At 48.9% G+C, this 69,973-nt stretch overlaps 2 protein-coding genes and 1 pseudogene across 4 annotated transcripts; 2 read left to right on the top strand and 1 right to left on the bottom strand.

Annotated features, from left to right (window-relative positions):
• Window positions 1–2,804: 2,804 nt before the first annotated feature.
• On the top strand, window positions 2,805–13,149 carry LOC132009875 (transcription factor BTF3-like; annotated as a pseudogene).
• Window positions 13,150–36,232: 23,083 nt separating this feature from the next.
• On the top strand, window positions 36,233–62,963 carry SSUH2 (ssu-2 homolog). 3 transcript variants are annotated; one of them, XM_059387885.1, is made up of 12 exons: window positions 36,233–36,274; window positions 45,853–45,951; window positions 46,347–46,428; window positions 47,967–48,096; window positions 49,253–49,313; window positions 50,312–50,436; window positions 51,458–51,520; window positions 53,056–53,141; window positions 54,488–54,580; window positions 55,151–55,256; window positions 57,067–57,174; window positions 61,661–62,963. In XM_059387885.1, exons 1-12 carry the CDS (start codon window positions 36,247–36,249, stop codon window positions 61,805–61,807), a joined length of 1,128 nt encoding a protein of 375 aa, XP_059243868.1. In that variant the 5' UTR covers window positions 36,233–36,246; the 3' UTR covers window positions 61,808–62,963. The 3 variants fall into 3 exon arrangements, with proteins under 3 accessions (XP_059243868.1, XP_059243867.1, XP_059243869.1); XM_059387884.1 differs by having other exon boundaries at window positions 47,964–48,096; XM_059387886.1 differs by lacking the exon at window positions 54,488–54,580 and having other exon boundaries at window positions 47,964–48,096.
• A 3,397-nt stretch (window positions 62,964–66,360) lies between these two features.
• Window positions 66,361–69,656, bottom strand: LOC132010436 (protein phosphatase 1 regulatory subunit 14B-like). Its single transcript, XM_059388295.1, has 2 exons — window positions 69,605–69,656; window positions 66,361–66,851 (listed from the first exon to the last, which is right to left on the bottom strand). The coding sequence occupies exons 1-2, from the start codon at window positions 69,654–69,656 to the stop codon at window positions 66,568–66,570; spliced, it is 336 nt and encodes a 111-aa protein (XP_059244278.1). The 3' UTR covers window positions 66,361–66,567.
• Between the last annotated feature and the right edge of the window lie 317 nt (window positions 69,657–69,973).

The raw sequence follows: 69,973 nt of genomic DNA, 5'->3' as shown, positions 1-69,973 counted from the left end.
GGGGAACCCAACTAGGCATCCCTCAAGTGGACACTCAGCTTTGTTGTGGCCAAAAGTCATTGCAAAAGAAATGACCTTGGGGATCTGATTCCCTTTGCAACCTACTGGGACATTCTCACCATTCCCCAAGGTGTTCCTCCCAGGTTCCCTGGGCTCCAGGTAAGGCTGCCTCTGCCTATTCAGTTGTCAGTTTGGCCAAGGAGCCTATTGAGTCAGGCAAACAACAACCCATAGTGGGTAGCTTTCACAGTAATCACTCTCTGACTTGTGCCTCTTGTCAGCTTGTTGATTTCCTCTTCTTCTAGTGAGTGGTCACCTGGGCACCTCTTTCCTTCTTTGAGGTTCTGCTGGAGTAGAAGTAGCACTGGACTTTGAGTCCATAGTCTGGCTATGAGACCTATCTGTCCCTATTAGCAGTGTAACTTGAGAAGGTCACTGAAGACTTCCTTAGCATCTCATCTCAAGCGTTTGGATAATAACCAAGTCATCAAATGTTCAGGCTGAAGGATTTTGTGTGCATTATTTCACTGAAGTCACAAAACAACCCTGTGAAGTTGGTTTTATTCATTACCCATTTTTAAGTGGAGGTGACTCAGTTTCAGGGAGATGAAGAAAAGCAATCTGAACAGAGGTGTTTGTACAAACTGGCTGAACATTGGCTCCAACGTACATTGCACGTGATTACTTTTTACACCAACATTCCCAGAGCAATTCATAGAGTGTAACCATCCTAATCATTAATTATGGGCAATTTGATAACCACCACATCTTTAATTTGCATGTTAGTCGAGGACTTTATCAGAAGCAAGGGGACATCATGGGCTCACATGCTGGGAAGGGATACAGGGTAGCTTGTAGGAACCAGGGCCTCAGGGACCAGTGCGGGGTTTAGATATCACAAGGATATCTATCTCTCTGTCTCACTCCTATCTCTCTCAGGTCTCTGCCTATTTTCCCACTGCTCCCTATTTTCCCACTGCTAATAGGCTTTCTCCATGGAACAGGAAAGATGGCTGCTGGGCCTTAGTTTCAAGTTCATCTGGCACCAACAGCCCAGAGGCAGGGCTCCTTCTGTCCTGGCTCCAAATTGGGAAACCCCGGGAGAGGGCCTGATGGGTGCTTATTCCTTGCCATGAGGTCGGGTGTGGGGTGGGACTCCATAACTCCCTCAGGAGGGGTAAAGGATGAAGAACACTCACTGGGGAGATAAGCAATCAATACACACTCAATCCAGCCCCTTGTGCCTGTGTCCTGTCCTCTTGAAGTGCAAACGGTGGATTCTCCGAAGACTTGCAGAATGAGGCTTACTTCTGAGAAGTAGTTTTTACCCTTTTGAATCAGAATCATATCTTTATCTCAGTGGAATGAAAAATAGTGTTGAGTTTTGCGTTCTTATTAAACTCATTTTGGCTCATCCCTGGCAGCAGTGGAGTTCACGTGTCACAGTTCTATGTAATGCTTCGTAGCACTTGCAGAAACTGATAGATCATGGGAAAGAATCATGGCCTTCCAGTATTACAGGATCCCGGTGCTCCAGAATTTTGGAGTTCTGTAGCTAAGAGAAAGCACAAGAGTTCACTTAGCCTAGTTCCCTGCCTTCAGGCAGATCTCCTTTCTCCCCGAAATCCATCGGGACTGGAATCTTTCTGGCCTTTTTTAGAGAACGTGTTGGGCATTTCTTACTCTTTTTGGACACTCGGAATCCGAAGATCCTGTATTTTGGAGCATCATGCCCTCCCTACTTCATGGGCCAGAGTCACCTTCCCCCTCAGTGGGTGATATACATTGTCCTGGTTTGCCTGGGACCGAAGGAGTCTCAGAACGTGATACCTGCAGTTTAAAACCTGGAACTGTCCCCTGCAAATCAAGGATGAGTCAGTCACCCTGTCCTAAAAATGTCAGCTACTCCTTTCCCAGCTGCCCTTGCAGCTAAGCGGTGGGCCTGCAACCTGGAATCAGCCAATCAGCTGCAGCCATGTCTTTGATTTGGAGGCTGGTGATTGGAGGAGTGGGGTGGGTGGGGGCAGCCGCAGCCACACCCAGTTTCCACGGGCAGTGATTCTTCCTGATAACATCCCGCATCCCTGTGTTGGGAATGTGGGTTTTCTGTGCCTGCTGGTGGCTGCGGTAGCACCTTCCTCGGCCCAGTTCTGTGACATGATTTCAAACACAAATCCTGGCCGAGCACTCCCAGCTTTCGGACCCTCCTGGAGATTCTGGGAGCCACCAAATAGCATGCAACGTATCCGTTCTCTGTCAAAAGCTGTTAGTTTGGGGCTTTCCTAGTCTTTTATCAGCGCCCGTGGAAGAAGTACTTCCCCTCTTCCAGTTGTAATCTTTTCCATTTGTCCACCTCTCTGGGTACCTAGAGAAAATGATCAGCCAGCACCTTTTCCATTGGGGGAAACAAAACAAAACAAAACAAATCAGAAATGGTGTTTACAGCTGAAGATTTTCCTCCTCCTTTCCTTCTCACCCTTCAGATCATATTAAGTTGTCCTCGTTGGACTCAAACTTCTGATTCTCATCAGTCGCTTTGCTTCGTAAGTTGCATCCCTCCCCGTTCACCTGCATCAGGATTCAGGGGGTCAGAGAATCTTACTTCGTGCCTCCCGTCACCGAGAAATCCGCCACGAGAGCTGAAGTAACCTGACTTCCAGCATTTGGATTTCAAGTCTGTAAGACACATCCAAGCTGAGGGTGCGTCCCTGTGAGCCAAGTGGCATCTTAAGGCTGGGAATTTCCGTTATTATTTTAAAATCTTCTGTGAGCTTGTGTCTCCTGATCACACCACCCGAAGTGTGTCCATTCAGGTCACATCTTGTCTTTGCCCCTTGGACTCTGAGGGATTCCCTGAGCTTGAGTTTCCCCATTGATAAAATGGAGGTGAAATGCCTTCCTCATTGGGCTGAGGGGAACCAAATGCAACAGATGATCATAATAATTATTGTAGTTTTATTAAGATAGTATAATCATATCAATAGCTATGATAGTGATATTATCACTTATAACGTGCGTTCTGGAGGCAAACTTCTGGACTCTGATCTTGACTCTGACACTAGCTTCATGACTTTGAGCAAGTTCCTCAGTTTCCTCAACTGGAAAATGGGACTAGTAATCACAGTACCAACCTCTTATGATCCTCCAGAGGCTTAAATGAGACAGTTTGTGCAACGGGCTCCAACAGTGAGTGGTGCCCGAGCGTGTCACCTGCTGTTCTCACTAGTGCCATCACCCCGGCTGTCATTTTTGAAAGGTTCCACACTCAGCCTTGAGTATGGCCATTCTGCTTCATGCTTTCTGTCTGTCTTTGGCACATGGGGGACATTTACAACAAAGGCCCAGAGGTTCCCCAACTCTTTCCTCCATTCTAGCTGCTGAGTTGGAGGTGAGTAGGAAGGCCTGCTTGTTACTACTTCAAATATCATCATTCTCGGAGTGCCTGGGTGGCTCAGTAAGTTAAATCTGCCTTCGGTTCAGGTCCTGGGCTTGAGCCCCCCATGGGGCTCCCTGCTTAGTGGGGAGCCTGCTTCTCCTTCTTGCACTGCCCTCTGCTTGTTCTCTCTCTCAAATAAATAAATAAAATCTGTTAAACAAAACAAAACAAAACACTACCACACCACACCTTGACTTTCACTTTTGAATTTGCTTTGAAAGAAGGGGAGTGTATGTCATCATATCTGTTTTACGGAAGAGGAAACTGAGGCTGAAAGTGACTTTCCCAAGGTCACTCAGCAAGGGTGAGGCAGAGGAGGAGCGAGAGAACAGGCTGCTGATGCTGGGCCTTGTGCTTTCCCTGGCACATGCTGATTTCACCTAAATCACTCTCTGATTTCTGAAGTCCTGCTTCCATGTCTCTTCTTCAAAGACACCATCCCATTGCTCAGCAAAGCACCCGGCAGATAATGCTCGATTTTCAGAGGTACTGCTCTTAAATTCCCGTTCCTCCCGCAGATGTAATGTTTATGCAAATTAGCCTTGAAAGAGGTTCCTGATATACGTGTCTAACCATCCTGTCCCAAGGGCTGTGCTGGAATCAAGGGTGGGGGACTCCTTCCGAGGACAATGTGCTGAACTGAATAGACATTACATTGAGCGGGGAGGCTGGTGAAGGTTAAGGATGCTTCGGGATCTGATGTGATGGTTTATGTGTTTGATTTCTCCACTCCACATCGAAATCATCCAAGAGTTGGTGATCCTTTGCAGAATGCCTTGTGCCCAGATTTCAGGTGGGGTCCCCTGTCCCTTGTCATGGAGATAATATTAAGTTGGAGCTCATCTCTACCATCCCTTGCCCCCGAATTATAACTCTAGGTTTCCTATTTGATAGAGTAACCAGCTAGTATCATTTTTGTGGTTTTCTTTTTGCTGTTGTAGAATGAAATTTCTGTAACATGCATTTGTCACCAAGTAAACTCTGTGCATAATCCCGCAGGATGGCTGGGGGGCTAAGTGCAGTGTGGAACATTATCTTGCTTATGTTAGCCTGCCGGTCCAGCCCTTCCTGCTGTTGGGCTGTCTTGCCACACAGCAGCAAGTTTCTAAAGCTCTCCTGTGTGTTAACAAACTTAATCATTGAGATCGCCCACGAGGCAGGTAAGAAGACAGGGACTAAAATCTTTACCTAACAGCTGAGTGGTAGGTTTAAAGGGTTAAGAAATTCCACCCCCACCCCAGTCACACCGAGACTGGATGGAGAGCTGTGGATCCTGGCTGGGTCACATTCTGCCTCTGCCTAAGTTCCCTGACCCCTAGGTCCCAGGGTTCTCTGGTTGGAATGTCAGCTCCTGCTCCCCCATGCTCCTCTCTATGGGGCTGCCCCAGCCCATTTGCACCTCTAAACATCACCCTGAGTATTGAGGAAGGATCAGAGGGAGACTTATGAATCCATCCATAGCCCCAGCTCAGTGTTACCTGCTGCGTATCTGCAGACAGGTCATTTTGCTCCTCATCACCTTGGGCAATGGAGAGCTGGCTCAGTCTTGTGCTACATGAAATTGTGCTCTGGATCATTCCCGTCCTTCACCCACTTTGGCATTGCTTTCTGCCCTGCCCCCTCTCCTCGAGGCATTGAATGATGCCTCTATTATCTTGGACCCCAGATTGCCTTGTTTTATGAGTCTTTTGCTATTCCCTTTCTTTTCTCACTGCCAACTGCCACTTCTACTTTTTAAAATTAACATATAATGTATTATTTGCTCCAGGGGTCTGTGAATCATCTGGCTTACACACTTCACAGCACTCATCATAGCATATACCTTCCCCAGTGTCCATAACCCAGCCACCCTATCACTAACCCCCAAACCCCCCAGCAACCCTCAGTTTGTTTCCTGGGATTAAGAGTCTCCTACGGTTTGTCTCCCTCTTTGGTTTCATCTTGTTTCATTTTTTCCCTCCCCCACCCCCCATGAACCTCCTGCCCTACCTCTCAAATTCCTCATATCAGAGAGATCATATGATAACTGTCTTTCTCTTGACTTATTTGCTTAGCATAACCAACTGCCAATTCTTGTTACTGTCAGCTACCTCTTCCATTTCTGTCCCCTCTTAATTCATTATTTCTAATCCTCCGTGATCTGGAATATGACATAGACAACGCGGTCAAAATTATGTCTCTAATATGAATCCTGGCTACAGGCGAGGGCTTTGGTGTGTGCACTTGATGATTAGAAAGCTTCGACTTTGCTAAGGTCCTTTTGGCTTTTTTCTATAGTCTGAGTCATGTTCTGAAAGGTGTAATTTGCAGATTAAGTGACATTTCACTGCAGTGGGTAAGTGTGAAAGTGTGGCTCCCAGCGCAGAAGAGAAGGGTCTGTGGGGTTGCCCTGTGTTCAGAGTACACATGGCGGGTGGAAGCTGGAGGCCAATGGTGGGCCCCTGCGTTCAGCTCCAGGCCCAGGTAATTCTTCCTTTCCCATCCACAGAAGAGTATTTCCCTTATCTCTGTGGACAACTGCTTCAGGCCCCGAACTCAGAGTCCTGACACTTGGTGGTGAGCTACTGAGAAGCAGTAGCCGTTGTAGCCAAGGTCATTGGTCATGGACAGCAGTGAAGGATTAACAGGATTAATCCAACTAGAAACTCTAAAAGGGAGTATTCCAATCACCCAGGGTTCACACACATTTTTTAATCTACACTTCAATATTTTTTAAAAGATTGTCACAATGATTTGTAATGACAAAAGTCAGAAATAAATGAAATTACACAAATATTTGCAATAGAATGCCATACAACAGTGTTAATATTTAAAGAATTTCTAATAATATGGGAAACTGCCAGTGATACAGAGGCAACTGAAAAACCCATGAATAAATTGTTAGTATAAGATACTCTCAAAGTAAAAAATTATTTGTGCAAAGGACAGGAAACATATGCTCCCTGATTGTAAATCTGGTGACTGCTGGAACCTGTGGTTGACAGAAACTAGTGGTTCAGACCAGGTGTAAGACAGTAGGGAGTGGTGAAGCCTGAGGCAAATTGGAGAGAGCATGCCTTTGAGGAAAAAGGGACTTTTGGCTAACTTTTGCTATGTATTGCTAGCACTTTAAATTTAAAAAATATATATTTTATTTATTTATTTAACAGACAGAGAACACAAGTAGGCAGAGAGGCAGGCAGAGGAGGAGGGGGAAGCAGGCTTCGTGCTGAGCAAGGAGCCTCATGTGGAGCTTGATCCCAGGACCTTCAGATCATAACCTGAGCTGAAGGCAGAGGCTCAACCCACTGAGCCACCTAACCTTGTGAATTTGCCACAATAAAGTAGCAAAGGTGCCCCTAGTGCCTTAAATTTTGAAAGGGAAGCTGGAAATCATGGTATTTATATGCGATCCCCCAAATTTTAAATGTTAACAACTAACTTATACTTTAAAAACACTGTTTTAGGGGCATCTGGGTGATTCAGTAAAGTGTCTGACTCTTGGTTTTAACTCAGGTCACGATCTTGGGGTCTCGGATTGGAGCCCCATGTTGACTCCATGCTCAGTGGCATGGTGGGGGTCTGCTCCAGATTCTCTCTCTCCCTCTCCTCCTCCCCCCTCCTCTCTAAAATAAATAGATAAATATTCAAAAATAATAAATAAAACACTGTCTGGGCCAAATACAAATTTTGGTGATTTGGCCTTGGCTTTGGTCCAACCATCCATCACCTTCAAAGTATGCCAAGATGTTGACTCGAACTGTCTCTGAGGAGGATGCTTCCTGGACATTTTCATTTTTCTTTGTCACAGCTTTAGTAGTTTTCCAGTTTTATAAATCAGCACATGGTATTTCAATAATTCAAGACAAAAAGTGCTGAACCTAACCATGTGTGCATGTGCGTGCAAGCAGGTGAGTGTTGAGGGAAAGGTGTCTAAGAATTCTGGGCAACTCCCAGAACCTTCCCAAGCTTGAGGCTAGTTAGATGCTGCTGGGGATAAGATGAAGTAGGTGCTCATATCAATGTAGGCAAAGAGGAAGGAGAAGAGGTGGGAAGTCTCTGCAAAGTATGGGAAGCACACGGCTCTAGGAGTCAAATGTATTTAAAATGGCCTGGCCCGGCCATGAACTAGCGGTGACAGCCTGGTAAATACCTGTGATCTTATCTCTAACTGTGACACAGGGCACGCTTGCCGTGCACTAATGCTCTGTGAAGCACTTCGTAGGCATTATACCTTCTTGAGCCGAATTCCTCATTCACAAAGGGGAGAATGATATTCCTTTTCTCAAAATGTCCTTGTGAGGATTAATTCAGATAATCTAAGTAACCTGGAGAACAGAATCAGATAAACAGCACTTCGCATTCAGTTCTGGGGTGAGTTTCAGGTTTAATTTGAACCTGTTCCCAGTAATTCAAGGAGACTGAATGGATGGCATGAACAGAATAAATTACTTAATCAAAATATCTAATTTCCCCCTTTTTACTATTCGAAATAGGTAATTTTTTCCTTTCTTGGTTTCTTAAGGAGAGGAAGCTCATTCTCCTGAGATGGTTTGCAAATGGGAAGTAAAATCCAGCCCATATGCTGCTTTGGAAAATTGCTCCAGGTGAACCCTGAGAACAATCTAGTCCCACCTGCTGCTTTCTGCAGCCACTGCTTGGCCCCTGAGAAACTTTGAGAGGTTCTTCTTTTAACACATGTGGTTTCTACTTGTTTTTCTAGCATAATTGGGCAGGTTAGCACTCCCATATAAATGATCTGGTCAGATAACCAAATGTATCGATGTCTATGTCTGTATCTCTATTTGTCAACAAATGGTTTGTGTAATTCATTTTTTAAGAGAGAGGATTTTAAAATGTAAAGGTCTGCTGTAGGCACTTCATATATATTAGCTCTGTAACCCTCACAAGAACCATGTAAGATGGGTAATATTATTACCTTTTACACAGGAGGAAGCTAGGCTCAGAGAGTGGAGGTAATTTTCTCTGCATCACACAGCAACTAAGTGGGAAGACCGAGAAGTGTCAGTAACCGACTGGTGCCAGACGAATGTAGATTTTGTCTATTTGCCACAATAAAGTAGCAAAAACAATTATTTGGATGACATCATACACTAAGTTAGAATATGCTCTACCCTTGTCCAGAAGAAGTCAGGGTAAGGGCACACAGATCTGCCCTTAAGCTCTATCGAAAGGTGAGATGGAATCACAGGCTGCCACTGTCCTTGTGTAAGGAGACAAACAAGAACTGGTCCTAAGGATAGCTGAGCTCCTGGGACTCCTCTGCCCCCTACGGATCATCACTAACACCATTTGTCACCCTCAAAATGCAACCAGTTCTTCTCATTGTTAGGTCCCTCCCCTCTTTTCTTGGGGTGCTGCTTGCTGACTATGGCTGCAGACAGCCCTTTCCTCTAAATGCCTATGGCTCTTCTGAAGTATGGATGCATGTTCATTGCAAAGAATTGGATAAAATTTCTTCGGGATGGGTTATGTCTAAAAACACTGAGTAATGCCACCATATAGCCCTCTCGGCTTGAAAAACCATTGAGCCAGATATAGTGTGTCAGGAACAAGGATACTGATAGATCTGCTTCTTCCCCGCCGTCTCGAAGGATCCCCTGTTACTCGCTTTGGGCTCTGGCGATGGAGCTCAGGCTACCAAATGGACTGGGGCATTAGCAGGAGCCAGCAAGGTTGAATTGGTTTCCATTGGAAAGGGAGGAAAGTAGCCACATGGGAGGGAAAAAAGTGAGTTGATTTAGAGACTGGAATACAGTGGAAAGACAGGGGAAAGGTTTTTAGGCAGGGAGAGCCCCAGAAATAAATCAGGGGTGAAGAAGCATCCCCATATGTTTTGTTGGACATCCTACAACAGAGTGTCCTTTTGGAGCCTTTTAAAGAGATTTCTGTAAAGGTTAAATCAGTAAATATTTACCTTGCTCCTCACAACAACCCATTTTCAAAAAGCAGTTGTATAAAAAAACAAAGGGAAAACCTCAATACATATATTTTATATTTTTCATATGCATTTTTTTGAGCAAAAAGAGCCATAAAGTTAACACTAAACTGGTCAGTTCAAGGAGTGAGATGGAAAGGGAGGGGAGGGGGAAGTCTGTCTGTCTGTTTTTCTTTCTTTCTTTCTTTCAGAGGGAGAAGGAGAGCCCCCGAGTGAGGAAGAGGTGGAGGGGAGGGACAGAGGGAAGGAGAGAGAGAACCTTAAACATCTTCTGTGCTGAGCGTGGAGCCTGAAGCAGGGCTCGATCTCATGACCCTGAGATCATGACCTGAGCCGAGACCAAAAGTCAGACACTTAACTGACAAAGCCATCCAGGAGCCCTTAAAGTTTTTCTTTTTATCTCCTTTTCTCTTCGGCTTGTTACAACACATACTACTTAAACTTTTTTTTTCTCTAATAATTGTAGACTTACAAGAGAGTTGCAAGGAGAATTCCTGGATACCCTTCACTCAGCTTCCCATAATGTTAACATGGTGCATTTCTTCCTAAATAAGAATGGATACTGGCACAAGACGATTAAGTAGACTCCAGACTCAGACTTTATTTGGATTTCCCCACTAATGTCCTTATTGGTTCCAGGGCCCCACATTACATTCAGCCATCCTGTCTCCTCTGTCTTGTCCAGTGTGGGACAGTTTCCCAGTCTTACTTGTCTTTTATGACCTTGATGGTTTTGAAGAGTACTGGTCAGGTATTTTGTAGAATTTCCCCTAACTTGGTTTTGTATGATGTTTTCTCACAATTCTGCGGACTGAGTCTCTTACTGCTGATGTTAACCTTCGTCATGTCAGTCTGCTGGCTTTTTCCACCAGAAAGCTGTCAGTTCCCCTTTTGCCATTAATAAATATTTGGGAGAGGGGATTCTTTGAAGTTATCTAATCTCTGGTTTCTCCTTGAATACTATCACCCATGAATCTGAGTATTCCCTGGTGGATCTGACAGCAGTTATCATCATCCAAGGGCTTGGATGATGGTGTTCTCTTTCCCCTCCTTCTTTTTCTGTTTGCTAGGAATTCTCCTGTAGGGAAAGGTTCTCACGTCACCCTATTTATGTACTTAATCTTTAAAAAAAATCAGTATGGGCTTATGGATATTTCTTTAAATAGTTAATTCATGTTCACTTAATTTAATTTCTTTATTTTGGGGAGTTGTAGTAAAATATTACAGCTACTGATTTTATTGCCCAAATTGTCCCAGCTTTGGCTAGTGGGAGCTCTTTCAGGGTGGCACTTGTGTCCTTTTGACATTTAAACAGTACAAGGAAGTACAAATAATTAATGTTGATTTTCCCTGCTTTTTCTTCTCTTGAACTGATATTTATTCGAATGGGAGAGGATGCAAAGACTAGCCATGAGGCAGCTTGACTCTCCTGGAGTTACACAGACAGACCTTTAACAGATGGTGGAGTTTTTCTTCCTTTTGGATCATAAGGTGACATTCTCTTTGGCATATGAGGCTAGATGATCCTAGATTAGAAAACCAGGAATCTATCTAGGTTATAAACATCTGAAAGAGGATTTAAAAAAAAAAAATCACAAAGAAATGAGAGGAATTTCATGTTGAAGAGTTCTGAGTGTTGCCAAAACTTCACTTAGAAAATTACAAATAAATTGCAGGGTATTTTTTGTCTGATTCTTATAGTCAAAGGCCAAAAAGATGACTGAGCTGGGAAAATCAATTTCAAGGTTAATTCCTCATCAGTAAAGGAAAACTGTGTTCATTATTTCTTTACCCATGCTGCGTTGAAGAGCCCAGAAAAGGACACTTTTAGGCTGATGATGTCTTTGAAGCATTGTCAAAATTCTTCGAGCTAATGAGCTTACTTAGGAAAAAAATATATTGGGTGCCTACTGATGATATTTCAGCAATGCCTGGTTTAGGATCAGCATTTGGGGTGAAAATCCAAGAGAAGATAAACATTTCAAGGATATCTTATCACTGCCAAGCATTGGATTGGACAATTCTGTGAGGGCAACTCGGTCTAGATATCAGGATAGCCAAGTTGTGGAAAATAGTATGTTAAAGCATCAGGTCATTTCTCTTTTTTGTGTGAAGATTTGAGAGCCGATCCTAGAATATTGAGCTTTGTAGGGAAATTAACGTGGCCAGGATCAATGAAGGGCTCAGTTGCTGTGTTTTTGGAATACCTGGAGAAAACCCTTTTCAGTTTCAAAAATGTTAACTTTCCACATACTTTGGTTATAGCAGACACTCTCAGTGCCTCCTGGAGCGCTTGGGTATCTGTTCTGGGTTTGAAACACTCATGCCACGGCTTCTTTGTTCTTTGTATCTGTTCCTTTCTTCCAAGACCACCCTTGGGTCATTGTGGCCTTCTGCCCACAGGAGCAGAGAGCGTGGGTATCTCTGGGAGTTTGTAGCACTTGGGTGGTTGTAGCCAGTGACTATAGGGCTGGGTATAAAAGTCTTTCTCCCTTGTGTTGGTGTGGGGGGCAATTTTGGTGTGTGATTCATTCTTCAGAGGTCCCCAGAAGACAAGGCCATGGTTGGAAACTGCTTGAAAGGCCCCTTTGCCTGTCCTGCTTGCCTCATTGCATTACAAGTTTCTCCTTAATAACTCCCTTGAACACACGTCCTCTCCTAGGGTCTTCTTGGGACCCTGACCTAAGATGCCTGGCATACTTGGCAGAGACATTTGAAGCGTTGACTACATTGATCATGCAACTCAAAGAAATAAGCACCTACCTCATTTGTCAGTATTTTGTATGTCAAGAAATTATAAGCCAAGGAGCACCTTGGTGATTCAGTTTCTTAAGTGTTTAACTCTTGAATTCCACTCAGGTCATGATCTCAAGGGTCCTGAGATTGAGCCCTGCATCTGGCTCTGTGTTGGAGTGGAGCCCGCTTAAGATTCTCTCTTTCCAGGGCACCTGGGTGGCTCAGTGGATTAAAGCCTCTGCCTTTGGCTCGGGTCATGATCTCAGAGTCCTGGGATCCGGCCCTGTCTGGCTTTCTGCTCAGCGGGGAGCCTGCTTCCCTTCCTCTCTCTCTGTCTGCTTGTGATCTTTGTCTGCCGAATAAATATATAAAATCTTTTTTTTTTTTTTAAAGAAAAGATTCTCTCTGTCTGAGCTGCCATCTTGCACCTAATCTCAGCTGGTCCACCCGAGACCCCCTGAACGTCAAGCCTAGTCCCCCACACGGTCCCTTTTCCTCCCCAACAAGATGAAAGAAACTATCACGAACCAGGAGAAATTCGCTAAACTGCAAGCACAGGTGGGAAAGGAGCTGCTTGCCTGAAGATGAAGGTGGTTCACAGAACTGCTACAGCAGATGATAAAACACTTCAGTTCTCCTTAAAGAAGTCAGGTGTAAACAGGATCTCTGGTTTTGAAGAAGTGAATATGTTCACAAACCAAGGAACAGTGATCTACTTCAACAACCCTGAAGTTCAGGCATTGCTGGCAGCAAACACTTTCACCATTACAGGCCATGCTGAGACAAAGCAGCTGACCGAAATGCTACCCAGTATCTTAAACCAACTTGGTGCAGACAGTCTGACTAGTTGAAGAAGACTGGTTGAAGCTCTGCCCACACAATCTGCGTATGGAAAAGCACCACTTGCTACCAGAGAGGAGGAGGAGGAGGATGATGAAGTTCTAGGTCTTGTGGAGAATTTTGATGAAGCTTCCAAGAATGAAGCAAACTGAATTGAGTCAACTTCTGAAGAAGATAAAACTTGAAGAAGTTACTGGGAGCTGCTAATCTATATTATTATTGCTTTTTAAAATTTTGTTCATGGATCTAATAAAATCTAGATCTCTAATATTTTTAAGCCCAAGCCCTTTGGACACTGCAGCTCTTTTCAGTTTTTGCTTATACACAATTCATTCTTTGCAGCTAATTAAGTTCAAGAAACCTGGGAATAAAGTTTGAAACAGGTTAATAAAGTTCTTTGCCTAGGGGGGGAAAAAAAAGATACTCTCTGTCCCTCTCCCTCTGCCCCTCCCCATCCCTTAAAAAAGATAGAGCCAAAATTTATCTATAGATACATTATATTGGTGTTAAAATTTCCTTTTTCAGTGTTTGAATTGTTATTTAGTGTTTGAGGTGATATTCTTGCTTTGGAAGAAAAACAATATTGCATCTAATGTGTTTGCTGGTAAACTCAGGATATACACAATTTTTTTTTTCTGATATTGTGGCTAAAAAGCACACTTGAAACTTTCCTCCCTAGTGCTCAGTCTTTGCCAGATCTCCAAAGGTGTTTTTGGAAGTCAAGCTTGACCTCGTGGCCAAGTCCATCAGTTACATCAAATGGACTTTAAAGATTTGTGGGAACAAATTATCTCTCTCATTTACTAAAAGCAAGTAAGCATTTTTGGTAAATTATTTTCCATTTTCATTAAAAAAATAAAAAAAGACAGCCTTGATGTTGCAAGTGATCTTGGATTTGTTTTGATGCCATTCTTGACCCAAGAGGGAAAAACTGGGGTAGGCAAGTGGATTGATACCATGTGAATAAAATGAAGATTCAATTTCCCTTGCAGGGGGGAAACCAAATTATTTTCATCTACAAGGCCATCGTCTTGCTTTGTTTTTGCTGATGTATAATCTGTTTATATATTCCAGGTGACATTAGAGGAAGCTGGTGTTTTTGGTTTGTTTCGTTTTGGTTAATGGCTTGAAGATGAGCACTGAAGGTTGTGAGAGCTCTTGTAGGCATCTCTGTGGTCTTGCCCCTCTCTGGTATCCTTGGATCATAAGATTTTCTTTTCTTTTAGCTAAGATTTGTCTCTGAATCAGAATCCCCTTTTCCCCAGTTAAGGGATGTTGTGGAAGTTCCATTAGAGTTTGGTTTCAGTCCCAAACATGGAGGGTAAGAGACTGCAGAGTGAAAACCCTCCTGTCTCAACAGACGTTACCAACAAACACTGTCCTCGTTGGCTCTTCTGGATCCCTCGGGTGGGGAACTAAGTAGATGAGTGTGGTCCTTATTAGCAACCCATTCTCCCTGCCTCCTCTTCCTCCCTGCTCCGCCCTCGATCCTCCCTTCTCTTCCTTTTCCTTCTCCCCATTTCTTCTCTTCCTCTTCCCTCTCTTTCAGTGGCTTTTCCTTTATGATTTATTTTTCTTTCTTACTCATCCCCCCCCCCCCCTTTCTGTTGTGGCAACTGAAACACACCCAAGCTGAAGACATTGCAGCCAGCTTCTTCCCTTTTTGACAAGAAATGTTCCAGAGCATTGACTTAAAACACCGCCCCCACCCCTTCAGCCCTCAGTTGGATGTGAATCAGAATATCCGTGGGTGAGTGGTGGGGAGTGGGGTGGCTGTAGAGGCAGGGACCATGTGTGAGGGCTGCTCCTAAGGAAGGCACTTGTAAGGGTGGGGTCATAGGTGCTAGATGCTAGAGAGAGTACAAGCTCAGTGTTTTTGTGATTGGCATCTAGAGAGGACTTGCAGGAATCAGAAGATATGTCTTTCTTGAGAAATGTTAAAAAGTCAAATGAGTGGTCATCTGACAACTTGTCTAGGTTTTCTTCTGGATGCCGTAATTTGCTGTTCTGTGAAATGGGAACAGTGGTCTTGGCTCCTTTCCTCAGGTCAGAGATATTATGAGGGTCTTCACCATGCTGCCCTTTGGAGGGCAGCATGGTGAAGACTGTGCCAGGAGCCAGAACACTTGGGCCTTAGTCCCAGCTCTGCTATTTTCTTAGTTTGTCATCATCAGTGTGTAAATAGCTTCTGAAGCTCTCAGTTTCCTCATCTGTGAAATGGGAAGGTTGGGTTTCTCAAAATGGGATGCATTTTCTCAATTGAAAACTGTCTCCCCATCACTAGTGCTCTTGGCTTGTGTTTTTCAAAAGCAGGGCCTACCATTGGATCTGAAAAAAAGGAATTGCTTGAAAATATTGCTGAATGAATGAATGCTCACACTCAGGGACCCCAAGTATGGCTGTACTATACGCAACTCCAAGGGAAGAGGGCCACCGCTCGTGAAGACTACGACGGGAATCGGGTCCCTGTAGTTGGGCAACATGGTGGCCTGCTCCCAGCGGACAAGATTTCGGTGACCTGAAGTTGTCAGGAAGGTGAGACTCGTAGAAAATATAACACCCCTTATGCCCCTCTGACTAGTTTCCTTTTCTAGGTGCTACAGAACCACCTACCTGAGCTCTTCATCTCTCTCACCTTACAGAAACAGGCTCATTAATGCTTTCTCGATTAGCAGCAGCCATGGGGCTCTGTGACAGGACAGCTCGATGAACACAAACTTTGCATTGATACGGGCCAGAAGAGCTTATGAAATAATCTGACTCCTCAGTTCCTTCTGTTAGAAGCTACATTTTAGAAGTTAAAGAGTCCCTTACTTTCCCACCAAGGAAAATAGTGACAGCTTATTCAGAAAGCAAATCCTCCCCCCCTTTTTTGGCCAAATACATTTACAAGAAAGCTAAATTTTCTCAGAAGATACACAATTATTAAATTTCCTATAAGTTCATCTGTGTGTCTTGTATAGATTACCTCATGCGTCCCCAGGGGTACCCATGGGAGCCACTGTCTGGGAAACCCTCCTAGAGTAAGGGCTTCCTGGGGAATTTTGGATCAAGGATTAGGTGACCGGTTAACAAATTTGTAGCGCCCCCTCGTGGAAGTTGCTTCTCTAGTTGACTGAGGAATATCTTGGATTCAGCTGAATTGGAGTTGTAGCCTTCCCTGCCACATGGCCATGGTTCTCGCTCCACAACCACCTTCTTCATTTTCTCTGCTTAATTTTCTTTCTTTTTTTTTTTTTTTAATTTTTAAAAATTTTTATTTATTTATTTGACAGAGAGAGAGAGATCACAAGTAGGCAGAGAGGCAGGCTGAGAGAGAGGACGAAGCAGACTCCCTGCTGAGCAGAGAGCTCGATACGGGGCTTGATCCCAGGACCCTGAGATCATGACCTGAGCCAAAGGCAGAGGCTTTAAACCACTGAGCCTCCCAAGCAACCCTCTGCTTAATTTTCTTAATTTTCTCTTGACTTTATGTTCTTTTCTGTGTGTGTTTCTCACAAAGTCGCGGTGATGCTAGCAGAGAACAAAGGATCGGAGTACAGAGATCTGGACCTGGAATTAGTGCTCAGTGAAGGCACTTTCTAGGACTCTGCATGTGCCATTGCTATTCTGAGGGCCTCCGTTCTTCCGTCTGCCAAACGTGAGGGGGAAGGTGATTTCCAAGGCTCCTTGTAGCAGTGTGGTGCCTGTGCGGAAGCTTGGGCTTCATGGTCCGGCTGGTCTGGGTTCGCAGCAGAGCTTGACACTTGAGGCAAGTTCCTTTGGCTCCATGACCTTTAGCTTCTGATCTGTTAATTGGGGCTGATGATAATGGCAGTCCCTGGAGTTCAGGTGACTTTCAAATAGGAGCATCTTTTTTTTTAATAATAAATTTTTTTTTAATAAACATTTAATGTGTTATTAGCCCCAAGGGTACAGGTCTGTGAATCGCCAGGTTTACACACTTCACAGCACTCATCATAGCACATACCCTCCTCAATGTCCATAATCCCACCACCCTCTCCGTACCCCCTCCCCCCAGACACCCTCAGTTTGTTTTGTGACATTAAGAGTCTCTTATGGTTTGTCTCCTTCCTGATCCCATCTTGTTTCATTTTCAAATAGGAGCATCTTTGCAGAGGCCTGGCTCAGGGCCTGGCACTTAACTTGCACTCTCAGTGGCTATCTTCATTAATACCATTGTGATCTTCCCAAGGTTTGGTCCATGGGATGGCCGCTGAAAGGAGCCAATCAGTTTCTAAGTGAGAGCTGCTAATATAACAGCGTGAATGTTGTCCCAGTACTTATTTTGCATTTGGAAAGATTCGAAAATGATTTGTTTATATCTATTTTTTAGTGGGGAATAATCGGTCCCAAACCAGCTCTCTCCAGAGCCTGGGGCCACCCTCCGCCATGTGGATATCATCAAGTCCCATCTGTGGATGAAGAGGCCGGCCGGAGACCAGAGTCAATGGTGTACGAAATCACATCGCCTGAGTGCGCAGTCAGAGCCGGGGGGGGGGGGGTGGGGGGGGGGGGATAGGAAGGGCAGTGGGTAATGATGTTGTCTCCTTTCACCGCCAAGGTTCTGCTCCCTATTCAGGAGCAGGGCAGACCATTCCAACCCACCCGCTCAGCCTTGCCCTTCTGCACATCTGTTCCTCTTTCCTTCCTTCTTTTTCTCTAACAAAGAGAGTGCTGACGGTGTGTCAGCCCAAGTAGCTCACATGAATGAATTCATTTCACTCTCCCAACTGCCCCATGAGCTAGTTACTGTTACTGTGCCCCTTTTAAGATGGGGAAAGTGAGGCTCAGAAGTGAATTCCATGACTTGCCGTAGGCAGCCAGCTGGTAAGACATAAGATTGGACCAGGGCAGGCTTCTCTGGGTCCTCCACAGTCTACTGCCTTTGCTTGATTCTGTCTCTACCCCCCATGCATGGCTGAGAGCCCCCTGGATTTGGGGGAACCAGTCAGATTCTTTATTACCCATCAACTCCCCAACACCCCCCCCCCAACCCAAAGTATGACTGTGAATCCAGGCACCCACTGGAAGGGAGTCCCCAGGAAGGACTGGGTCAGGCCTCCGACTGGATACTCAACCCTGATGTTTGTTAGCAGGAGGGCAGAGTGATGCTTGTGTCACATTCAGTGGGCACCCCCCAGGTTCCACGGTGGGGAGATTCTCCTTGGGCCTCCAGTGTTTCCTCATGCTTTGCCAGCAGAGGCCCTGTCTGTGCTTTATTCTGGATTGTCTTTCCCAGGATGCTGGTGCAGTGGACTTCCTTGGGAGGCAGAGATCGTGTCTTTCTCAAGAACAAAGAGCTTACTGCCCACTATACAACATTTGGGTTTCCTAAGCTCAGCATTGCTCTCCAGTAATGCAACCCAGTGCATGAATAGGGGTTACCTGGTTCTCTTTATGTAGTCCTATGGGAATTGGGGTTCTGGGAACTGGGGCAAACATGCTGATTGTCTGGCTACCACTATTCCTGTGAGTAACAGAGTCCTTTGTCTCTGATCCAGGAATCTTGTGTCTTCTGCCAGCATCCATGAAACTGGAGGGCTACCTCATGAACTTGTAGCTAGGGTACCCTTCACAGTTCTTGCAAGATTTCAGGTTCATGATGCAGAGGAGGCAAAGATGTAGGGTTTTAAAAATGAATCAGCCACAAGCCCTGCCCTTTAAGGGGTAGAGGGAAAAGACACATGGGAGAATGATGCAGGTGCTAAAAGGCAAACCGTTTCTGAGTAGATAAGGAAAACACTGTCTGGGACACAGCCTGTGAGTGTGGCTTGAGGGAGGCATTGGATTTTGATGAGGTCAGAAGCTGAGCTAGGAGTTCCAGGCAGAGGGAACAGAATGAGCAAAGGCACAGAGGTGTGAAGGTCAAGGGTGGTTCCGGGGATAGCAATCATTCCAAGTGTGCTGGAGCCAGGGATGCACGGCTGGAGCCAGAGATGCAGGCTGGCTGGGCTGGGCACTTTGTCTGCTCCGCTGGAATCCCCTGAACCCTTCCCCACCCTGCTGTTTGTTCTGGCTGGGTTGGCCAGCGGGAGGTACAGCAGGAGGTACAGCAGGAGATCAGTGAGTGGGAGGAGAGTGAGGTCAGGGGCAGCTCCTCTTGGCTCCCTGCCTGCACGGTGACCTTGGGCTGCCTGTCACTGTTCAGCAAAGTCACTCTTCCTCTTCCGGGCCTTGACCCAAGTCTCTGCTTCCAGATTTTTTCTGGACTCTCCCTTCCTCACCCTCTCAGGCCTAGGGGGTGGTGACAGCTCCGATACCACTAACCAGGTGACCACACTGACCCATGTGGTCCCTTTCTGTGTAACTGTTCCCATGAAAAGAAACGCTTCTTGTGTGAGATCCTGACTTGAGTGAGCCAGCCTTCCCTCTGGGGACCCAAATGATACAGTGGTCGATGGGGGCCGAGATGTCAGGTCAGCCCGTGGAGGGAGTGCCTAAAGCCTGTGAGACTGGTTGAGTGTATCCACTGAGCCTCCGTTCTTCCTTTGAGGTCCAACTCAGGTGTCCCCTTACCTGGCAAGACTCCCGGGACCTCTGAGCCTTCCCTTCCACAGCACTGAGTGCCTTATTTCACGTGTCTCCTTCCCTGTGTCGCACCCCTCTGACTGGGGGTCTCTAACTGACTTCTGTATCTCTTATGTTGCACACAGTAACATTGGATGAGTGGATAAAAATAGGGATGGGTGATGCCTGGATAGAGGGATGAAGGTGATCCCATGAAGATTTGGGGACTAGGGACTGATGAGAACAGGCAGAAGCACAGATGGAGACCCTGCCTTCCAGCAGCTTCTAACCCACGTGGGAAAATACAACATGGACAGGGGACATCTCCAATCCCAAAAGGCCACTTCTGCAGAGGTACCCCGGGCCCAAGACAGTGGGTGTGATATGCAGCAGGAAGGAGCTCATTCTGCTTTGGACAGGGAGATCAGGGAAGGCTGCCTGGAAGAGGCAAGGTAGAGCTGGGCACCAAAAAATGGTGCCTCAGTTTGCTCAGGCTGCTAAACCAAAAACATAGACTGGGTGGCTTAAACAATATTTATTTCTCACAGTTCTGGAAGGTGGGAAGTCCAAGTTCAAGGCACTGGCAGATCTGGTGTTTCGTGAGGCCTTCCTCCCGCCTGTGTCCTCATATGGCAGAGAGAGGAAGTTGTGTTGTCTCTTATAAAGGCATGAATCCCATGACCTAATCACCTCCCAAAGGCCCCATCATCTAACACCATCATGTTGGGGGTTAGGATTTTGAACTGGGGATTTTGTGGGGGGATGAAAATAAGGTAGGGAGATCTAGACTTCAAGAGGCTTTGAATTTGAAGGTCATGCTCAGGAGTTCATAATTTATCTTGAAGGACCTGGAACACCATTGAAATGGCCCCAGTGTGGTTTCTTAAAACAAAGCAAGGAAAACCAATGAAAGGTCGTGCTTGTTTTTTTGTTTTTTAGTTTTTTTTTTTTTTTTTTTTTTTTTTTTTTTTAGTAACACATTAGGAGAAGATATTCTGGAAGAAAGAGCATAGATTTCAGAGTCAGGTAGACCTGGGATTGAACCCTGACCTCCCTGATGGCTAGCTGTGTGAGCTTGGACAAGGTACTTCACCTCTCTGAGCCTCAGTTTCTTTTTCTAGAAAATGAGGCTTGTAATAGGCAGCTCCTAGGGCTGCTGCGAATGACCAGATGAAAGCAACCTGCTTATCACACTGCTTTGTGGGTGGTAAACACTCTATTACTATTGTTACTATTAATTAGTATTCCTATGGCAGCCTTTTGGGTTTTGTTTTGTTTGTGAGAATTTGGCCTTGAGGGTCATGTGCATTGTCTGCGATGGTTTTGCCAGCTGTGTTTGTGGGTAACAGAAGGACGAATCTTGCAGCCACAGAGCTTTTTTTCTTGTTTCTTCTTCTTCTCTCTTTTTTCTGGCCCGAAAGCCCGAGATAGTGGAATATTAATATCGGTCTCTGGGGGCTTGACTCTGGGGCCTGGCGGGGCTTGTTTGTACAGCCTGAAATAGTCTGGCATTTGCCTTTCCAGTGGGCAGACTGCCAGGCCAAGGAGTGTGTCACCGCCCAGCCTAACAAAGCAGAACTATTTTTACCTTGGGGGGCCCAAGAATACAGCCCCACCCGGCGCGGCGGCCGGAGCCAGTTGCAGGCAAAGGACGGTCTCCTGTAGGTGGCACTGGGAAGCCAACAGCTGGGCCCCTTGGGGACCAGCTTCCATGGCAGGCAGGCCAGGTGTCCCAGAAAGTCCTGGAGCGCCCCGCCCCTGCCTTCTTCTCTCAGCTGGGAAGTAGGAGACCAGAATTCTCACTCAGAGGGTTTCTGAAGTCGTCAGACGAGAAGTAATAGGGTTTAGTTTTATCCTCTAATATAATCTGACTGAAAGCAATACTGTGGCTAATAGGAATGACTTCCGCTTTCTGAGACTCGATCAGGCATTGAGCACTGTGTTGATTTCTTTACATACACCAGCTCTTGTCGTATCTTCATGAGGAACGGCCCCATTTTCCAGATGTGGAAACTGAGGCTCAGGGAGGTTAAGTGACTTGCTCAGGGTTAACCAGCTGGGAAGTGCTTTGGATCTCAAGCTTACTGGTTGCAGAGTAGATCCACCGCTCACCACGCCCCTTGCCTGTCCGCACAGTGGAACAAGAACGGGGAGGAGTCAGGGAGTCTTGGTCTTCCCTCTGACTTGGACAGCGAATCTGTGGCTCCTTCAAGCCTTGGAGTTCCTGCGGGGGAAATCATGCCTGTGCCCTTGGCCATGCAGGCCTGTGAGATCAGGGAGGATGGAAAGAGATTTGGAGAGCCCCAACAGCATGTTCATGCCAGCCGGTAATGCCCGCATACTCAAGGCTGAGTGTGTCACCATGCCAGTTCTCCCTGGAGCAAGGGGCAGGCTGGGGATCAGGATCGTGCAGAGCTGAATCCTCCATAAGTCACCTTAGAGGAAGCTTGTGTTCCCACCTTCCCACTCTCCCACCCTCCTCCCTCTGTCTCTCTCTTTTTGTCCATCTCTGTCTCTCTCCTTCCTTTCTCCCTCTCTTCCTTCTGTACTCACCTCTTGGTAGGATATAGCAGAAAGAGCCTGGTCTTTGGAGTCAGCCTTTGTTCTCTCCTCCTCTCCATCCATCTAACTCTCCCCATCCTTGTGTCCAGCTCCAGTCCCTCCTCCTCCAAGCAGCTTTCCATGACTTCCTTTGCTGCCCAGAGCCACGCACGTGGGATGCCTCTAGTCTGACCTCCTGTCTCCCTCGTTCTGTCTGTAAATATGGGGCCCCTCAGCAGAAGTGGCATCTCAGTGTTAGAAGACATTTCGAGTGTCCATGCCAAGTCTACCCAACTGGGTTGGAAGCTGCTTGAGGGTAGGGGCGGAGCCTTGTGCTTCTTTATATCACTTTGCATCACTCCCCTGCACACGGGCTCCAGGGTCCGTCCATCCACCCACTCAGCACATATGGAGGTGTCTTAGCTTAGGAAGGAAGCAGTTATAGTCCTACAGAGTGGTAAATCCGGGGAAAGAGGAGGTAGAAAGGTTTGGGGAGGCCAAGAAACCCACATTCGAGTCATGGCTCTGCCATTTCCCAGCTGTGGGAGCTTGGTCAAGTCACTTCCCTCCCTGTGTGCCTCAGCTTCCAAATCTATAAAACGGAGACAGTCATAATCCCTCCTACAAGGTCGTAGTGAGCAGTAGATGAGATGGTGTGTGTCAGGCACCCGGCACTTTCCCCTTTCTGTCACAGCTCTCCTACTCGGGCAGGGACACGGCGGTGGCCGGATGACTCTGGAATGACCCTTTCTGCATCCCTGGGTGTCTCTGGCTGGTCATGGAGAGCGGAGAGCCTGGGAGCTGAAATGATCAGGTTTGTGCCACTTTGGTCCTAAATGGGCTCTGCATCAAACTTCCAATCAGTTGACCTTTTCCATTTCTCTCTCACCTCTGGTCTGTATGGGGGCATACAGTTTCTATATGCTTCTCGGGGCAGTTTCTTAGGGTCTCCTTTCCTGCGACCAGCCCCCAGCCTCGTCTCTTGAGCAGAGAAACTGAAGGCCAGAGAAAGGGAACAGAGCCAGCCAGGTCATGTTTCAAGTTTGGATCCAAATCTTAGTTCAACTGATTGCTTTGGCTCTCCTGATGAAGATGGCATGGGGCCTGGCTGCATCCCTGACCTTCCCATTTTCCAAAGGACCCTCCTCCCCCGGCCTGCACACCCCGCTGCAAGAGGTCTCATTCCTCACGTGTTGTGGGACTACAAATACTACAATCTGTCCTGTGCCAGACCTTTTGTTCCCTTTCCTGCAGACTTACTGGTGGGAAAAGTAGCTGTTTAGTAGGAGATAAAAAAGAGGGAGGGTGTGTTGCCAAGAGATTTGGGTTTCTCAATTCTGAGCCTAAATATGAAGCCTTTTAAATTGTGTGCTCTGTTTGAGATTTGCACTAACCCCGTCTTTCTCTCTCTTCAATTCTTATTTCCTTGGTCATTGTTGAAGTGGGACATGGATTATTAAAAACAAAAACAAAACCTTGCTTTCATAGCAGCACAAGCTTATATTTAGTTAGGAAAAAATTCCTTTGAAATTTGATTTCCCCTGCTCCACAGTTGTGCAAGGGGAAGGAGAAAAGTGGAAAAATCTGAAACGTTCCCCAGCGTCTTGAACTTGGAACAGAACAGAGAAGGGCTTTCAAAATCTTGGTCTGTGTCTGTCTGCCTGCGCTGCCCCCACCATGAGCCAGTGATCCAAGTTTTGGGCTTCAGAAACCATCAAGTGTGACCTCTGACAGACGCTGTATGGGGCTGCGGCTGCATTATTAGGCCGCCTGATTTGCTCTCAACAAAGAAGGGGCCAGCAGCCCTGTTGTCTCTCTGCACACTCAGCGTGAGGGGGCAGTCAGGAAACTGGCCTGAGGCTTGTTTGGGATTCCAAGGAGTTTGTGTGCGTAACTAATTCCAAGGGACTATTTTCAAGGTAGATAGAGGGAGTGCGGACTCATGGGGCCGGCAGGGCAACTCAGGAAAGCATGTTGGTGGTGCTGCTTCTGCTCCCCACTCACTGTGACCTTGAGGAGGACACTCAGTGTGACCTTGGGAAGAGCATTCACTTAATGTAACCTTGGGAAGCCCATTCAGTGCCTGTGACCTTATAAAGCGGTCACCCAGTGACCTTCAGACGCTTCACTGTAACTTGCAGAGACCACTCAGTGTGACCTTGGAGTGACAAGGTCGGAGACCTGCAGAGACAACTCATTCATGTTAGCCTCTGTGAACGTGGGCAAGTCATGCGCTGAAACAGTGAGGTGCTCACATCTCCCTCTGAGCCCCGGCATCTGTCTGTAAAATGAGGCAGTTATGGCAGTCCTGTTTTTCTGAATCTACCCTGGAGAGACACGCACACACCTGCAGGCATATCCACAAGGAAATTATTTTTTAAAATCACAATGCTTTTTGTAATTACAAAAAATAGGAAACAATCTGGGAGTCCATCAAAAGGAGCATAGTTGAATGTGTCACGGCACCTTCCTACCATGGGATGCCGGGACATATTGGAAGGGGTGGGGCTGGGATACGGGGGACAATTCCCATAAATGTAATATTGAATGAAAGAAGCCAAGCACAAGAAAGGCAGCTGTGCCTTACGTTATAGCCCCCCAAGTCCATCCTCTGAAGCCCTAACCCATGGTGTGATGGTATTGGGAGGTATTACCTTGAGGAGGTGACTGTGCTAGATGAGATCTTGAGGGTGGGGCCCCCACAATTGGATTAGTGCCCTTATAAAACCAGAGAGCTCCCTGGAGCTAATCCCTGCCTTCTCTCCTCTCCCCATGTGAAGACACACCAAGTAGGTGGCTGTCTGCATGCCAGGGAGAGCCTCTCACCAGAGCCCACTATACTGGCACCCTGATCCTGGACTTCCAGCCTCTAGAACTTGCTCTTATTTAAGCCACCAGCTTCTTGTTAGGCCAGCCCGAGCTGACTAACGTAAGTACCTAGTCTATGAAGTTCAACAGCTTCCAAGTATATCAAGTTCATCAACAAACAAAACTGACCCCTGGACCAGTTACGGGAGTGGTTGCTCTTAGGGTGGGAGCAGGGGCAGTGGGTGGGTACTGGAAAGAGGCACAAGAGGGCTTCAGGGTCTAGTCACATTCTATCCTTGATCTTACCGCTATCACAGGAGTGCCTTTTCTTTGTGAAAACTTATCATTCATGCTTGAGATTGGTGCATTTTTATGATATGTGTTATACTTCAAGAAAATTTATGAAAAGAAAAGAACCCATTCAAATAAAAAACAATGATTATCAATAAAAAACAAAGGCTCATGAACAATATTTCAGTCATTTTTCTCTTATTGGTGTCCAGACCAGTACCTGCACTCAAGTCCTTTACATATACACTAAGAGTAAAATTTGCTACAAAATTTATAAAAGTGAACCTAATAAAACTATATATGCTGACACAGAAAGTTATCCATGATATGTTTTGTGCTTAATAAAAGGTGTCGAGTGATATTTATAGTGGTATTATATGATCTCATTTGCGGTTTTAAAAATTCTCAGTGTATGTACATGAATACATGTACATACTGTATGATACATTACTGATGACACTCTGTAAATCTGGGGACATTTAGGTGGGGAGGCATTAATTTTTCACTTTTATCTTGTGGGTTTGATTTTTTTCATAGTATTAAGGTATTTCTTTTTTAAGTATTAAAAAAGATCATTGGAGAGAATTAAAAGGGTGAGAGGAAACAAAGGGTTTGGAGCAGATGATGTCTAAGATCCCCTCGTCCTGCTCTGGGGTCTGTGATTAACACTGAACGCCCATGGGTCCAACAATATTGATGGCCAGGTTTGAATTGTATGACACTGAATCTCTATTTGTGGTTTTTTATTTAGATCCACAAAGGCATTTAGCTTTGTCCATTCCTGTGGCTCTTTTTTTAGGTGTTTGTTGTGGATGCTTTCGCCAAGTCAAGATGGAGACCTGGAAGCAAGGTATAATGGACATGCCTCGGGATGGCCCTTCAGGGAGCAATTCCCACCTCAGAGAGACGCTGTTCACATGCTCATATCCATAAATAATGGCTGCCAGAAGAGTGGTTTGGAGACATGGGGGAGAGAACATTTGGTTCTGCCCAGGGAAATCAGGGAGGACTTCCCACAAGAGGGGGCATCTGAGGTGGTCCTTGGGGGACCGAGTAGAAGTTTGACAGGCAGAGAACAGAGGAAGGGAATGTTCCAAAGGGAGGGAAGTGCACACAAGGGTTTGGAGTCATGATGGCTTAGATGTTGGGGTCATGTAAGAGCGTAGGATAGCTGAGAACTCATGGGTGGATCAGGGGAAAGTGTGACGGTTAAGGCTGGAAAAGCTGTTTGGAGCCAGACTGGAGATTTGGACTTCATTGTGATGGTAATAAGGAGCCATAGATGATTTGAAGCAGGAGATTTATGCACACTGAAGGAGGGAGCTTTTCTTTTCTCTCTCTCACCTTCCTTCTAGAAAGGGAGCCTCCAACCAGTAGCAATAAAGGACAGTCTTCATAGACATTGTAAATGGTCAGGATTATGTTGTGAGAGGCGGCAGACAGAAAGGTTTGCCAGTCTTGTGGATGTTTTATGTGGAGAAATGGAGAGTTGGTGAAGTCCTGCATGTTCCCGGTCCAGAGCTTGCCAGTGCGACTCAACGAAGGCCCAATTAATTACTTCACATCTGGGATCCTCAGTGCCAAGTGTGAAGCATGTCTGTCGTGGAAGAAATCCTAGACTGGGGCTTGCTACTCACTGCCGTGTGACTGTGGGCTTGTCCCTTCCCTTAGTTTGGCCTTGGTTTCCCCAGGTGTACAGTGTGGCCGTAGAACAAAGGGATTTCTGAGGTGCCGGCACGTGTTCGTCACCAGCGATGATGACACTCTTCTGGCTGCTTGCCTTCCTTGCTGGGTGGTGGAGGGGGGCAAGGGCTGATGATCGAGCACCCCTCTGTGTCCCAGGGCTAGGGGTTAGTGCTGTCCCGAGGCCTGAGAAGGCTGGCCGTGCCTTGCAAAGCAAATCGAATTTATGTCTGAAAATTGCAGTGGCCAGATAGACTGGCCTTTTCAAGTTCCAAATTGGGTTTGGAGACCAATGGATTGGATTAGCCGGAAGAGAGGAAGAAATGGAGGAATGACTCGACACATGCGGACTTGCTGGCGGGCAGCCTTGCTCCTTGGGAGATTAGCATCTCTGACTGTTGCTGGAAACACAGTTTTGTCCTACCTGCCCTCCAGGAGCCAGGAAAGAAAACCTCCCCCAGGTTTTAGCCCAGAGAGGCCAGCAGCCAGATCACAGAAATGGTCCTTGTTGTTGAACCTGATGTACTTGGGGGTGGGCATCACCTTGGACCTGCTTGGGAACCCTGTGAGATGTGCCTTCCAGGGTCGTGGCTGGGGGCTGGACCCTCACCTGTTACCCGTCAATTTTCTGACCCTTTGGGGACAGAGCTCCCCCTTGTTGTCCACTTCTGAGGAAGCACTCTTAGCTCAGCATGAGAGCCTCAGGGTCATGGTGGATTCCCTCCTGCTGTCCCTCTAATGAGGCACGTAAAGACTGGGTTCCTCTGTTCTTGAAATCGTCAAAGTCGAGAAACAGAAACAAATGGATTTTTAAAAATTACTGATGATCTTTCTGTCTCTGCCTCCCTCTTTCTCTTCACAGATGGAACAAACTCATCTTTGGAGAAGTCTGTGCAAAAGTCCAGGATCAGGCTGATGAAGTCCCTGCGTGAGAATGTAGACTGTGAATTATGATCATCACATATTTCTAAAGCACCTGGTATTTGCCAGTGCCCATTCAGGGTGCTAAGCAGGCAGCAGGGAACAAAATGGACAAAAATCTGTCTTCACGGAGCCTACACCCTGATCTTAGGGTGATTAGAGAGATGTTAAACAGAGTAAATAGTAAGACGGTTGATGTGTTGGATAGTCATAAGTGCTATGAAGAGAAACAAACCAGGAACTGGGAATGGAAAGGTAGAGATTTGCTGGTGGTGATGGTGTGTGTATATGTGTGTGTGTGTGTGTGTGTGTGTGTGAGAGAGAGAGAGAGAGAGAGGTGTTCGATTTTAAATTGAGGGCCAGGGATGGCCTTATTGGGAAGGTGACATTTGAGCAAAGGATGGGAGAGGCAAGGGAGTGAATTGTATGGAGATCTGGAAGGGAATTCCAGGTAGTGGGAACAGCCAGTGCAAAGGCCCTGAGGTGGGAGTGTGCTTGGTGTGCTCCCAGCAGAAAGGAGGCTGGTGAGGCTGGAATAGGGGTGATGAGGGAGCAGGGCAGTGACAGTGGTAGGGAGAGGTTGCCCCTCACAGACCCTGGCAACGGCTTGGTTTTCAGTACTAGAGACATGGCAGCCAGGGAGGGTATTGAAAGAGGAGAGCTGTTCCGTGACTGGCTGTTATCAATGCATCAGTCTGAGGGCTCTGTTGACACGGGCTCTGGGGTTTAGGGGAGGAGAGGGCAACAGGAAGAACCACAGAGGAAGCCCCTGCCATGACCCAGATGAGAGGAGAGGGGGCTCGGGCATCAGTGGGAGCGAGCCATCAGAGAGTCATGTTGCTGAGACAACGGATGTGTCCGGTTGATGCAGCAGGGTTGTGGGGGAGGGGGTGAGGAAAAGAGAGGAATCAAGGGATGGGCATTAGGAGTTCAGTGTTGGACATGTGGGCTTTGAGACGTCTGTCAGACACCCGAGTGGATCCGTTTAGACACCCTCGTGGGGCAGAGGGTCTGGAGTTCAGGATGCTGTAGAGGTTGTCTCCCCAGGTATGGCTGTGGTGTGAAGGGATTCAGCATTGCTGCCATCTTCATGACCCACAGGGGCTGTGGGGCCCTGGCAGGGTGACATGGTGAGGAAGCCTGTCTAGGCTGCTTCTGGGGAAGATTTGCATGTGGGAGGTCAGTGGGGGTGCTCTTGGGATCAAGCTGTATGAGGGAAAGTAAAGCTGCAGGGCAATCCCAACAGAGGCCTCAGCCAATGCCAGGAGCAGCTTGGGAGCCGGGTGGCCCTTCAGCGGCGACCTGGAGAAGGTCCCAGCTTTAGGCCTTGAGTAGTCAGTGCTACCTGAGCTGGCTCCTTGGGCAACCCTGGGGGGTGCAACCTGGCGCCCGCCCCTTGAAGCACCCTCTGCACGAAGTGTGCAGGCCCTTATAAGATGGTAGCAGGCCAGGGTCTGTTCAGAAAGTTGGTGAGTTTGGGGTTCCCTGGGGAGTCAAGATTGGTGGAATCTGGAAGCGGTGATGTGCCCATGATCCAGGTTATGTTTCTTTTGTGTTCCATATTTCCCCAGCTGAGTTCTGTGAAGTGAGTCTGCCTGGTTCTAGAGACTTAAATGTCCCCGACAGGCCCACCTCAATAACGTCCGCAGGGGGAAGGGGGAGGAAAAAAGGAGCAGAAGCCTGGAGGCGGTGAAAGAGAGAAGGAGAGGTCAGACCAAAGTGGCAAGGGACAACACACTCGGTGAATATTAGTGCCATGCTGAGCATTCCTCAGAACTTCCAGAAAGAGCTAGAAGGGATGCTGGTGGAAGTGTGGCTCTCCTGTTGTCAAGGAGACAGCGGTTCAGACTATTATCACTCAGTCAGAGAAGGGAAGGGTGGCAGGCTGACCTTCTAAAAGGACAAGGAATTACAACCATCAATTTCATAACTCCTCCATTGTTTCCCTGGTCAGCCAGGGAAAACACTGGGTAGCCAGACTTACAGGGACCAAGCTGTTTTCTAGCTTAGTGTTTGCAAACCCTGTGGCTCTGTTTTCCCCCAACTCCTTACAATGACATATAACAATGCACAGAAGTGTTTGTAGTTTCTGCATTAGGACCTTACTGCCAACAGAGCTTGCTCAAATCCTGGCTTTGCCACACATAAGCTGTGTGGCCTTGCTTAGGTCACCTTACCTTCTCTGAGCCCCTGCTTTTATATCCATAAGGAACTAAGGTAGGTAGGGGTTTTTGTAAAGGGTGAGGCAGGAAGGCACCCATGAAAGCATCTCCCTTCACTGTTGGCATTTGGGAGACATCGGTAGACCACAGCCTCACTTATTCGTCTTTGTGGTTAGGAGCCCATGCCTTTGAACCTGATATGTCAGTTTCCCAGGAGGGGGCTTGGATGCTGTGTTCCAGGAACCGCCCACTCGGGCAAGTTTCTTATTTGTGTCAAGACCATTCTCTTCCACTCCATCCTTGATTCCTGCCATGGAGACCACTGGTCTCCAGCCACCCAGCCTGCAGATAAGCCAGGAACAATGTTATCGCGACTGCCAGGCTCTCCTGGGCAGAATTCCTTTGTTGGGCAGTCTTGGCTTCTGCGGGGGTTCTGGGTGGATCCAGGGTTAGATGAAGGGCTGAGAGAGCCTGGGACAGGGCCTGGCTCCTAGTAGATGCTCAGTGTGGGTTCACTGGATGAACAAGTGATGGAGAGCTCTATGAGATGGTGGATGAGAATGTCACCTGAAAAGAGCAAGATGGCACTCACATATCCCCGCGTGGCATGGTGTGGGGATTGGGGGGCAGGAGGACAAGGCCGTCCCAGGAGTTAGGAGGCTCCAGATTGACTGCTAACTATGTGATCCTGGGCAACTCACTTCATCTCTTTGAGCCTTTTAAAAACATCTGTCATGTGGAACTAGGAATACCAATTTGTAAACTGTCAAGGGCTGTATAAATAGAAAAAACAAGTGTTGGTGAGGATATGGAGCAGCTGGGACCCTTGTGCCTTGTTGGTGGGAATGCAAAATGGTGCAGCTGCTGTGGAAAATAGTAGAGCGGTTCTTCAAAAAATTAAAAATAGAGCCACCATACAATCCAGCAATTTTGCTTCTGGGCATAGACCCAAAAGACCTGAAGGTAGGGTCTTGAGGAAATATTTATAAACCCATGTTCCTAGCAGCAGGATTCATGGTAGCCAAAGGGCTAGAAGCAACCAGATGTCTATCGATAGGTGAAAGGGGAAAGAAAACGTGGTCTGTACATACAAAGGAATGTTATTCAGCTTTTTTTTTTTTTTAAAGGATTTTATTTATTTATTTGACAGCGAGGGCAAGCTAGCAGAAGCAGGGTGAGTGGCAGAGGGAGAGGGGGAAGAAGGCTCCCCAATGAGCGGGGAGTCTGATGCTAGACTTGATCCCAGGACTCTGAGATCATGACCTGAGCTGAAGGCAGATGCTTAACCAGCTGAGCTGACCAAGCATCCCACCCTATTCAGCCTTAAAAAGGAAGAAAATTCTACAACATAGCGTATAGATGAAACTTGATGAAGAAAGCCAGTCACCAAAGAACAAGTACTGTATGATTTCACTTACGAGGTACCTAGGGTCCTCAAATTCCTAGAGACAGGAAGTAGAATGGTGGGTGTCAGGGGCTGACAGAGAGGGGAACGAGGAGTTAGTGTTTAAAGGGGGCAGAGTTTCAACTGAGGATGAAGAAAAAGTTCTGGAGATGGAGGGTGGTGGATGGTTGTACAGTGTGAATATACTCAATGCCACTGAACCATCTACTTAAAAATGGTAAAGATGGTCAATGTTATGTTGTGTGAAGTTTTCTAAAACTACATCTTTAAAGTGCTATGCGACCACTACCATCTTTGTGACAACAACTTGCCTTCACTGGATTTGAGCCTTTTCATTTGCCTATATGAAAAATGGCTGAATCCTGAATAATTTAAAATTCTGGGTGAATTCTTGGTGCCATTAACTCATCCATGTACAGTTATGGCAGCACTTTGGGGTCAGAAGGGGAGAGGAGATATGGAACTGTTGACCTTTGTATTTGAACATCCTAGGGTTATTCAAGGTGGAGATGTCACCAATGGAGACATCTGTGACTCTAAAATGCTCCCCTAATTCTCATTGTGGTCATTACTGTTACCCTCATAAGATTTGTGTCCTTGAAGGAGGATCATGAAAACCCATGGGTTGACAAGAGAATGACCTCACTATGGTATCTTACCCACTATTATGTCTTCATCTTGAGCACAAGGAAGTACCCTTTGCCCCCATAAAAGGAAAATCCAAGATAGATGGGAGGGTAATCACATTAAATTGATTGTATCTATTGGTTGTATCTTGAAATAACTCTTGTAAGAAAGAACTAGGGATGCTAAATTGTTCTGAGTGGGTTCCTTATGTTGGTGTTTCTAAAAATGTAGACCAAGTGCCTAGGTGTCTCTGTCATTTAAGCCTCTGCCTTCAGCTCAGATCATGGTCTCAGGGTCCTGGGATAGAGCCTTGCATTGGGCTCCCTGCTCAGCAGGAAACCTGCTTCTCCCTCTCCCTTGCTTATCGCTCTCGCTGATGTGCTCTCTCACTCTCTCTGTCAAATAAATAAATAAAATCTGAAGAAAAAAAAAAGTGCAGACCACCTGAGTTGGAATTGTCTCAGGCTCTTGTAAAAAGAGACACAATCCAGGGTTCTACCTCAGACAAACTTAAGCAGGATTTCTGAGGGAGAGGGGCCGGTGGGGGAACCTGGGAATTTGTATTATTGACAGACCCCTTAGTGACTCCTACTGACTGACTGAGAAACAAGAGTCCAGGGCCAGCCTGAGTGAATTCATTAGGAAGCCTGGAACAGACGGTGGCCATCTTGGGTAGTCACCCTTTCCGTGGGAGAAAAACAAGTGCGACCAGCAGGGGACTGAGGTATAGTAGTAGGGAACTGGCCAGCAGGTGTGGCTAACCTGATCATTTCTTTAGTCTCAGAAGGGGCAGAATCTGTTCCCTTTTTGCTAGTCCGGAGATGGTAGTGGTGATCGACATATGGTGTGCAGGGAAGGCAAATCTATATTCAGAGTATCTGTTTCAGAAGAATTGCTATGCCTTCCATGATGCAAGCGGTTAGATGTGATCAACCTGTCGCCAGGTGTCTGGCTGATCACCTCAGAGGATAGTGCCACATCAGGACTCAGGGTTCGGTCTTCACTGCCGGCCAGCTGAGCATTCAGGGGTAGCCAGGCCAGCGTTGGTGAGTGGAAGTCCAGGCTTAGCGTCCCTCCCTGCCGCTCGGACCCACACACCGGGCCGTGGCAGCAGTGGCGGAGCAAAGAGCCTGACTTGTGCCCACCAACGGGTCGTGCTGTCAACGTGATTATTTAAAATCCCCCTCTGCCAAAGTTACCCTTTGGTGAGCATTAGCACGGGATACAAATCTCTTCACATGCCTTCTCCATTCCGAGAAATCCATCAGCATCCCTCTTCCTCAAACCTCCTTGGCACCAGTTTTCCAGTAATGTTCCTCCCAAAGTCCTTGACCGTCCAGACAAACCATACTCCACAGACCGTGAATCAGTGTTGACCCTCATCTTGTGGCCATGTCTTCTTGCAGGCAAAATGCACAACCAGGTGCACCACTCCTGGTTCTGCATCTGGGAGGACTGCCCTCCACCTGTCCTCCCGGGATGCTCCGGAAAGGGACTGCCATGCTTCGGTGTCCGCTTTTGGCCTTCCAACACAGTTTACAACAACTCTGAGGCTGTAAACTGTTACACTGTACTACTCACTGCCCACTTGGTGTGATCACCACCCTTCTGCCTCAGTCTTCTGCGGAGAGGCTCAATCAGATGGAAAGAAGCTCTATCCACTAGACAGCGGGTTTCTCTGGTGACCTGAAAGTGGTCCCCCGTGGCGGGCCAGCTCTTGGCATGCCGGCTCACCAGTGAGTGTCCTGAGATTCGATTCTGCCTCCTCTTGCCCCATGAGAGCTGCTGAAATACCTGAAGGCACTTGTTGAACCCTTCCTGTAGGCATTTATTTCTCTTACCATCATATGCAACCGTAGTCATTCAGTGTGATTTCTTGACTTCCTTCTAAAGCCTCCGACACCCTGCCGTGTTTCCTGCAGCCACGACATACCCTCAAGGCCCCGAGACCAACTAGTGAGGTTACATGGTCTTTTTCTCCAAGAACAAACAAGCTTCACAGTCAGAGGCCGGTGAGTAGAGTCCGCTCTGGGACAGCGGTGTTCACTCAGCAGATGTTTCATGAGTACTTACCATGTGGAGAGCATGTGGTGATGGGTCATATCCACGAACTGCTGAGGACTGGTTCAGGAAGAAGAGCTCAAAGGAACCACTTCCTGACATCAACAGCAATGATACCGAATGAATCAAAGAAGCCTGCTTGGTACTTCTCTTCTCCCACCCAAAGCCCCTTTGCTACTCATGGGAGGTCAGTATCTGTCAGTATTTATCTATCAGTATTAGCTTCGTGCTGGTCTGGGTCCTTGAATGAGTGATGCTTGTTCCTGCTGCCACCACGAATCCTAGGTGGCGATGGGTGCATTTCTGGCCCTCGGTCACTCCACACACTGTTACAGACTGCTTTCCTATCTTGATGCTTAAGCAAGATGAGAAAGGTCTAGCAGTTGGTTTTTTTCCTCTCCCACATATTTTAAGAGTCGTTTCTTAATCTACTGTCGTGAGATCTAACTCCTGTGCAGCAAGGACTCTCACTTGCTTTGATCTGCCCCTCCTCGTCCCGCTCAGGATTCTCTGCTTCAAGGAGCCTCCAGATTTCTGGTTTCTTTCATACTCTGCTCTGTTTAACATTCTGTTCCTTCTGTTGGCGTTTAAATAATGCCCAATGGTTGTTTCTTTCAAATGCCGAGACATTTATATATTATATAAAGGCAAGTATATACTGCAGCTTAAAAAGTACTTGAGGTATGATAGGGGTATATTGTTTTAGTTAAGCCACAAGTAGTACCTATCTATCTATCTATTTTATTTATCTATCTGTCTGTCTGCCTGTCCATCATCTATTTATCATGCTTAGGCTCAACTACACACACACCCACACACACACATAATGTTTAGAGTAAAATATACACACACCCAGGCACACACATTCATGGTAATTCTGTTGCCATGGAGAGAGTTCTACAATGGCTTAAAAAATGCTTACAGTCTAAAAGTGTTAGAAGACTATAACCAGTAGGGCACACACAGTTCCATTAAAAAAAAGAAGACCATATTTATTCCTCAGGATCTGGGTCTTTCTCATGAACATGCAGTAATGAAACTTACATAACTCTCAAATTTAAGAAATCCAGTGGGCATTGAGTCATCTGCCTGTATTTAAGAAGTGTTTGCAAATCATTGGTACTGCTTTTTCATTTTTATTATTGCTACTAGCATTCTGTTGAGGGTCGGCAGTGAATGAGGGTGAAAGCAGCGGAGAGAGACAAATGGCACTTCGTGGGGCCTCTTGAGCCCCTCTGGGTGTGTGTGTTGTGGCCATCCATCCAAGACAGGCCACGGTCGGGTCAGTCACTGTACTTTCCCGGGTAAGTGCGACAGCCAGTCCTCACTCAGGAGAATCATGGGACAGACAGCCCCATGGCCAGTGCTGAGCTAGGTAAGCCCAGGCATGGGGTCCTTGTTTCACCCTGTGGAGGAAGGCTGCCCTGCCAGAGATGGAAGAGGTCATTGCCAAGGATGCCAGGCAAGTGGTTCTAGCTCACAGCCATCTGCTCCCACCACCAGGAGACCCGGGTCCAGGTGTTCATTGTTTAGACTCACCCAGAGGAGAGGAGTGATCCTCCAAGTGTTGGGTTGAAGGAGTTTCAAACTCCAATGCAAAGGGCTTTGGAAGAGGCTTTGGAAAACCCACAGCTGCTTCACAGGAGCTAGGCTGGAGTGGTGGGAGCAGGGAGCACGCAGTCCCGGGTTGGGAGCCGGCTCTGCCCACCACGAGCTGCGTGGCTTTGTAGCATGGCTTTATGATCCCGGCCCCATTGCTTCCCCAGTGAGAGAAGGAGGTTGAGGCACATGATTTCAGAGACCCCACCCATATCATCTCTCCCCCAGGGGAGGGAACCTCTGCGTTATTACATTTCTCTGTATCCCCTCTACCTGCCCCAGCAACACTGAGAAGCCTGCCTCCGACTGATGAACGAGCCAGCACTGTGGTCAGGAGCTCCGACTTGAGAGTCAGATCAATGAGAGTTTGAGTCCTGGCTCCGGAAAATGGGCATCCTCAAAGTGGACAAAGGTGACAGAGGACACAGGTGACGAGAAGCACCCCATCAGAGCCCAACAAGTAGAAGTTCTTGTGACTAGGAGCTCCTAGGACCCCTGTAGATTGGGTCTGGAGCAGCAGCTCTGATGGACACTGTGCTTCCCCAAGATATTTCTGAAGTCTGTTGTATTCAAATCGGGTAACAATGGGCCCGGCATTCTGGGAGGGGCCGAGGGTGGTCCCTCCGATCCCAGCAGCCAGAGGAGCCCATGGGTAGGTCAGACACCTCCTAGGCTGGACGTCTGCACCATGGACAGGGATCTGAGTGAAGACGACAGTAAGTACAGCCGGCGGCGGGGCCGGGGCCGGGTTCCCGGGGCGCCCACATCTGTGGCCAGCACTGATTGAAATCTTCCCTCTGGCCTCTGTGCTGTCTTGGGTTTGGGTCTGTGTTACTGAGAGCATCCTTCCTTCCTTCCTTCCTTTCGTGTGGAAAGCCCATTTGCCTCCTGCTGGCTATTGTTCCACTATGTGCCTCTGGGCAGTGGAGGAGGATGGTAACAAGCAAGAGGAGAACTTTCCACCCTGTCCATGGTAACACCGTCCCAGGCTTGTATCTTTCAATCTTCTTTTCTCTGGCTGACCGTTCCCCACCCCTCTCTTGCCCCAGCCGCATGTGAGCCTGACTAGCACACTTGGGCTCAGTTCTGAGGTGAGGTTAATTTGAAAGACATTCCTGGAAGGTCTTTATTCGTGATCTTCCTCTTGCCAAGAGGCTTGAGTTCATTATTGCTTGAAAAACACAGTCCTGGTGAGCCCAACATTGTCATTCCTGGGACAGAAATACAATGGAATCTAAGGGCTATTGAAAGAGATGAAGACAGAGGTAGCATTTTAGGAAGAAATGTGCCATGTTTAAAGAAAAAAAAATGTTTGATCCTGAATTTGGAAGGGGCAGTGTGGTAAAGTGTCAGATTGGGGATTGGGAGGCTAGACTTCGGGTCCTGGCTTTGCTATGAATTAGCTGTGTGATCTTGGGTAGGTCATTTAACCTCTCTGAGCCTCAGTTTCCTCATCTATAAAAGGAGATGGGGCAGGAATTCCTAATTTGAAGACCATGAAGGTGAGGGCAAAATGTTGTATGAATGTAGTTTTTTGGGGGGAGAGCGCAGTCCTCAGCTTCCATTTGAATTCTGGCAAGGCTTGTGACATTAGTACATTTTCATGGTTCCTGAACTTGGGGACTTTGAAGGTCCCTTGCTGGTCCAGCACTATTGTCTTTAATGTAGGTATCTGAAAGCTTTAAGTTTCAGAGCTGAAATGGGATATGAAATAAACCCATGTGAATCTCAGCAACACATTTAAAATTTTGTTGGAATCCTGTTTCATATTGAATTGGGAGACTGTACAGAGATATCATGTATTTGAGCTGGACTTAATCTAATCTCTGATATATTGGAAATTGTGTAGTCATAATTTTATAAACTTCTGCAAATAATGAAATACAATTTTTCCTCTTTGAAACACTGCTCATTAGCAGTCTTGTAGTTTACAGTAGGAGTTTCTTGGTAGCAATGGGCTAGGGTCGGATCTGGATTCAGATCCAAGCTCTGCCTCCTAATTGTTGGTTGACTTTGCTCAAGTCACTTAACCTCTCTGAGGTACATGTCTCACAATAAAAATATAGATCATGTCATCTGGAAGAATTGGTAAAAGATTACTGGATGTGAAGTGCCTCCAACATCACTCAGAGTTAAGTAGGCATGGAAGAAATGTTGATTCTAGAAAATTACCAGATTCTGTCCCCAGAGCTTGAAAATTAAACCACTATTAATGACAAGTATTATCACCTGCCGTGTTTCTGTTTGGCACCTGCCTTTTAGTAAGCCAGGTGAGACTCAGGTTAACTCTTTAGTTCCCTTAAAATTCTAAATGCTAATCCTGTCATAGGGTCATCTTACGTGCTGGTTTCCAATATAATCAAACCACAGGTCTACTGCATGGGACAGAATTGTCCAGAAAAGATTTAGAAGCCATGCTGATGATCTCTGGGACCAGGTCAGTAGTTGTCCAGGTTTTGGAAAGGGAGCCCGCTGCAGGACTACATAATTGCAATGCCCCTCCTGAGGCAAGAGATGGCTGCCCACTTTGTCCCAGTTGAGTTACCCTCCTCAGGCACAAAAATGCTGTCCCCTTCATTTTCGAGTCTGGAATGTGGGCAGCTTTAGAGAGAGATTATATTCTTCCAGTGACACACTGTGGGACTGAAATTAGGCATGGATGGAGACATTCTGGAATGTGGCGTCCATGTGAAAGTAAGCACAAAGGCCTCTTAGCTCAGTCTTAGCTCTGATAGCATTTGGCTCCCGCAGCACCTCCCACCATTGGTGGTGATGCCTCAATGATGGGTTGGTCCCCCTTCCATAGCAGAGGCGGTCAAGTGTTCTTTCCTATGCTCAGTTGATCTCTCTTTCCCTGGCACTTCAACTCTTTGCTCTTAACTTCCTTCCACTCCTCCCCAAGCCTACTCAGAACAGGTCTGTTTCCTGTTTAAAATAAGAAGCCTTCAGAGTTTTTTCTTTTCTAGCATGACTAGGTCCTGTTATTCCGATGGGCTCAGGTATAATGTGGTTTCAATCACTCTTCTCTAAGAGGTCCTAACCCAGAGATGAAGAAGAAAAAAACCCCTCCCTTTTTCTAAAAACCATATCTCTTATAATACAGCTTGTTTTAGTACAGACTGAACTCCCTCCCAGAAATGGTGTGCAAGAGAGCGTCTTCAAGTCAGACGAGCCTCATCCCCATAACTTGAGGAGGGGTCTTATGTGATTCTGGACCATAGGACCTAGGTGGCAACTCCTTACTCCTGGGTGCTGATAGCTGGGGAGGGGGAGCAATGATCCGAAGCCACACCACTGTTACCACCAGTGACCCAGTGCTGAGAGATGGGACTCTTCCCTTGGTACCCTGGCCAGCTCTGCTCCCCAAAGACTTAGTCTTTAGTGTTCCTCCCAGCCCAGTTCTGAGTTGGAGAAGAGAGACTGGAAGAAGCTATCAGGGTAGCTTGATGGGAAAGATGCTGGGCTTTGTGGCAGGGCCCAGCTTCCAATAGCCTTGGTAACTGACCATGGGCCTTTTGTGTACATACCTTAGGAGGGAGGCAGGGCCACCAGGAGCACAGGCCCTCCTTGCCAACTTGGCCCTGACCCTCTTCCCAAGAGGGGGAAACTCTTAATGGAAAGATAGAGTGTCCTTTTCTCTCTTTTTTTCCCGAGTGCTCCTCCCAGTGACTGTATTCCCTGAGCCCTGTTGTAGGGAGAGAAGACCAGAGCCCTAAAGAATAAGGTGACTTTCCCCCCAGACTACACGGAAGGCTAGCTATTTGGTGCTGTCCTCGTGGCTGGGGGAATACAGATGGACGTACTGCTCTACCTTCTAGGTGTTCAAAGCCTTGTGCAGGAGGAAGACCTCAGCTGGGCTTTTTCTAAATAATTCTTAGAAAGCTGTTTGGTAGAAACAATAACAAAGAGCAGAACAGAGGACGGAGGGGCGCGGGGAGAGGGAAGCACGCCCAGGCAGGCTCTGTAGGAGGTCAGGCCTGGACCAAGTCAGCTTGAAGGAGGGGAGGGGGTGTGTCCTGAGCAGGAAGAGCCGGAACAAGGCCTGGGAGAAATGGCACAGTGTATGGGCCAGGATGAAGGCCAACATCAGTGTCCCAAAGTGACAGGCCAGCCCTTGCCGATCCCACCCCCGACCCCCGACCCCCATGGCCCTGTCTTGGCCTGGTGACCCTTCCTGCGAAGCAAGACTTCCACATTCCAACTAACTGAAGGTTTGTGGTAACATTCGCCGGGTTCTCTCTTGGCATGCCAGAGGGACCTGAAGATCTCCGAGGACAAATTCGCCCCGGCCTTCTCTTTGAGGCTGGTCTCACTCCCACTGTCGGCCTTGTGTTTGCTCTCCCAGATATGTTCTCCTTGTCTCCCGCACATCTGTCTCCTCTCAAGCCCCAAGCAGGCTTTTCTCTCTCCTCCCTACTTTCTGCTCTGCTCTTTGTCCCCACCCCCCAGCCACTGGGACTGTTTTCCCTTCTCTCACCCTGTTCTGGACAAGTGGGGAGGTTTTCTCCCCCCATCAGAGGAGGAGACTCCATGAGTACTATAGGGTCAGTTAATAAGAGAGGGCCTTCTCTGCTAAGGGCTGGAGCTCAGATGTTAGCCAGGCACTGTGGTGGGTGCCTGGGTGGCTCAGTTGGCCGGGGGTCTGCCTTCTGCTCAGGTCATGATCCTGGGGTCCTGAGATGGAGTCCTGTGTTGGGCTCCCTGCTTAGTGGGGAGTCTCTTTCTCCCTTTCCTTTTGCCACTTTCCCCTGCTTGTGCTCTCTCACTCTCAAAAAGAAAAAAAGAAGAAGAAGAAGAAGAAGAAGAAAAGGAAAAGAAAGCTTTAGACTTTAGTGAGCCACTGTGGTGTTTAAAAGATGTGTTGGCCTCGTCAACCTTTCTGGTCTTGATATGAGGCTCTTAAATAACATAGCCAAGACTCTTTTCTTTCTCTTGTGATCACCTGACTTTCCTACTTTTATTACTTTAAATTATGGTAAGATTCACATAACATGAAATTCGCCATCGTAACCATTTTTACCTGTGCTGTTGGGCGATATTAAGTACATTCCCATTGTTGTGCAACTATCACCACCACCGATCTCCAGAATCCTTTCCTCTCTAACCCCATTCAACAATTCCCCCCTTCCCTCTCCTCTTGGGTCCTGGCCAACCCCATCCTACTTGAGGCATGTGTGGATCTGACCATCCGAATCTCTCCTGTACCATCTTCAGCATCATTCGAATGATGATGCATTTATATGCGCTGACTGTATGTGGGAAGGGGGGGTTCTCTGTCTGAAAGGGGCTCTCACCCCTGTCGGAGGAGACAAGGGAGGAAACAAACAAAATGGGAACAAAACAAACAAAATGGCAGTGGGGAGCCATCTGGGTGGAGAGGTGGCCCTGCTTTTAGTGCTTTTAAGATGATTAGCGCTGGAATCAGAGGCAGAGGATATGGACTCCTTTTATCCTTGGAAATAAAGGGAATGGCATTTTAAAAAGAGGAAGTTAAAGAGGTTGTCCGTTAATTATACCTTGCTTCCCAAGAAAAATTCCTTTCTATGCAAAAGAGAAATTGCTTGTGGCTGGTGAGTACTACCTTAGAGACATTTTGCAAAGCTTTCTCAGCCGTCACTTGATGTCCTTTGTGCAGCAATAGGGTGTTCAGCAAAGTGGAAAGGTCATTGGCTTAGAGTTCAGATCTGAGACTTGTTTTTTTTTTTTTTTAAGATTTTATTTATTTGAGAGAGAGAGAGAGAGAGCGAGAGAGAGCGAGCATAGGAGCAGGGGGAATGGGAGAGGGAGAAGCAAACTCCCTGTTGAGCAGAGAGCGCAATGCGGGGTTCGATCCTGGGGCTCTGGGATCATGACCTGAGCCAAAGGCAGATGCTTAACCAACTGAGCCACCCCAGGCACCCCAGGACCTTAGTCTTAAGCACTCTTTTTGGCTCTGCTGTGAATGTGTGAGCTCGTCGCCCCAGATCCCTCCTCTGAGTCTCATGTGCTTCTACAAACAGGGAACACAGAAAAACAGTGGTTGTCGTTAAATACAGAAAAAGATCACACCCGTGCCGTCCTTTTATGAGCCACAGGACATGAGGCATGTATTAAGGTGGTGTGGCCCAGTTGCAACTCAGCCCCAAACCTGTAGAAACAGTGATGCAGCTGGGGTGGGGGGACCCCCTTCGGAGTGCTCCATGCTGGGCGTCACACAATGACCCGTGACGTCCACGTTCCTGTTGTGCCCGCTGAGGTTGGCTCAGGAAATGACACATCTGCCTGTAGGTCAGCCTGGAGCCCTTTCTTTTTGTCCATAACATAATGGTGAGATTAATTTAGTTCTGACGAATTACGACTGCCCCGAGAGGTCAGGGTGACTCCTGGTTGATGGATGGAGCTCTGAGTTTCCCACCTCTTATTCTTCCCCTCTTCCTGCCTCTTTGTTTGGTTTCCAGCCGGTCGTCGCAGTCGTATGGCATTTCTCTGTCTTCTAGCAGCAGAGAGTCTGGATGCCCTAGCAGACCCAAGCCCTCCAGCTGGGTGGGGGCCCTCCCTGGGGAGAGGGCTTTGAAGGTCTTGCCTTTCTTTCTGTGTTTGACATTTTCACCTCTGGCTTAAAGGAGCACAAAGAAAGAGGAAGACCCTCCCTCCTTAGGTCCAAGGCATTGACTGAACGTTTCTTGAACACCAGGCTCAGGGCTGTGGGCTGTGTACACATTGTCTTATTAGATGGGTGCTAATAGCATCTGCTCTGTTTCACAGCTGGGGGACAGGGGATTGAGTTCTGCAAGGATGTGTGGCTGGCACAGTACCAGGCAGTCCATGACTCAGACGTATCAGAGCCCAGGTTCCTAACCACCGTGCCTCAGGAATTCTGATGCCGGAATTGGCTTGGCTGCAGTCCAGCCCTGAACCTATCCTGAATTCTGATAACCGGGCTCATGGGAACTACAATGACGTGCATGGGCTCTGGTCCCAGAAGGTTCAAATTCCAGCTTCCCTCTTTCTGACCCTCCCTCAAACCTATCCATGAGTGTCTAGGGCAGGGTGGGCAAAACACGGCTCAAGGGCCAAGTCTGACCCACTGCCTGTTTTTGTCAAGTTTTATCAGCATAAAGCCATGCTTACGCAGTCGTGCATTATCTGTGGCTGTTTGCAGCTGAGTTGGATAATTGAAACAGACCACAGAGCCCACAAAATCAACAGAGTTTACCACCTGGCTATTTGCAGGAAAGGTTTGCTGATCCCTGGTGGCTAAAATAGCTGAAAATGCTAATCCACTTATGGGGAGCAAACAGTATTCAGAACCAAGGTATGAATGATAATTCCCGATGAGTGACCACCTCTGGGCTTTCAGTACACCTCGGCAGGCGCCGATGTGAAGCTTTGGGCTAACGTCCCTTTGCATCACATCCATCTCCACCCCAGGTCTCTCACCTATTTCTGCACAGAATCATTTGTTGACAAAGATAAGCTTTCCTGCTAAGAGGAGCACTCTCTACATCTGCACACATTCTTCTATTTCAGCTTCCTTTGTAAATTTCCTGCAAGGAGAAACCGTAGAGAGGCGTATGCATTCCTTATTGTCAAAGGACTCAGACATTTCTAATTTGGGGGGAGTAGAAGAATGAGATGGTTCATTTGTCTAAATGACACCCCCCTCCTCCCTCCACGGTGCTTGGCCTCGGGTTTCAGCATTCCTCACCACCTGCCCTCCCATTTCCTGATAGCCTCAGCTGCTCCCACTTAGAACAAGATCTGCCGCTTCTTCCGGCCTCCGTTCTTATTAACCTTGAAAGGACAGGGTGTATTATTTTTATTTTTGTAGAGGGAAAGAGCTCTAGGCTTTAAAGAGCTGGGGAAAATTTAAAAAAAAAAAAAAAAAAAAAAGGAGGGATCTAGGGGGTGAGATGGATCAGCTGTTGACCAGAGTGTGCTCAGTGACTTCATGTGATGGAATTACTTTCCTCTGACCGTTTATCATCTTACCCTTTAAAGTCAACTTCCCATGATCAAGTTGGCCACTGGAAAGATAGAGCTGAGGGGTTCTTGTCCTTCAACATGGGAGCTACAGGGAATGGTTTTGAGGGGTGGTCCAGTGGGATGGAACTGAAACAGAGAGCCTCTAGCCTGCTCTGACTTCACTGCTGTGCACCCTAGGACTACTGGAGTAACCTCTCTGAGCCTCAGACTCCTCATGTCGAGCGGACTTAGAAGTCCTGCCTTCTGTATCTCCAAGTGGGAGGGTGGAGTGTAGCAGCAGGATGGGGAGATGCTTTATGAGTTGTCCAGGGTTTCTAGGAGCCAATTCTTTTTTTTTTTTTTTTTTTTTAAGATTTTTATTTGTTTATTTGACAGAGAGAGAAATCACAAGTAGGCAGAGAGAGAGGTGGGGGAAGCAATCTCCCTGCTGAGCAGAGAGCCCGATGCGGGGCTTGATCCCAGGACCCTGAGATCATGACCCAAGCTGAAGGCAGTGGTTTAACCCACTGAGCCACCCAGGCACCCTTAGGAGCCAATTCTTATCTTATGCTTTCCTCCTTGGAGTCTCAGGGCTATGGGAATCTCTGTCATAGCCTGGAAGATCAAGTTGAGGGCTTTTTTAAACTTAAATTTAAATTAAAAAAGTGAAGTATAATTAACATGCAGTGTTCTCTTAGTTTTAAGTGTAGAAGATGAGGCTTTAACAGCAGGTAAATAGTGAGGGTTCTTCTGCAGGGGCTGCCTCATGGGAAGAACATGGTCTTTGGAGAACAATGAGCCTTGGTTTGAAGCCACCTCCATCACTTACAGGCCTTGTGATCTTGGGTGAGCCACAGCCTTTCTGAACCCCATTCCCCCATTAGGAGAATGGGGTGACAAGTGTCACTTTGGGCCATCTGAGAAGTAGACACCTAGAGGGCATTCCATGTGTCAGCGGTCCCTTGGAAACACATGCGGAGGAAAAGAGGAGCGGGAGCAGGTGTGGGCAGCGACCGCCTGTAGGACCACACTGCAGGGGGAACACTTGTGAGAGGAGAGCGGGAAACAAGGAGCCTCAGACTTCGGTGTGACTCCAAGAAAGTCTTGCTCAGGTCTGTGGGGAGTCCCAGGGCAAAGACTGCCTGTTAGGGGAAGCTGCCTAAAGAAACACTCAGCATCTCAGTGCCTTAAGACAGCCCCCATTTTATTATAGTTCATGGTTTTGTGGGTCGGGAATTTGGGCAGGACTCAGCTGGGTGATTCTTCTGCCCCTTGTATAAGGGGTCTGTCTTCGTCAGTGTGAGTTGCTGTGACAAAACACCATAGGCTGCCTGGCTTAAAAGCAAACATTTATTTCTCACGGTGCTGGAAACTGGGAATCCCAAGATCAAGGCACTGGTAGACCTGGGGCTGGTGTGAGCCTGCTTCTGGCTTGCAGCCAGCCGCCTTCTCACTGTGTACTCACAGGGCAGAGAAAGAAAGCCCTAGTCTCTTTCTTTTCCTGTCAGGGCACTAATCCCACCACGGGGCTCTGTCCTCATGACCTCATCTAAACCTAATTGCCCCACCAAAGGCTTCAGCTTGTAATCCCATTCCCTGAGGAGGTCAGGACTTCAACATATGAATGTGGGGGGTCACAGACATGCAGCCCATGACAGGGTCACTCCGGGGTACTCAGCAGGCAGCTAGCCTGGCTTGGTGGGGCCTCAGTGGCTTTGCTTGTGTGCGTCCCGTGTCTTGGCAGGATGGTGGAGTGGCTGGAAGGCTGGGCTCTGCTGGGCTTCTCTCCATGTGGTCTCCCCACTAAGGCAGCCTGATGTCTTACACGCAGCTCAGGGCTCAAGAGGGCCGTGTAAGACAGAGGCAAGAAGCAGAAGCTGTGGCCTCCTCATTGCTTCCTTCCACCGTGTTCCCTTGCTTGGAGCATTTTCAAGCTGCCCGGGGCCAAGGTGAGGAGATGCAGATACATGTCTCAATGAGAGAAGCATCCAAGAAGTGAGAGCATTGCTAATTCAGCATCTGTCCCCTGGGGTCATGGCATACGATCCCATCATTTCTAAAGCACCTGTCGTGGTGGCCGGCCCAGAGTAGGGACCCAGTGAGCAGGAGCTGACTTCCTGAAGGTTTTTCTCATCAGGATTACTCGTGCCGCTTCGCTCACACCCCACCCCATCCGTGCTTGCCCTACAGATGTGTTCTGTGTCCCACGGGTGCCTGAGGGAGACCGGCTTGGTGAAACTGTGAGTCCTTCCAGTAACACACCCACCCTTATTCGGCAGCTTCTGGGTGACGTCACCACTGCTGCCCCCCACCTCCCTACCGGAGGTTCAGGACTGCTTTCCTTCCACAGGTGTGGTGGACCTCAGCTTTGAGGCCGGGAGTCCGCTGGCACCCCCTGCTGAGCTCCTGGAGAGATTGCCCAGCTATGACTGGCTTCTTGAAGGAGGTGGTAAGTCTGTGAGGTCTTGGCTCCTGCAGTTTCTTGCTGGGGCTCATGCTGGCTGGGGAGACATCTCTGGGCCAGGCCAGTCCTGGGATAGCTCATCTCTCCCGTGGGGGTCCTGGGAAGCCTCTTGTTCCCATCGGGAGGGAAGGGGAGGACGGGGGGCCTCAGCCCTGTGTCCACAAACATTCTATGACCATATCCATGTGCTTTTAAGGCTGGAGTCATGATGCTTTGAGAACCATTCTTCTCGCATTAGATGCATTAGCGTGGGGGCTTCTTTTCCTTTGTCTCATTCAGCCTCACATTCAGCCACTTTCCTTCTTTCCTCCTTTCACCCCACAAACACCTGTGCCTTTGAGCTAGGCTGTTGAGTCCCTGACCCCTCCCCTCTGCCCCAGGACGGCAGATATTCTTCCCACCTCTGGAGGCTCCCGGGAGACCCTTGGAACAAAGGTGCTGGTCCTCATTCATGGAACACAGGTGAGCAGGGGTACCATCGCATCAAATGTTACCCTTGGCCCCCGAGAGCCCTCCTTGGGGATTTTTGGGTCCACGGATCTCAACCCTACTGGCGCCTCCGGATCCCAGACCTGCTGGATCAGATTCTTCAGGGACAGAGGCCGGGAATGTGCATTTTACCAAGCTCCCCAGGCTGTTTGGCTATCAAGCTGGGGCTGAGAACCAGAGTGTCGACCAGGGGTTGTAAACTGTAGCTCCTGGGTCTCATCAAACTCACTGCCTATTTTTGTAAATCAAGTTTTATCAGAACAGAGCCACGCTCATTTGCTTGCTTACTCTTTGGGGTTGTTTTTGTGCTACACCAGCAGAGGGGAGTGACTGAGGCAGAGACTGTATGGCCCAGGAAACCGGAAATATTTACTCTCGAGCCCTTTACAGAAGAAGAAGAGACCCAGGACTCTGGACAGAGCTCCAGCTTTCCAGCCTGCTTTGTGCAGAGAGAAAGTGGAGCCCCTCTTTCTGGGTCCCGCTTCTTGGCTTGGTGGCTGTGTCCTGCCTCCAGGGAGACTTCTGGATGCTCCTGGCCCCACTGCTGCCTGGAGCGCCTCCCCTTCTCCTTCCTGGTTACCCACCTCCTGTGCCCAGGGCAGACCCCACTTCCTCCGTGGAGCCCCCTTGGCCATTCTGGGCCTGACACCTCCTGCATGCACACAGGTCCCTCTGGTCCACCAGGCCAGGGGTGCTGGTGACAACCCTTTGCATGAGAGGGTCTTACTGTTTGGAGTCGGGCTAGTGTGGAGAAGCAAATGAAGAAGGAGGAGAGGGTTCTTGCTTTTTGGAAGTGTTGGCAGGAGAGGACTTTGCTAGAGGGGGCACGGCAGCTGGGCCTCAGGGAAGGGTGTTCTAGGAGGAGGGGAGGCATCCAGAGAGAAGGTCAAGGAAGGGGCCACTGGTTCCACTGGTTGTGTCCCTTCACACCCACTGTCGCTGCAGCCCAGCAGGCTCACGGTGGTCACTGCGGGACCACCATCAGGTAGCTCCTGCCTGGGGTCTTCCTATGAACACTGCTCACAGCTCCTCTGGCTGAGGTCAAGGTCTCCAAGGACAGGCATGTGGTCTAGCCTAACTTTGCCTCCTTCTATTTGTGGGACATCTTCTGCATACCTCGGTTTTCCTCATCTGTAAAGTGGCAATTTTAAATGTAAATGTAAAATGTAAAATGTATATTCCATCTTTAAATGTGTGTATGTGTTTGAGTTCTGAGATTCTCTCAGCCCTTCCGTGAGCCCTGAGCTTCAGCTAAAGCAGTTTTGCTGTCCTCTAGAAAGAACTGTGTCCCCGCTGGGGACGTCTGTTCACACAGCAACCTGTGCCAGAGACTCCCTCCCCAGATGGAGCCCCGAGTCCTTGACCGCTCCGGTGGGCCACAGCCAGGCCCTTCCCGTTCTCCCGGCTTCAGTTTCCATCTGCATCGGGGGGGGGGGGGGGGGGGGCTGGCCGGCCTGGAGGAGCTGGAGGCCCTTTCCAGAGACCCTGCTTCTGTGCTCTGTCCCCAGCAGAGTCCCTGTGGTGACAGAGCAAATGGCTCGGGAAGCCCTTCTCAGCTTTGTGAGCTCCAAATGCTGTTACGGCAGCACGGCTGCCGGTGACCTCATCATCCAGGAGCTCAAGCAGCAGACTCTCTGCAGGGTAAGGGGCCTGGGCCTGGGGGGCACCCGGGGGTGTCTCAGACGTTAGGTCCAGGGTGGGCAGTGGTTTGTGTGATGTCAAATGGAGAAAGGAGTCTTGCGGGGGGTGCTTTTGAAGAGGAGTGACCCTGCTTCTCCGGTCTGGGGTCCACTGAAAAGCTCGAATGTGCTGGCGCTGTGGGAGGCACATCACATATTCATCTGAGGAGGTCCTCAGTAGGTACCCTACATGGTAGATAGGACGGTCACCTGTTCACAGGGAGGAACTGGAAGTTTAGAGAGGCGAAGTGTTACTTGCCCCAAACGTACAGCTAGAAGTGACAGAGCTAGGACTCTAACTGAGGTTTGCTGGCTCCAAAGTACATGTCCTTAAACACATGACTAACCAGAAGGGGTGGGCTGAGAAGCCTCTACCTAGTCTCCTTGATCCCCCAAGTCCCATCTGTCCCAAGTAATCATGTCTTCATTACCCTTGAGCCTGAAACTCTGGATAGACAAGGCCATGGGACAGATTTTAAGTTCACACTTCCTACCAACACAACCATCCTCTGGTGGGTGTACAATCACACAGAAAACACACAAGCCTTACAGGGAATGGTTAGAATGGGAGGCTGGGGGAAGAGGCTCCGGTGAGCTGTGTGTCCTTGGGCAAGTCAACTGGCCTCTCTGAGCCTCCGTTTCCTCCAGCGTCAAAGGAGGAGCCAGCTTATGTCCAAGACCCGTTCTTGTTTTGTGATTTTTGTGGATGAGATCAGGAAGGAGGCTCTCGACATCAGGCAGAAAAATTGCTCCTAAGAAGACGTTTGGAGAAGCTGACTCCATCGGCCTCCATTTATTAAAGGGCAATTGCTGCCCCACAGCGGGCCTTGTAGAACATTCTGGGTATAAAGAAATCAGAGGCTGACACTTCCGCATTTGTGAGCCAGTCAGGAGAGACTTCCTGGGGCTGACTGATCTCCCTGCAGGTGTCTGGGGGTATCTAGAGCAGAAATCATTCTTGCCAGCTTGTCCTCAGCAGCCTATGGTGCTGGGAGTGGGGTCTTTTGACTTCCCCTCTGAGGCTTGGCAGGTGGGAAGCTTCCTCGTTTTGTAGAATGCTGTCTTCCCAGAGGGCATGAGTGTGAACATGCTGTTTTTTTTTTTTTTTTCCTTTGTAGTATCGACTAGAGACTTTCACTGAATCCAGAATAAGTGAATGGACATTTCAACCCTTTACTAGTAAGTGAAATAAGTTTAATTGGGAGCAAATCTGACAGGTACTGGTGGAAAATATCAGGACATGTCTTAGCCACTAACCCTGAACAAGAGACCCTTTGGCTTGCAGCCTCGGTTTCCCCATCTCCTGTAACACGAGAGGGTGGGCTTTCATCTCGGACTTTCCAGTGCTAATCTCAGCAAATCCTTCCTGTCTGGGAAGTGATTTGCAGAAGGACCTAAAGAAGTCCAGGGTTTGCCTTTGGTCACAGACAGAGGAAGCATGTATGCTTGGACATCTGCCAGCCTTCAAGGCCACCCCCAGTGCCTCCCAGGGTCCCTAGGACCCCGTTCACTGTGCCATCCTGCCTGCTGCTGAACCCCTCTGGGAGGCTGAGCATTCTCTCTGGGAAGCCCCATGCCCTTGCTTCTCTGCTGACCACTCCGGTTCATCCTTCAAAACTCATCTCCCGTGTCACCTCTTTCATGAAGCCTTTCAGGATTTCTTCATCTGCTGACCACTTCTCCAATAGAAGGAGTCAGTCTTCTGAGTTTATGCAGTTCTGGTCCAAAGCCCTCCGCATAGCTTGTGACATCGTATGGTGGTCATCACTGTGCCCTATCTGCTTGAATGGAGGTGCAGGGGGGAGGACGGAGGAGACGGGGAGGTCGCGGCAGTGATGGTAGTTCTTGTTACTGATCCCTCGCATGGGCCAGTCTGGTGCTGAGCATTTTTATGCCATCTATTTAATTTTCACTACTGCCCTCTCTGGTGGGTGCCCTATATTTCCCTCATTTTGGAGATCAGAGAGTTGACGTCAGAGAGGTAAGGTAGGTCTGTTCAACTCCAGCACTTGGGTGCTTAAGCGCGGACTCCGAGGGGCTCCTTCTCTACCTGTCCCATAGCCCAGAATCTTGCCTAGTGCCTGGCATCAATGAAGGCTCCATACTATTTGGTAAACGAATGAAAGCTTGTCCTTGTAGCTGTTCACCGGCCTTACAATGATCCCTTTCTGTGTCAGACCAGTCAGTGGATGGGCCGCAAAGAGGGACCTCCCCCAGGCTTTGGGACATCAAAGTCCAGGTGCCCCCGATGTTTCAGGAAGACACGAGGAAGTTTCAAGTCCCTCACTCATCACTGGTCAAGGTAACTTGATTATAGGCATCTTTGCCCTTCTCTCTGGGCTGGTTTCCTAGACAATGTCTATTTCCTCAACCTTTAACTCTCTAGAGAGGAACCCAGAATGCAGGCTGGTGGTTCATTCCTTGGCTATCAGTAAGGCAAATTCTAAGGAAACCCAGAGCGTGGACTACAACAGACCCACACAAAATTCCGCGCTTGTTAAGGAGTAGTCACAAGTGAAAGGATGATTCTGATTCCCAAACTGTCACCCGCTGTAAGCACTGAGTGTTCACATTCCTAGACCGGCAGAGTATTTTAGATTCATTTTTGTTTTTTACCTTTGCCTGACCGTAAACAGCGGAAGTGCGGAATGAAACAGATATAAAATAAAGCTCAAGCATTATTTGGATATCCAGCAAAGTCTGTAAGGGACAGAATTTGACTTCTGTCCCGTTTTATAGACGTATAATCACAACTCGAAGTGAGGATAACCTAATGGATTACAGAAGCACAGAAGAAAAATCTCCTATCATGTTCTCATTGCTGCTTTAGAACTTGATTCAAGCGTGTAACTTTCCTCTCTGAGTTTTTGTAGCCTCATACAATGAGAACTTTGTGAGGTCCAGAGAGGGTTCCCTTCTTTTCTCAAGAATGATTCAGGGATTAGATTCCAATAGCTAGCTTGTTGCCTTCCACAGAACTGCTGTGCATTTTTGGGGGGTGGGGGGGTAATCTATTCTTAAAGACCTCTTCACTACCCAATGGGCCAAGAACATCGGCTTTTGTGGATTAGCATGGAATCATGAGTTAGGACATGGAGCTTGGAGTCTGTGGACTCTTGGAGCCCACTGGGCTGTGGCCCCGAGGAGATGGCAGCATGATCTCCTTGGCTTGGCATTCAAGGCCCTTTGGAATCCTAGGCAAATGAGAATGGCTGTCTTCCCACTCTGGGCCTGGTGATGCCATGGGGTGGGTGTGGGGCTGGTGAAATCAGCAGGCGTTGGTGTTTGGGAAACTGGAGCCAAGGAGAGCATTTCACTTTCAGGAATGCCACAAATGCCATGGGCGTGGGCGTTACAAGTGCAGCGGCTGCCACGGGGCAGGCATGGTGAGTCCCGCCTGGGTGGCTGCTGGTGTTAATGATCGTGTGGGAAGAGGGTCCCCGCTGGGACGGAGGGCTGGGCTGGGGAGGCCTGGGGCTCCTCCACTAACAGTGTGACCTGAGGCAAGTCATCCTCCCTTTCTGGCCTCCATTTGCTTATCTGTAAAATGGGAAAGTTGGATTGGGTGTTTGCTACTGGCCTTTGTTCCCTTTGATGGTTTATGGTTCATGATTTTAATTCTTCTTTTTCTCATCTGTCTCTAAACATTCATTGAGACTGAGTGTCCGCTCAGTGCTGGGGCTCTGTAAGAGGACTCAGACCTGGGGGCCTCCCCACCAGGGACCCTCTGTCCTTGGGGAAGACCAACAGGTGACCAGCACATGTAGTATGCGGTGATGAGTCTAAGAAGGTGAAGTTCAGGCGGCTCCAAGAGACAGAATAGACAGGGGTCTTGGGTCAGTGCCTTAGGGCTGCTGTAATAAATTACCACAAACTGGGGGGCTTAAAACAAGCGGTATTTATTCTCTCATGTTTCTGGAGGCTGGAATCCAAAATCAAGGTGTGAGCCAGGGCTGGTTCTTTCTGGAGACCCTGAGCCACCCCACCAGCTTCTTGTCCCACGTCCCCTCAGGCCTCCTTGTGGGGGCCCACCCTAGTCCAACATGACTTTGTCTTAACTAATGACACCTGCCAAAACTATTTCCAAATAAGGGCGCATTCTGAGTTCTCGGGTTCTCCGGTGAAGCACTCTCTTCAGAACCCTCCAGGCCTGCTGACCCTCCCAGCGGGAAGCACACACTCTTCACATGTCCTCAGCTCTCCCCCTTCGCTCTGATCTGTTGGACATATATTGACCCCTTGCCATGCTAAGCCACACCTTCATCCACCTTCTCTCTGCCCACCTGCCCTTCCACACTTTGGATGCCCAACTTCCGCCTACTGTGCGTTCCTCTGCCTACTCACGTGCCACCTGTGGGGCCCAATGGCGGCTCTCCACCCTTCTGTCTCCTGTGCCCTCACTCCTGCCATATGCCTTCTCCTGGCCTTCCTGGACACCTACCTGTGGACTTTTTCTTCCTCTCTCCACCCCTGCTCCCCTTCCTCTCCTCCGTCCTCCCCCAGGCTTTTCCTGGAAGGTCTCCACAGTCCACTCTGAGCCAACTGTGGGAGCATAGCCTGGGGGACTTTCCAAGACCAAGCTCCTCATCCCCAGCCTGCCCCTCTCTTCCCAGTCCCTCTGGCCGTGGCCATTTGGTCAGGACGCAGTCTTGGGGGTTGTGGGGCTCCGAGAGGAGCAGGTGAAGATGGTGTCCCAGGAGAAACACAGATGTGAGTATGTCATGTCTCCGGCTGCAGCCGGAGCGGCGCAAAGACACACAAGAGTCACCCTTCCCATCTTCCAAATGAATGAGCTGAGGCCCAGGGAGAGGATGTGGCTTGTTCGAGGACACCAGGTTGGGATCGGAAGCGGGTCTCAGGGTGCCCTTTGCTCATCTTCTCTGGGAGGCCAGCGGGGGCTGAGGCTGTGCTGTGTCCGCAGGTGAGGTGCCCATCCTGCAGCGGAGCCAAGCGCAAAGCCAAGCAGTCCCGCAGGTGTCCGATGTGCTCGGGGTCTGGCAGGCGGAGGTAGGAGCGGGTCTCCCCAGCCCTGAGGTGAAGGACTCTCACTTGCCAGCTTCCTTGCTTTTCAGTGTCTGCCCTTCCGGAGGCCATCGGGTGCCCTGTTGTGTCACTCTTGTGCCCCGGAGTGCTGTGCCTAGCGGGTGCTCAGGAAATATTTGTAGAGTGGGTGAGCTTTCCTGCAGGCTTGCTATTTTGAGATGAGACTGGAACTCATCTGGCAATCTATGGGTCAGACGTAAAGAAAGAGTCACTGTGGAGAAGAAGGGAGGGGGTGCTTTAAGGAAGGGAGATGTCTTCCTGCTTATATGCTGGGGACACGAACACAGAAAACCACCTGAAGGTGAGATCTGTAACTCTTTGAGGATCAGAACCTAGGCAAACCCTTATTTATAACTCACTGCAGGGCCTGCACGGAGGAGTCAAGAACAGTTTGGTGATTGACTAAATAATCAACAAAGTTCCATCTCTGTTCACAGGGCTTTGTAAATAGTGGCTCATTGCATTTTGTAAATCATGTCCATAGTGTATTTATAAATCTTGAAAGAGAAACAGGAAACCCGAGAGTGAGACCTCACAAAGTTGTGTTGGTTAATGATACTTTTTGGCTCATTGAGGCCTAGGCCATCCTTCTAAGAAGGCAGCTAGCAAAGCTTTGGCAGACCTGCCACCTGTGGTAGGCAAAGAAGGTCTTTGATTTGGAAAGAAGCTCAGGTTTCTTTTGTTCAAAAATGAAAGAATCCTATTTCAAATGAGCTTAACAAAAAAAAAAAATTCCGCCCTTGTAACAGAAAATTCTGGTATTATATTTCTGGGATGGCTTCAGGTTCAGCTGGATCCAGATGCTTAAACAATGTCACCAAGACTGTCACCACCCTTACCCTGCTTTCCTTTGTGTTGTCTTCATTCTCAGGCAAGCTGTCTCTTGTGGTGACAGAGGGGACAGCCAACAGCTCCAAGCTTAGTAACCTCAGTCAAAAAGGATATCCCTTTCCTGATAGTTTTACAAAAAAGTTCAAGGGCAGATCTCACTGCATTCCCCAGGGTTGTATGTTCATCTTTGTGTCAGCCACTGTGGCCAGACATATAGAATAAGCTAATGGGTTAAGCCCAGGTCCCCAGCTGGTCATAGAAGGGGTGGGGGCAAGCCCACAGTTCCTGTGGTCAGGTCAGTGGTCACCAAAGGGAAACTGGAGCATTGCCACCAGAAGCAGGAGGTCTAGATGGTGGGCAGGGGGAACCAATTGAGGCTCACTTTAGTCCACCTCTATGAGGAAGGATTTGGCCTGGGCCTTGTAGAAGCTGCCAGGCCCCTGACTACCCGAGTGGTGCTGACCTCATGCCCCTCTCAGGTGCAGCACATGCTCAGGGAGGGGCAGCAAGACCTGTGCCACCTGCAAAGGGGAGAAGAAGCTGTTGCACTTTATCCAGCTGGTCATCGTGTGGTATGTGGCCGTGTCTCTATACTGTGGCCCAGTGAGGTTGGCTGGGGGATTTGCCCAGGATTACTTTCTGCGGAGAAACTCCATTTGGCTGGGGCTTTCACAGTGCAGGGACCTGTGCAGGAAGAAAAGGGCTTCAGGCACCTTGGGAAGGGGAGAGGTCCTGGGAAAGGCTGGGGGTTGGGAGACGGGGTGGCTGGATGCTGGCAGGCTTTACAACAGACAGACCCGAGTTCAAATTCTGCCATTGCCGCCTTCTAGTGCAGGCAGCCACTCAAGCCTGGGCCTTCCCTTCTGGGTCTTAAATCCCCATGTCAGGAAAGGTTCCCATGCATTCCGGGTTTCTTCTGGGGGGTACGGTGTGAAGTGCTCGCAGGTGAGGACAAAATGAGCTAATAGAACAGAGCTCCAAGTACTTCACCCATTTCCCCATGATACAGGTGACGATGCTAATGAGCTCGCCCGAGGTCCCAGCAGTAGTAATGCCACCCTCCAGCCCAGGTCGGCCTCATTCCGAAAACATGCTCTTACCCCCATACTGTGTACGCCATTCCTCATCCTTTCCTCTTCCAGGAAAAACAGCCTGTTTGAGTTCGTGACTGAGCACCGCCTGAATTGCCCTGGGGAACTCCTTGCTAAAGCCAAAGGAGAAAGCCTCTTTAAGGATGAAAACACCATGGTAAGGAGGGCTTCAAAGACCATCACAAGGGAAGCTGGGTTCCCCTCCCACTACACACCCCGCCCCCGCCCTCCCAGGGGGGAGGGCTGCATTCTCCTGGAGAGGCAGGCTGGGCTGGAACAGGGCTCAACCCCTCCTTTCCTGCCCCACACCCTGACACAAACCTTGAGACCCTCTTCCCATACTAGGCACTATTGTAGGCTGTGGGGATACTGTAAAACCAAACACTTGCCCTAGTGGATCTCATAGTCTGGTGAGGGAAATGGTAATAATGTTTCACTCCAATGTCAGACAGTGGTAAGAGTCACTGAAAACATGCAAGCAGGGGAAAGAGACAGGAATGGGTGTGGTTTCGGCTGGGGGCTGGGAAGTGACACGGGGGCGCGGGGGGGGGGGGGGGGGGGGGGAGGCAAAGACCAGGACAGTGCCCTTGGGGTGTGGACCCTGTGAATTTCTGGAGCCGAGGTGTCCAGCAGAGGGAGGCCTTGAGGAACAGCAGAGGGTGGGACAGGAGGGATGTGAGTTGCGCAGAGCAAGGACCTAAGACCCGAGAGGTGCCAGCGGTTAGATCATGGAGGGTCCTGTAGGGCAGGTGTTGGCAAACACTGGCCCTTGGCCTGCTTTTATAAATAAAGTTTTATTGAAACACAGCCATACCTGTTTGTTTACATATTATCTGTGGCTGCTTTCCTGCTGCAAGGGCAGAGTCAAATAGTTGAGGCAGAGACCTTATGACCTACAAAGCCTAGAATAGTTACTAAGTGGCCCTTTATAGATTTGCCAACCTCTGCTGTAGGCCTTGGCAGGGAACTTAAGTCTTTATGGGACGTCTGAGAGGGCATGTTTTCTCTAAGAGGGTCAGGTGCTCAGTTACCTTTTTCTTTTTTCTTTTCTTTTCCTTTCTTTCTCTCTCTTTTAACCATAAGTAGCCCTTTCACATTGGCTTCTTTGACTTTATAGTTTGTATTTTAAAAAATTGAGGCATAATTAACATACCTTGTATTAGTTTCAGGTGTACCACACAGTGATTCAATATTTGTATGTGTTGTGAAATGATCACCACAATGTCTAGTTAACATCCCTTACCACACACAAATTTTATTTTCTCATGATGAGAACTTTGAGGATCTAGATTCTTAGCAAATTTCAAACATACGACACAATATTAATTACAGTCACCACGTTGTACACAAGTCCCTAGGACTTACTTATTTTATAACTCTGTCTGCACCTTTTATCACCTTCTCCCATTTCACACCCCACAACCACCAATCTGTTTCTGAATCTATGAGTTTGTTTTTTAGATTCCGCATGTAAGTGAGATCATACAGTATTTGTTTTTCTCTGATTTATCTGCTTTAGCATGAGGGCCTCAGTGTCCATCCCTGTCGTTGCAACTGGGAGGGTTTCCTGCTTTTTTATGGCGGAATAATCATCTTCAGCCTCCTTTCTTTGCCCCAGTCAGTCTGGCTTCCTAAAGGCTCAGCTCCGGCATGTCCCTAGGAAGCCCCGTCCCCCGCCCCAGTGGGACAGCGGCAGAGGGGTGCTGGGTGAGAGAGTGGGCTGCAGGTGAAGGAGTGCTCTGTCCACAGTCCCCCGTTCTTGGTTGGAATTCCTGAGGCTGGCAGGGTGGTAATCAAAGCCCCCTGGAAATTAGACAATCCCCACCCACTCACCGGGTGGCCTCGGGCCCTCCCCCAAACCTGCCTGGGCTCCTTTTCCAGCCCCTATGTTATGAATCAGAGCCGCAAGGTTTCGGGTGCTGACACCCCGGGCTAGGCCAGCGAGGTGGGCTGCTTCTCTCCTGCAGGTGTACCCCATTGTGGATTTCCCGCTGCGGGAGATCTCTCTGGCCTCGCAGAGGGGCATCGCGGAGCACAGCGCCACCCTGCCTTCCCGCGCCCGAGTCCTTCAGCAGGTGAGTGCGGTGGGCACTGGAGGCTGTCGCGAGGCTCTGGGGGCCGGGCTGGGGCCCTGAGGGTGTCGACTCTCTGGTCACAGGAAGGAATGCGCTGTTCCCACAGCAGGGGTCCCCTTCCAGAGAAGGGAGCAAAGGCGCCAGCTAGGGGAAGGGTGGAGGAAAGGAGTCCCAGTTTCGGAAGTACTAGAGACTGGCCAGAGGCCATCTGGCCGGAGGGCAGAGAGCAGAGCAGTGTGGGGCCGCGGGCAGGTGGCACCCCTGGGCGGACGCCTGGACGTAGAGATTAGGATTCTTATCCTGAGAGCAAGGGGAAGCTACTGTAGGGTTTCAAGCAGGACTGTGGCTCAGCATGATTTTGACTCTAACCCCGTGGGTTAGAATCTTCAGAGAGGGAGAGGGAAAGTTCAAGACTCGGGGTCCTGGGGAAGTCTGGCACCGGGGGTCCTGCCCCTCAGAGCCCCTCTTCTTGTCGGGGGATTGGCTTCAGGCCTAAGGGTTGCGTTGGTGCTGTGTTGGGATGGCCACTAGATGGCGGTGGTGCCTGTTTAGGTTTTGAGGGGTTGTGGGAGCACGGGGCTGGGGCGGGGAGCTGGGGGTTGGCCAGAGAATAGCCAGCGCTGGAGCTCCCTGAGTCTTGTAGGCTGGGCTTATATCCTGGTTTTCTGTGTCTCACTGTGGTCCTGGACCAGCCACTTCCTCCTCCCGGAAGTCCGATTTCTCACCAGTGAAAAAGAGATGTTTCCATCACCTCAGGGTTTGGTAGAGATGCAATAATTTGCTTTAAATGCTTGGAACCTGGTACTCAAAATGTGCCTTTTCTTCTGGTCCCTTTTCATTGAGTATTTCTCTTTCTCTCTCTCTGCACATCTCCCCTGTCTGCAGGAGAGAGAAAGGTGCATTTAACTAAAAAGTAATGATAGCCATCTTAGAGCGGCAGTGGGCCTCAGAAAGCATGGATTTGGGGCACTACAAACGTAAAGGCCTGCCATGGCTGGTGCTACCATGGTAGGGAGAGCCGCCTTATCCAAAGGGATGGGCCACCACTCATCTTGGTGTAGACGCAGGGCAGCGATTTCAGACCTCTGAAACTCCAGATTTTTTTTTTTTTAAGATTATTTATTTGACAGAGATCACAAGTAGGCAGAGAGGCAGGCAGAGAGAGAGGAGGAAGCAGGCTCCCTGCTGAGCAGAGAGCCTGATGCAGGGCTCCATCTGAGTATCCTGGGATCATGACCTGAGCTGAAGGCAGAGGCTTTAACTCACTGAGCCACCAGGCACCCCTGAAACTCCAGATTTTTATATGACATCTTCCAATTTTTCAGTACAGAGAACAAAAATTTAAAAACGCTGGGAATACTGAATGGACTGGTGGGTTGGCTCTGGCGTGCCGGCTGCAGTCAGCTACCCCCTCCTAGCCCCAACCCATGCTGTTTCCAGCTGGAAGAGTGGAAGTAACTTACCTGAAACCACACATCTGCTTAGTGGAAGAGCCCAGGGGAAGAACCCACTCCCTAGCTCCAAGCCAAATGTTATTACTTGGTGCGTTCAAGATACACAACTCCTTGGAAGCCAATGCGGGTTTATGGGGGCATCCGCTGAGGGGGAGTTGGGGCCAGACACACCGCTAGGACTGGTCGCATCCCAGGTTCATGCATGCGCATGGCTCCAAGCTGCGCTCTTCCCTTCTCAGGGTCTCAATGTCCTCATCTTTAAAATGAGCTGGGTTGGATGATGTTGCCTTAGGTTGGGGGCTACAGAAGCAGCTTCAAGATGAGAGCTTATGTGCAGGACATTTATGAAGAAAGTGCTCCCAGGAGAAAATTGTGAAGGAGTAGGGGGGCCAGAGCCAGAGGAGGGGGGAGCAGAGGTCACAGAATGGCGCAGTGTGGCAAATGTCCAGTCGCTGCTCCATCCCGTGGGAGCTCTGAGTACCAGGTAACTGTGTGCCTGGAGATGAGGGGGCTGGCCTCGTGATGTTTGGCACCATCCAATCATTGGGCGCAGTTTCCCAGGCCGGCTGTGCTCCTTGCATGTGAGGGGATTTCTGTATCTCAAGGACAGGACCCTGCGGAAGAACAATGGGCTGTGAGTAGCAGAGAAGAAGCAGATGTGCAGGAATGTGGGTGAGAGAAGAACAGAGTCTGTGGAACCCCCCAGAGCATCATCCCATCATCCCTGTGGGACTTTGCTCTTGCCTCATTAGTATTAATGGTTTGGGTCTCATGAGAGCCCCCAGAACTGGGGTATTGATTACAGGAATGGGAAGAAGATAAGGGCTTGATTTTAGCAGCTTGCAGACACTGGTTATTCTGAGATTCTTTTACTTCTGAAAGTGACCCTTTGAGTCCTTTTTGGGCCCTTGATTTGGCAGCTGGGGCAACTGAGGTTGAAGAGGGCAAATGAGCTGCCCAAGACCACACAGTGTGTCCGTGGCAGCCCTGGATCTTTGGGACTGTCCCCTACAGGACAGTCCTGTCTTGGGCAACACAAGACCCATGTGAACCAGTCCCAGAGCGGGGAAGGGTAAACCAGGGGCAGGAGGATGGATTTTATTAAAAGGGAGTGCCATGGGAGAAAACAGCTCTTTTGTGAATCTTTCTGGACCTGCATCTGTAGACAAAGATGCTTGCTGATATTTGGTTCAGGACTGAGAACTTAGCACATGGAGTCAGCCTGAGCACACACCTGTCATGGCAATGTGTCCCCTCCCCCCATTCCAGTGCTCTCAGACATGGAAACTGCTCTCCTGGGGGATGACCAAGGCGTGCCGACTCATCTGTGGCTGATTACGAGGCAGCCACCTGATGACAGCTGATGTCCTAATCAATCCGTAGCCTCAGACCTGGAGGCCTTTTGAATCCAAAGCAAATAGAGGCAGGAGGGGTTGGAACCAGTATCATTTTCCATTTGATCTTGGCAGAAAACTCTGGAAACGAGAGTGACCATGACCCCACTGCCCAGGTGCTTGGAGCAGTGATGTAGGCTCCCGCCTTCTCTTGTCTCCTGGTGCCCATTTTGTGTCTTCTATAACAGAAAGAGGGTCTTCTGCCTTTGATTTCCAAAATTACCACTTAGACACCACTTTCTGTCATATGGAAAGTCTCCGGATCTCATTTGGTGATCTCAGCAACCCTGTGGCCTAGAAGCTTCTATCCCCATTTCCTAGAACAAGCAAACTCTAGATCAGGCAGGGACCTTCATGGAAGAGGCAGTCCTTGACTCTGAGTCCTCTCTTCTGCCACAATGTCACACTGCTCTTCGGCTGCCCCTCCTGTCCAGTGGGGAGCATGCTTCTCAAAATCCCCTGCCTAGTCTGTTTCCCCTTTTCCAGTGGCCTCTGGACCATCACCTATGGTGATAGGACTTGGGGACAGGACTGTCTCCAAGGAGTGAAACTTCCTGAAGTAAAAAGGTCTAACCCTGGGCCATCCACACCACCTCCCTCTGGGTTTGTGGACCCCTAGATGTGGGTCTGGGACAAAGAAGCCTTTCATGTAGAAGAACTTTGGGGTTTTGATGCAGAGCCTGGACCACGGGACATCCCTGAGGAAGCTTAGCTTCGGTGTTGAGGAGTAGCTTTCCTCTGCACCCAAAGCAGAGGAAGGAGGGTATTTCAGTAGGGTTCCAGTGTTCTCCTCCCAAGGTGGTCTTCCACATTCCATTGGGGGTCCCACAGTTTTGGAAGAGTAACTGCTCTGAGAAGATGCCAGAGCGCGAGAGGCCTTCAAAGGAAGGTCAGTGCAAGACCATGGTGAGGTACGGAGTGTCCTGAGAAAAAATGTCTGAAGTGGACCACCAGATTTTGGAATTTCTTTGATGTCATTGTTTTATTTTAAAATTTAATTCAAATTGTATAAGTTACTCCCTAATATCTCCATGGCTGTATTAATATAGAGATGGTTAAAATGACTTTATCTTCCACCTTTCTCCGCCCTTCCTCCCCATCTAAAAAGTAACACTTCTTTTTTAAGATTTTATTTATTTATTTGATAGAGAGAGATCACAAGTAGGCAGAGAGGCAGACAGAGAGAGAGAGAGAGGGGGAAGCAGGCTCCCTGCTGAGCAGAAAGCCCGATGCGGGGCTCGATCCCAGGACCCTGAGATCATGACCTGAGCTGAAGGCAGAGGCTTAACCCACTGAGCCACCCAGGTGTCCCCCAAAAAGTAACGCTCCTGAAAGATGTCCTATTTGCCTGGAGGCTTACCGTACATCCCGGGACTCCCTTGGGGATGACTGTGTCCCCACTTTGTGAAACGTAGCATCAGATGGTGGCTAAGGCTGAAAAGTCCGTTTGGAACAGAGTTTAGTGTGCATGAAGGAGTGTAGTAGGAGATACACCTAGAAAGGCACACGGGAACCGAAATGCCAACTCCAGAGTGTGAACTTCACCCCACAGGTAGTAGGGAGCCACCGAAGGTTCTTGAACAGGCAAATGACTTGACTAGAGCACTGAAGTTTTTTCTTGGGCAATTGTTTCCCCAGCGCCAGACCATTGAGCTGATCCCCCTCACAGAAGTGCATTACTGGTACCAAGGACAGACTTACGTCTACTACATCTATGGCACGGACCACAGAGTGTACGTGGTCGATTACCCTGAGCGGTACTGCTGTGGCTGCACCATCATCTGACGGGACCCAGCCATCTCCAGAGCCGGGAGTTTACTCATCATTGGCTACGTCGGACAATCCTATACAAACCCTGGGGTGTCCTTCTAGATACTTCAGCTTATCATGTCAAATCCCTGGTCTTTCCAGAGCTTCTCTGGTGGGATCCATCATGCATTTAACCTACAAGAATTCAGCTAGGCACATTTCTTTAGAACACTGTGGACCATGATATGCAAATGAGCAGTTACACCCTCACCTGCCATGCCCCACCCCGGGATTCTGCATATTCCTTTCAGTTACTGCTGTCCCCTGTGGAGTCTGGCCAAACGGCTGGTGGGGTCCTGCTCACAGGAGCAGCAGCATTTAGACAGGTGTCCAGCTCCCTTGGGACTGCATGGAAGACAAGGGGAAATTGAGACGTGAAACGGGATGTGAACCAGGAGGACAACCTTCCAGGCTCAGACTTTGTTTGCCTCCCATGCTGGCTGAACCTAGCTGATGCCGCACGCTCTGCACATGCGGGACGCTGAGGGCAGGATGAGGTCCGTGCTTGCCTGCCCAGTCCCTCTGGCCCCTGGGACGGTGGTGGCAGGGGAAACCGAGAGAGAGAATACCCCGGGACTCCCTTCCTCCTCTTCCTCCTGAAGCTCTCTAAGTCCGGGAAGCCCCTCTGAGCCTGGTGTGTCCTTACAGCCCACCTCCGTGGGGCTCCAGCAGGATGCTGCTGCGTCCGGGGCCATTGTACCGATGGCGGGCACGGGCTTGGGTTGTTGCGGTGCTTGGAAGGGACACTCCTGGCATTTGGTGAATGCAGAGCAGGAAAGCTGGCTGGCTAGCGCTCTGCGCAATGAAGCTCGCAGATCCGCCCCTGACAGTCACGGAGACCTGGTTACCCAGAACCTCCTCGAGGCCTGCGGACTGCCCTCATCTCACTTACCGCTCAGCTCTGCTCTTTGATTTTCCTGTTTGGTTAGGAACTGCTCTGGTCCTCTCTCTTCCCTGAAGTCCAAACTAGAAACTCCCTGCCGACTTCATTACAGCCCCTCACGCGGTCCTGCCTTCGCCGTCACAATTTGAAATAGGTGCAGTACAATGTTACTTTCTTCTCATTTCTCCGTGCTCTTTCAGCTGGGGCATTAAATTGCTTTTGTGTTTGTTTGTTTGTTGTTTTTAAAAACATGGTATGTAAGTGGATCATTTTGGGTCATTTTGGGATAAAAAAAAATGGGAGCCTCAAGTATGTTAAGGTTGTGGCCTACTGACCTGTACTTGCTGTTGATGTGTAAACCATGAGAGAAAAATCCAGCGGGAATAAAGTGAAGCCAAAGGGACGCTGTTCCCGTTCAGCACCAGGGGGTCACTGGCCCCTGGGCCCTTAGTCCCTTAGGTTTTGGCAGAAATCCCAGATAAATCCTGGATCCTACAGCCATTGCATAACTCTTATGTGTTTTTCTTAGTAGTGTTACCTATTTTTATGGCCTTTGCTGCAGCCAGGATATGACTTAATTTTCTATTTCTGTCTCTTTCTATCATCCCAGGACTGAGTTGGCTGGTAGTGTGTAGCCATAAACCTAGTGGAAGTCACTGGGGGATAGAGAGTAGAACACGAGGACAGCCCTGACCCCAACACTGGCCACCACGGCCTGAGGCTCTGGTCTCAGTCCTGTTTCATTTTGAAAGAACATCGGACCCAAGTGATTCGCTTTGTCTTTATTGCTCTGCCAAAGGAGAACACTAGCCGGGCTCCTCACTAGTCACTGATGGTCAGTCTGCCAGGGGGCCAGAACCATGCTGGGCTTTGTGAGGGTTTCACGGAGATTGGCAGGCTCTGCCCCAAGACTACAGGATAGTAGGAGGGAATGTATGCAGAGGGATATGAAAGTGAAGGTAGCTTTAGAAGATGAGGATACCTAAGACCCAAATCAGTGCTGGTGATTACAGGTGATGGAGACTCAAACTGACTTAAGGAGAAACAGTCTTTGATTAGTTCTTATCTTTTAATAAAGTTCATCAGCTTCAGGTACAGCTGGATCCAGGGATTTGAAGGATTTCATTCAAACATGGACTCCCTGGCTCTCCCGCCCTCTGCGTTGACAATAAGACAGCTACCAGCATCCTGGAATTTCATCATATGAATTCAGTGACCCCTGGAAAGAGGGGGCTTCAAGCTAATTGGCCAAAAAAGCAGGGATCCAGGAAAGGTTCTCAGTAGCTCATTTGGGTCACATGCCCATTCTTGAACCAATCCCTGATCAGCAAATGCAATGACTCAGTAGGCCAGCCTAGGTCACATGGTACCCCTCCCCTCTTGCTGGGCTCAGCCTGGAGCTATCAGAAGGGGCCCGGGAAGCTGGGCACCTGTCTTCTAGAGGCACAGACAGAAAGTGCTGAGTTTGTTCAGGGATGGTGCTCAGGAGTTTTCTATATCCTTTGCCCCAAATGACATCTTAAGCCAAAGAGGTGAGACTGGGACTAGGTTCTTTCCCTGCCTCAGCCCTGCACTTCTCTTCCTGCTTTTGTTGGGACTGTAGGACTGCTCCTCCTCTGTAATTTGGCTATTAAAGTAAGAATTTGGACTGATCTTGGTGTCAGGGGAGGCATACGGTCCTGGAGTAAGAGAGGGTATATGTGTGCGTCTGTTTGTGTGCACATGCGTGTGTATGCATGTATACATGTGTGTGCATATGTATATGTGTGTATTGTCTGTGCATGGGGGAGTGTGCACATGCGTGTGTGGATGTGTATTATGTGTGTGCACGTGTAGGTGTGAGTGTGTGTATCTGTGTTGTGTGCATGCGGTGTGTATTGTGTGTGTGCATGTGTACATTGTGTGTATGTGTGCATGGGGCGTGCGTGGGATAGTGTACACATGCTTGTGTGGATGTGTAGGTGTGTGTGTGTTTGCCAGATGGGGAGGACACTGCTTAGAAGGCAGGAAGGACTTCCTCCCCTGACCTGGTGGTTTTCCTTCCTTCACTCCAGGTCCCTGTCATTTCTCTGGAGTTCCCAATACCTGGCCTTCCTCATGGGGTTAGCTTGTTAAACCCACAGCCAACTTCAGTTTCTAGATCCCGTGCAGCCCTTGATGTGGAGACTGAAGACAGGACCGTGTCCCTCACAGTCAGGACAGACAGCCCAAGGGGGGTTCTGTTGCTCAGCAGTGGACAGCCTTTGGGCGGCAGCAGCTGGACTCCACCAGCTCCTGGCAGAGTTCCCGGTGCCAACTGGGCACTTTGAGGGCTCAGGGATCGTGGACAGGGCATGGGATTAGGGTCCTATACCTCCAGTTGAAACTCTGGCCCTGCCTCTTCTCAGCCATGGGACTCGCCACTCTGCTAACCTGGCGGAGCCTGCTTCCTTGCCTGGGAGATGGGGACGCCACCGCTTGCCTTGCGGGGTGGTCTGGAAAGGGACGAGGTGTGCCGAGCTCAGTGGCAATAGCTGCTCAGCGCTGGGAGAGGCTGCATCCTCCCTGAAGGAAACTCCTTTGGGGGGCGGTACTCAACCGCTTGTCAGGGGACCTCTACAGGTGCCGCAGTGACTGTGCGAGCTGTCTTTCCCGCAGCTCCCCCTTCCTTCATCCTTCAGCTCAGCTCCTCCACCCCTTCCGCAGAGGTGTTTCTCCTCACCCTCAGCTCAGGCCAGATCCCGCCACCCCTCCTCTCGGAGCTGGGACCTCAGCAGAAATTACAAGCCTTTTCCAGGCTTTCACTTGTATCCGTCCCCACGCCGGTCCACCCAGCGATCCCGTGGGCAGGACGGGGTTTTGCTCGTCACTGGTTGTCCCAAGTGCCCTTAGTAAATACTACCAAGTGTGACTCAGTGACTGAGAGAAGGTTTAGGATACGGATGTAACACAAGGAATATTTAATTCCAGTCACCAGCAGCTGTGTGGTGCTGAGTAAGTCCTTTTCTCTCTTGGGCTTCAGTTTGCTTTTCGTACCATGAAGAGTTGGTTAGATCCCTTTTTCCTTTTCTTTTTTTATGGCACCCCCGTTTCCTTCTCCCCCAGATAAGATCTTACATGGGGCCCAGATATTTAAACTCGGCTCACACATCAAGTGGAGTTGCTGTGCCTGAGGTGTGGGTCGGGACCCAGAGCCGCCCCTGGTGCCTGCTCCCTCCTCACCGTGAGCCTCCAGGGCCTTGACGCCCACTTGAACATGGCCAGGCCAGGGTCTCTCATGATGTTCTGGCAGATGGTCTCCATCTCTAACAGACCACAGGACACTCCTGGAAACTTTTTTTTGTTTGTTTTTTTGTTTTGTTTTTAAGAGAATTAAACCCTTGATGGGAGCTTATTTTCTGATGATTTCTTGGAGTAAAAAATGTAGATAGGCAAGAAAGCACTACGAATATTCTGTCTACTGGCACTCTAGCCAGTTGATAATTCTTCTGTATTTTGTCTGGAGCAGAAGGGCCCTGGGACATTCAGGTTTAAGGGGTGTCCTCTTTCTAACTTGGTCCCTCAGCTAGAAGAAAGGGTTGCTACTTGTCTTTTTTTTTTTTTTTGCACCAAAGGCATATCCTAGCTTTATTAAAGGGCCGCGCCGCAGAGTCAATATAAAAACACAAAAAGTCCCATCAGTTTAATAACAATAAAAAACCCCCAAAATGGAAAACTGAGGGGGCAGGGAAGAGGCCTCTGGGCCAGGGGCACGAGGAGCCCTGCTCATGGCACCAGGCCTGGCCACAGGGCCCCCCCGGGTATTGCTGTTACTACCAGGTCAGGGGGCAGCGATTGTCCTGTGGGAGCCACCATTCACCGGGGTCAAGGACCCTTATTTCTTCTGGGGTGTGCTCAGCTTCTGCATGCCCCGGATCTTGTCCAGCAGGCCAGAGATGAAGGCCTCAGTGGGTTTGTAACAGTCAACCAGCAGCTCCTTGACCCTGGCAGCCCGGGTATCATCACTCTCCATGTCTAGGAGTTCGTCCACATCAATCTCCAACTCTGGGATCTCCTCCTCCTGGCAGTCGTAGAGGCGAGTGAGCTGCTCCAGGATCCACTCCTCCAGGTTGAGGCGCTTCCGTAGCTCCTTGCGGACGTACTTCCCTTGGCGCCTCACTGGGGGAATAGAATCCCCTGGGGGATTCTATGCTTTCCCCCCCATTTCAGCTAACTGAGATTTTCAGTTAAAGGTGTGACTAGGATATATGGAGCTGATATTTTAGGCCAAATTTAGCCACTGTCATTTTAGTAACAATAGTTTTTGTCCCATGGTCAGAGAGTCAGGCATGACTTTCAGGGAGATGGGACACGGTGGGGCTCCTGTTGGGGAGATAGCACAGTGTTGACAAAGCCACATGGTGTGGCCTCTGTAGTCACAGCCTGGGATTCCCATTCTGGCTCAGCTACAGTTCATCCCTGTGGGCTTGTGGACCTTTGCTTGCCCAGAGGTCCCATCTGTCAGATGGATGCACTGTGTACTGACTGCTAGGACTGTGGGAGACAAAATGAATTGTGCATATAGTTTGTATGGCGTATGAGTCCTCAATGGTGTGAGAGGTTAGTATGAGTATATACAGGAAGAGGCAACTGTTGGGAGGAAGAGATCAGACCCTTTGCTTGGGGGGTAGATCAGAAGGAGGGTGCTATTGACTGAGTGAAGATTTGTATCCCCTCAAAATTCATACAAGATCCCTAAACCCTGAATGTGATGCTATTTGGAGATGTGGCCTTTGGGAGATAATTAGGTCCTAAGGGTAGAGGCCTCATCAATGTCAGAAGAGTGCCCTTACAGAAGAGACAGGAGCCCCTTTGCCATGGGAGGGATATAATGAGAAGACCACTGTCTATGAGCTAAGAAGCACACTGGTCTTCCAGACCCTTGGTCTTGGACTTTCAGGCTCCAGAAATATGAGACATTACAGTTTCTTTTGTTTCTAAGCCTCCCAGTCTGTGGTGCTCTGTGATAGGCTCCCAGACTAAGGCAGTGGGTGTCTAAGTACAGAGTCTGAGGCTGTATCCTTTGAAACAGGGCAGCGATTTCCAAACGCTGGTCTGAGTGATGGGACCTGACTGTACCAGCATCCCCTAGAAAGTTTGTCAAAGATCCAGGTTCCTAGTCTCATCCCTAGATATTCAGGCTCTTGACGGCTGAGATCCTGTAGCCTTAACCAATGCCCCAGAATGATTCTTGCGCATGGTCAGAACAGGAAATTGACCTTTGGAGTAAAAACGATTGGGCTTTGGAACCAAAATTTTCCACCTTAAATTTCAGTTGTTAACTCACTGTGGACTTACCTTCTCTAAGCCTCAGTTTCTTCTGTGAAATGGGGACAGTCCCTGCCCTACTTACCTCCAGAGTTGTTGGAAGGTTCACATGAGTCACGGAGTGTGAATGAACTTTGCAAACAAGCACACCACATATATCTATCTCTTTCTTACTACGGGTGGAAAAGACAACTTCGATGTTTTCCAAGGCTTCCTGCTGCTCTCGACCATGTCCACCAGGGGGCAGCAGGTGCACACAAAGGAACCTTTGGAACAGTTTCTCCCGCCAGTAAGCTCCTTGTCGGGTGAAATCAGAACTCCAGGAAGACTGTTCTCAGCAGTTTCGGGGCCATGGAGATGCTTGCAAGGCCCGGGCCTCAGGGAAATCAAGGTATCTCCAGAAAGTTCTTCAGAGATGCATTTAGTATATTTATACTAAATGTTCAGAGTCTCCTTCCAGAAGGACACTGTATGACTGACATTGAGGAAGCCAGGCTTGAGATGCCAAACTGGAAGCCAATGGTCCAGGTCAACACATTAGCTCTTGAATCCAATTCATTCATTCACTCACTGACTCATCCGTTCATTCATTCAACAGACAGGAACTGACACCTGGGCTGTGCTGGGTACTAACTAGGCCAGGCACAGGGGAGACGAAGGAGAATCAGGCACTGAGCGAGCCTTGAGGACTGTTCTCAAGATAATGGTGAACATTACTGGAGCATCACCCATGTGTCACATGCTGGTCTTGGTTCTTCCTATGTGTTAACTCATAGAAGGCCTGCCAGGGAGGTGTTCTTATTACCTCCACTGGACAGAGGAGGGAACTCAGGTCCGGAGAAATTCAGTCAAGGTCCCATGGGGCACCTGGGTGGCTCAGTCAGTTCAACATCTGCCTTCGGCTCAGGTTATGATCCCAGAGTCTTGGGATGGAGCTGGCGTCAGGCTCTGTGCTCAGCGGGGAGTCTGCTTCTCCCCCCTCTTGTGCTCGCTCTCTCATTCTCTCTCAAATAAACAAGTAAAATCTTAAAAAGAATACACCAAGGTCCCACTTTGAGGGGAGGAGCAAGGATTTGAACATGGGCAGTCTGACTCCAGAGCCCATGATCCGGCTGGTTTAGCAGGGGAGGCAGACATGATAATGATGATTTAACAGTGAGAGCTATAAGAGACTTGTGCTTTAGTCCCTCCATGTTCCCGGGCAGGCAGATGATCTCTCACTGAGCTAGGCAGTGGCTGGGGAGAGGATGCCCCCAGGGGGTTTGGGGATTGGAGGATAAATACCCCTGCTCCCTAGGGTGGGACAGTTCTGAGCCGTGTCTGTATCGCCCTCTGGTGCTCCCCAGTGGGACTGTGCTCTGAGTGGTCCCAGCTGTAGCTGCTCAACAATGCGTGCTCCCTGCCTTCCTACCTGCTCTGTCTCATTTCTCTACACTCCTCCTGGATGCTGAGATTGTCTTCCAACTAAACTATCTCCATTGCAGCCCTTGGCTCAGGACCTGCTCTGGAGGGAGTTCCGTCCGGGACACCTATCTCCCTGAAGTTTGCTCCTTTAAGGAGCAGAGAGTTGGATCCAGTTCACAGCTGTAGCCCCAGCCCAGAACCTGCCAGGGCCGAGTGGCGGGGACCTGGAGGCTGGGGAGACATGGGGGACATCGCTTTGGCCCCATGGGAAGCAGTAAAGGCCCCTGGGAAGAGATGACATTTGAACTGCGGAATCTGGATCCCCTCTCCCCGACTTATCTCATTATTAAATTGCATTCTCCCTCATTGATTTCCTCCTGACCTTTGGTATCCACAAGCTTCCCTGAGGTCTCCTAGAGCCGTGATCCCCCCCACACCCCCAAGATTCCAGGGCCCCGCTGAGCCTTGCATTATCACCTCAAAGCATTTTCTTCCCATGGGTTTATCAGCACTGTGAACCAATCAACAGCTTCTGCTTAGCTTTCTTTAGCTATCTGGGAGCCCAGGTC

Source organism: Mustela nigripes, chromosome 2, assembly GCF_022355385.1.
Source record: "Mustela nigripes isolate SB6536 chromosome 2, MUSNIG.SB6536, whole genome shotgun sequence".
NCBI lineage: Eukaryota > Metazoa > Chordata > Mammalia > Carnivora > Mustelidae > Mustela > Mustela nigripes.
Note: the sequence above shows the minus strand (reverse complement) of the source record. Positions and strands in the feature narration are given on the sequence as shown.

Coding starts and splice junctions, on each gene's coding strand:
- SSUH2 (XM_059387884.1), top strand. CDS start 36,247: ATGGACAGGGATCTGAGTGAAGACGACA. Junction 48,097..49,252: donor AGCAGCAGACTCTCTGCAGG/GTAAGGGGCCTG, acceptor TTTCCTTTGTAG/TATCGACTAGAGACTTTCAC. Junction 54,581..55,150: donor ATCCAGCTGGTCATCGTGTG/GTATGTGGCCGT, acceptor TTCCTCTTCCAG/GAAAAACAGCCTGTTTGAGT.
- LOC132010436 (XM_059388295.1), bottom strand. CDS start 69,656: ATGTCCCCCATGTCTCCCCAGCCTCCAGGTCCCCGCCACTCGGCCCTG. Junction 66,852..69,604: donor CCGCCACTCGGCCCTGGCAG/GTTCTGGGCTGG, acceptor CTATTCCCCCAG/TGAGGCGCCAAGGGAAGTAC.